General features: G+C 38.1%; 1 protein-coding gene and 2 long non-coding RNA genes across 6 annotated transcripts in view; 1 reads left to right on the top strand and 2 right to left on the bottom strand.

Annotated features, from left to right (window-relative positions):
• Positions 1 to 34,590: 34,590 nt before the first annotated feature.
• Positions 34,591 to 38,731, bottom strand: LOC131307918 (uncharacterized). 2 transcript variants are annotated; one of them, XR_009194255.1, is made up of 3 exons: positions 37,917 to 38,731; positions 35,589 to 35,703; positions 34,591 to 35,419 (listed from the first exon to the last, which is right to left on the bottom strand). It is a non-coding gene; the product is annotated as an uncharacterized LOC131307918 (long non-coding RNA). The 2 variants fall into 2 exon arrangements; XR_009194257.1 differs by lacking the exons at positions 34,591 to 35,419; positions 35,589 to 35,703 and adding an exon at positions 37,373 to 37,719.
• A 7-nt stretch (positions 38,732 to 38,738) lies between these two features.
• LOC131307906 (uncharacterized) lies at positions 38,739 to 41,287 on the bottom strand. Of its 3 annotated transcripts, none has more exons than XR_009194252.1 (4): positions 41,076 to 41,287; positions 40,373 to 40,449; positions 40,020 to 40,138; positions 38,739 to 39,002 (listed from the first exon to the last, which is right to left on the bottom strand). It is a non-coding gene; the product is annotated as an uncharacterized LOC131307906 (long non-coding RNA). The 3 variants fall into 3 exon arrangements; XR_009194253.1 differs by having other exon boundaries at positions 40,373 to 40,437; XR_009194250.1 differs by lacking the exon at positions 40,373 to 40,449.
• Positions 41,288 to 53,254: 11,967 nt separating this feature from the next.
• The window catches only part of LOC131328835 (uncharacterized), a 3,150-nt gene continuing 705 nt past the window's right edge, over positions 53,255 to 55,699 (top strand). Inside the window, exon 1 of the mRNA XM_058361776.1 lies at positions 53,255 to 55,699. This exon is cut by the window's right edge and continues 705 nt beyond it. Coding sequence (XP_058217759.1) covers positions 53,255 to 55,699 — 2,445 coding nt within the window.

Here is a 55,699-nt window from a genome sequence, read left to right as displayed (position 1 = left end):
CTTTCATAATCCATAAATTGTGGAATCTTGTGAAGCGGCAAGGGCACATCAGCCCAAGGCCAAGTAAATCATATCTTTGGGGCATGTTTGCCCAAGCATCGAAGGAAGAGGCACGCAGGCCTAATGCTACTACTAAACGTCAACTGGGGCACGTTGGCTCACTCAATGTCTCTTTGCCTGGGTGCGCATCTCAGAAGCGGAAGACAGTACAGTAATGGGGCACAGTGATAGTCCTTAAGCATAGTTGTCTTCCTAGGAGCCGCCCTTAGCTAGGGTCTGCAGTTTCAGTTTGTGCATTCATATAACATACATCTTTTGCATATTGTGTATATCAACTGTTGAAAACAGGAAGGTGGCCAGAATGGTTACCATCAAGTCTTTGTTTCCCAAAGGATGCGATGCAATCTCATGCGGTGTTGTTCTGTTGTTTAGCGGAGGCAATGGAAATCTCCCTAACTGTCGATTTGTTTGCCAAAGAATGCGATGCAATCTCCTGCGGTTTTGTTATCATTGGTCAGCGGATGCGAAGAAATCTCCCTGAATTCATGATTTGTTTGCTGAAGGATGCGATGCAATCTCCTGCGGTTTTGTTATCATTGGTCAGCGGATGCGAAGAAATCTCCCTGAATCCATGATTTGTTTGCCGACGGATGCGAAGAAATCTCCCTGAATCCATGATTTGGTTGCCGACGGATGCGATTGAAAAACTCTGGCGGTATTGTTCTCATAGTAGGATGCGATAAAATCTTCTGCGGAACCAATCAATGACAGTTGGTCTTGTCCAATTTCCAATGGCTTGATCATTCTGCACAGTGATCTTCCCGCCCATCCAAATCAGCGACGGTCAGCCATATCGTCCATCTCAATCATTCAACGATGGTCAGCCATATCATCAGCGACGGTCAGCCACATCGTCCATCTCAATCATTCAACGATGGTTAGCCATATCATCAGCGACGGTCAGCCATATCGTCCGACTCAGTCATTCCTGATGGTCAGCCATATCGTCCGACTCAGTCATTCCTGATGGTCAGCCATATCATCAATGACAGTCACGTTGCCTGTCTCAGTTCATTCAGCGACGACAATCAGCCATCGCCTGTCTCTGCCCATTCAGCGACGACAACCTGCCACGTCGCCTGTCTCTGTCTATTCAGTGACGACAATCAGCCATCGCCTGTCTCTGCCCATTCAGCGAGGACAACCAGCCACGTCGCCTGTCTCTGTCCATTCAGCGACGACAATCACCCATCGCCTGTCTCAGTCCATTCTGCGACGACAATCAGTCATCGCCTGTCTCTACCCATTCAGCGATGACAACCAGCCACGTCGCCTGTCTCTGTCCATTCAGCGACGATAATCAGCCATCGCCTATCTCCGTCCATTCAGCGACGACAATCACCCATCGCCTGTCTCAGTCCATTCAGCGATGACAATCAGCCATATCGACCTTTCAGTCCCCAACAACGATCAGAATATTCGATGGTCCGCCCATTCGCAACTAGTTGTTCCCTAGTAGAGTCGCCACAGCGAGGCTAAGATAAAGTGCAGTAACGCTGATAGGAAAAAAAAGGTCAGGTGTAGCATATCCGATACGGCCTATTGGCTAAAATCAAATGTAGTATCGATTATAAAAAAAATATCAAAGTGCAGTATCTATTATCTGCCTTTTGGCTATAATCGAGTGTAGTATCGCCGTTTCTAAAAAAAGATAAATCGTAGTATTTGCGCCCGACCTATTGTCTAAGATCAAGTCTAGTATCGACAATAAAAAAAGGAAAAAAAAACTGAAATGGTCCCTGTAATTTAGTATTTGTGTCAACTTAGTCCTTGCAGTTTGAATTGGCTCGATTTACACTCTGTAGTTTCCATTTTGTTCCAACTTGGTCCAATTACTAACTGCCGTTAGCCTCCATTAACCTCAAACACAAATGGGTTCCTTTTCTAGTGAATTACCGAACCCTTTTTTCTCTAGCCTAGCAGACCAAAGCCTTTTCCTAAAAAGCAAAACGGAGTCAATTTTTTCTAAAAACCTCTTTGGCCCGTGTTCTTTTTTCTAAAATACTTGAACTATTCTTTCGATATTCAAAAGGTGACCAGACACACCTAAACTTTATGCCCGGTGGAGACAAGTTTTTTTCTAAACCCCTTTCGTGGCCCGAACCATAGCCGGACTTGATTCTCTTTTACCCGAAGATATGTAGGCAACTTGATGAAAGCTCGGTCCCTTTTTAAAATAAAACCCACTTCATTTTCTAAAATTCAAACATTTTTCAAAAATATCCAAACCCCTTTTATAGAACACAAAACTCCTCATTTTCCTTTCTTTTCAAAAACTACGTTGCAATCCATAGGAATTGGATTACTTATCCAGGCCTTAATCCCTCTCGCTCCTTCCCCCGAAGGCGAATGAGACACGTTTCGGTCGAAGGTAAAATCCAGACAAATGGAGAATGGAAGCCGTGAAAAAAAATGGAGAATGGAACAATGAAGCTATGTGTTTTGGTTCAGAGGTATATTAGGGCAAAAGGAGAATGGCATATTACAATTTTAACCCTAGAAAAGAGGCCCATTTCTGTCTGGGGTTAACGGAGTCTAACGGTAGTTAGTAATTGGACCAAGTTAGAACAAAATGAAAATTAAGAGTGTAAATCGAGCCAATTCAAACTGCAAGGACCAAATTGACACAACACTAAACTACAAGGCTAAGATCGATGGTACTTTCGCCGACAAAAAAAAAGAGATCAAATGCAGTATTTGTTCTCTATCTGTTGGCTAAGATCAAATGTAGTATCGCCGATTAAAAAAAAGATCAATGCAGTATCTGTACTAGAGCTTTCGACTAATATTGAGGTAGTATCACCGATAAAAAATGGATCAACTACAATATCTGTTCTCGGACTATTCGCTAAGATCAAGTGCAGTTTCTATTGTTGGCCTGTTGGCTTAAGATAAAGTGAAGAGGCTTGGAAGGAGATCATGACATGAGAGTGAGGGTGTGCCGAGCTTCTGGCGATGACTCTGGATGATTTCCGACGAATGCTGGCGCCGTGACGAAGGATGACATCAGGATTACGGAGGCTCAATTTTAGGCTACGCCCGTGGAGGGGTACAGGCTTAGAAGAAGTGTGGGGATAAATTGATGGAAAGGTGAGGCTTGGATCTATGTGTTGATTGTAGAAGAGAGGGGTTTTCTTACCATGGCAGCAACATTAGTTGCCCTGCCAAGAAATGGGTCACATCTTCTAACATATGAATTTGAGAAAATTATCATCACATCCTCTTAAACTTATTATTCAATAAACTTGAGAAAAATAGCAACATGAAATGATTAAGGAAAGGCGTCCAAATTTTTTTTTGTTTGTTGAAAGGAGGACTCCAAACCGGTCATAAACAAATTGCACACACAAACACAAACCTACAAATACATATGCCTACAAATGCAAACTGTGGTTGATTTTTTTTGTTGTAACTGAAATCATTCCCCCTACCCACTTTCCCTATGGCTGCCGGCGAGGGGGGAAAGAAAGGAGAGAAGAGAAGGAGAAAAGGAGAGGAGGATTGTCGGGGTTGCTGGAAACCATAACGGTGGCGGCGGCCATGGCTGCTAATAAGTGTCGAAATATTGATATTTTGGCTCTCCAAGTTACACTTGTTAGTTATTTATATTTGTTATCTGATATTTATTTTGCTGTTATTTTATTTATAGGTTGATCGAGCTCATTGCCCAAAATATTGGATAAAAAGAAGAGTTTAATGAAGTTTGGGGTTAAAGCGCAGAATGCTTCAAAGTTGGATTGTTAATTTATTAAAGCATGAAGTTCAAGGGGGCTGAATGCAATTACTACTTGAAATCCTATATAAACAATGGAAACCTACTGATTATATGGTTGATAAGGTGCCTCCAGAAATTCGAGTTAAGGGTCCCATAGAAATGCCTTTTGTGCATGTAGGCTTAGATAGTGCTCTTAAAACGGGTCATGATTCTCTCAAATTGAAGGCCCACATAGATGAACCTCCATGGAATGACCCATACATTGAGCCTTGGCCCATACTTCTTAGTCCTTCTACTTCCCCTCTTATAAAGTGTGCACCAAGACAAGAGTGGAAACCAGCACCGTATGCATGCTTGGGCCCGTGTAATATTTTTTCTGGTGATTGATATTTAAAGGCTCTCATTTTGTCTGGCTGAAGACATTAAATTTAGCGCTTATTGGGAGGCAACCCAAGTGTCATTCATTGTTTAGTGTTGTCTTTGAGTTTTATTAATTTATCTTTTTCTAGATTTGTTCGTTTTTTCTTTTTGAGTAATTTTTTTTCTTTTTATCTGTATTTTTGTGTGTTTGTGTGTTTCTTGAAGGATAAAATTTTGCAAGTTGTTCAGTTCAAGTTGGGGGGTTTCCCTCTCACTATAGTTTACCCTGCTTAGTTCCTCCTCTGTGAGGTGATATCTTTCCTCTCTTTTCTGTTTTTGTCCTATCTTTTTATTTTCATGCTTTTCATGCGGACATTGAATAGTTCAAGTTGGGAGGGAGGGATCACTTTGTTCTTTTTTTACATAGTTAAGGTTTAAAAAAAATTTGAAAAATAATAAAAATAGTGAGGTCTTCTTTGCATGGGAATTGGAACTTGTGTTGTTACTCATTGGTTAATTAGAATGAGAATATGTTGATCGTCGCTTGGATGTTTTGTGGCATTTCAGTTCTCTATGCTAGCTTGTTATTAGGAATTTGGCATGGCACCTGTTTTTAGCACAGTTTGCACATCGCGATTAATCGAGCTTAGGTTGGTTGTGAGTTTCACTTGGTTGTTTGCAATGGCTAGTTTAGTGGAGATTTATGCTCATGTGAGTTTTGAGCCTTATCTTTTGTTGGAGTGGTGTCGCGTAAACTCTTAGTTTATCATGAGAAGAGTCAATTTGTTGATGGTCTCATTATTTTTGATTAATTGCTAAGTGTTGGAACTTGTTTGTTTGATCTATTAATCTCTTGGGTTTGGTTTTACTTATGGATGATTCACCCTTAGGAGAGAATTATAGGCCATCTTTGCTATTTTTGAGCTGGTTCGTTTCTTTCTTTCACACTTACCCTTTGTACGCCATTTTGAGCCTCCTACATGTTGCCTTTTTCTTGCTAAGCTTCACCTTCCTATATAGTGTCTTGAGAATAGTTGTTGATATTCTGAGGGCTAACTTTTATGAAAAAAAAGGGTGAATGGAGTTGGATGTGAATAATAGTAATCTTTCCCGTGGCTTGAAAAAAAAAAAAACAGACGAGAAAAAAATGAAATTTGCAGGCTGAAGGAAAGGACACCAGTTTGTTGATTGAAAGAAGGAATAAGGAACTTTATTGGGGAATTGTGTGGAAAGGTAGGAAAAGGGATAAAGGGCAGAGTTGAATAAAGTGAGAAAAAAGGGGGCATACGTTTTTAAAATTACCCTAGTTATTGTTTCTAGCCTATTCTCGGACACTTGATTTTTTTACCCCAACCTTGAAATATTTTTTCTTACCTAACATTACAACCGAATTAAAGTCCTATTTGATTCTTGGGGTGATGGAAAGTGGATTGATGAAGGTGAGAGAGAGTTCCAATACTTGGTGGTTTGTTCATGAGACCATGTGTCCTCCATATAAAGCTTTCTTTTCGTGTCTTGTGTTCGAAGTACATTTCTAGATAATGATCAAGCGTAGTATCTACACTCGACCTATTGGCTAAGATCAAGAATAGCATCGACGATAAAATGAAAAAAGAAAAGAGATAAAGTGTAGTATCTATCCTCGGCCTGTTGGTTAAGATAAAATGTAGTATCATTGATAAAAGAAAAGATCAAGTGCAGTATCTTTTCACCGCCTTTTGGCTATAATTTAATTTAGTATCGCCGATTCTAAAAAAAAAATTATGTGTAGTATCTGTGCTCAACCTATTGGCTAAGATCAAGTGTAGTATCGACAATAAAAAATAAAGATCGACTGCAGTATCTATCGTTGACCTTTTGGCTAAGATCAAGTGTAATATCTGTTCTCGGCCTTTAAGCAAAGACAAAGTGTACAATATATTCTCGGCCTTTTGGCTAATTCCGAGGCTAAGATAAAGTGCAATAACGCGGATAGAAAAAAAAGGGTCAAGTGTAGTATCTCCAAAACGGCCTATTGGCTTATAAGATCAAGTGTAGTATCGATTATAACAAAAGGATGAAGTGCAGTATCTATTATCTGCCTTTTGGCTATAATCGAGTATAGTATCACCATTTCTAAAAAAAGATAAAGTGTAGTATGTGCACCCGACCTATTGGCTAAGATCAAGTCTAGTATTGACAATATAAAAAAGATCAAATGTAGTATCTGTCCTTAGCCTATTGGCTCGGATCAAATATAGTATCCTCGATAAAAAAAAAAGGGATCAAAAATAGTTTCTGCACTCGGTCTTTTGGGTAAGATCAAGTGTAGTATCGACAAAAAAAAAAGAAGATAAAGTGAAGTATCTGTACTCGGCTTATTGGCTAAGATCGACAGTACTATTGCTGACAAAAAAAAAAGATCAACTGCAGTATCTGTTTGTGGCCTGTTGGCTAAGATCAAGTGTAGTATCGCCGATAAAAAAAAAGCTATCAAATGCAGTATCTGTACTCGGCCTTTTGACTTAAATAAAGGGTAGTATCGCTGATAAAAAATTGATCAACTACATTATCTGTTCTCTGCCTATTGGCTAAGATCAAGTGTATTATCGCCGATCAATAAAAGATCAAGTGCAATATCTATTCTCAGCCTTTTGGCTATAAGCGAGTTTAGTATTGCCGATTCTAAAATAACATTAAGTATAGTATTTGCCCTCGGACTATTGTCTAAGATCAATTATAGTATCGACAATAAAAAAAGAAGATCAAGTGCAGTATCTATTCGCGGCCTTTCGGCTAAAGATCAAGTGGAGAAGAGGCTTGGAAGGAGATCGTGACGGGAGGGTGAGGGAGTGCCGAGATTCCGGTTATGACTCTAGATGATTTCTGACGAATGCCGGCGCCGTGACGGAGGATGACGTCAAGATTATGTAATACGGTTCAATTCTAGGCTACGCCCGTGGAGGGTACAAGCTCCGAAGAAGTGTGCGCATAAATTGATGGAAAGGTGAGGCTCAGATCTATATTTTGATTGTAGAAGAGAAGGGTTTTACCACCACGGTTGCAACATTAGTTGCCCGACGAAGAAATGGGTCACATTTTCCAACATATGAACTTGAGCAAATTATCATCATAGCCTCTTGTACTTATTATTCAATAAACTTGAGAAAAACAGCAACAGGAAATGATTAGGGAAAGACGTCCAAAAATTATTTTTTTATAGGAGGAATCCAAACAGCTCATAAACCAATTCCACACACAATCACAAACTTTCAGATACATATGCCTTCGAATGCAAAGTGTGGTTGATTTTTTTGAAGTAACTGAAATCATTCCCCCCCCCCCCTATGGCCCCCAAAGAGGGGGAAAGAAAGGAGAGGAGAGGGAGAAAAGAAGAGGAGGATGGTCGGGGTAGCCGTAAACCATGGCGATGGTAGCGGCTATGGCTGTCGCAAAGCTTTTCATCTTTTCTTTTCCTTTTTTTTATTTTCCATTGACTGAAATTTGGGTAGGCGAAATGACGAGACTGCCCATAATTTATTGATGCGCTATCGCGTACAGGACCAAATGTCTTTAATGTTTATATTGGGGAGGAAAATAACACAAAGTCAATACCATTCCATTAGTGCGAGTCTTATGGAGTAATCTCGGAAAAGAAGAGTCAACGTTGGAAAGGGAAGACAAAGTGGGAGAAATATCCGCATTTGTTTCTGAATTGATCAATGTAAGTCTTGAGATTTCAAATCTTATGATCGTTGACTAGTTGTTTGATGATATATGTTGTGGCATAAGCATAATTACTCGATGCATGATCTTGTTTGGCTTGAGTTGTAAATTTCGGGTTGAAATTTCTTTAAGGAAGCTAGACTGCGGAGATCCGTATTTTCTTTAATTTTTGAAACAATAGTTAAATGGCTAATTGAGAAAGAATGGCACGATTAGTGATTAATTAGATTGGGGCTTGAAGTGAAAGAATAGAGAGTGGAGGGAGTGTAGGTGTGAATAAAAGATATATGGGTATAAATAGAGGTGTGTGAGAAGCAGGAGATCATTTTTATCTCCATTCCTCATCTCTCTCTCTCTACCGTCCCTCCCTCTCTCTCTCTCTCTCTCTCAAAACCTCACTCAATCTTGCAAAAAACTTCAATAATCAACCTCCCTCCTGCCTTCCGATCGTGTCTCTAAGCTTGAATCGAAGATTTGAAGCTCAAGAAAGCTAGGGCTCATTCTAATCTCGGAGATCTTTGTTATCGTCTCGAGGTAGGGACTTCTTTACCTCTTTTATGTGTATATATGTTGAAATGATGTAGAAATCGTGTTTGGATCGTCCCCCTTTGGTGCTTGAATGTCTGTCAAAACTGCAGAAAATCGCTCTGAAACAGCGCGGTATTGATACCCAAAATCGGGGTATCAATTCCCCGTCCTTCTCTGGACTTCCAGCCTGCCGAGTATTGATACCTGACTCAGGGGCATCAAAACCCTTGTTATTCTGGACAGCTTCGATGCTGTTTGTGTTTCTTCGGTCGTTTCAACCCCAATCAATTCTAAATCCTTTTGGATACCTTCTAGCCTATCTTTTGCTTATCTAATTGATGTCCTATGATTAATTGATGCTATTCGTGATCCTTAGGCCCTCCGTTAGTAACAAATGATAAGGGTCTAATTGATTAAGACTTGTTATTTCGCATATTATTGATCGGTCAAATGTTTATGAACGTTTATGGCATATATGTGATATAGTTGGCATGTCGTAACATATTTCATGTTTGATTGTGGTCTTGGAAAGGTCATAGCTTGTATATCGAGTAAGGAAATAGTTTGTGTCGGGAATTGATTTAGGAAGTCTCGTAACGCAATGTGTGGTAATACGGTGACCTTAATTGTTAGGGATCACTGTGACGCAAAAGGTGGTAACACGGTAATCCTCGTGATGTTACACAGTAACGCAAGGGATGAAAATACCGATGGAGGTGATTGGTGATAGTGAGTCGTGTCGAGGTTACTTGAGTTATTTAATATCGTGTGAACTTGGTGGTACATTGAGCTATAGGCATGCGTTAGGATGATCATATTAAACGTTGGAATGCCCTTAAATCAATTGTTATCTATCGATTAAGCCGCACTTCTTGTCTTCATTTCACCTGCATATTTCATCATATTTACATAAAGAATTGGTAAAAATTTTCTTACTGGGCTAATGTAGCTCAACCTAATCTTTCCTTTCAGGTTCAAACGCTAGATAGTAGATTGCATATGTTGCGTGCTTGAAGTGATCGACTTTTGGAAGCCAACCTCATGTAGTTACTTAATCATCTTTTGTAAATGACTTTCTTTTGGTAAAGATTGGTTTGTAACTATTCATTTTGGAAATCCCTTTTGACAAAACTGTTTGTAACTTAAAGGTTAGTCCGTACAAATATTTAAGTTCTAATTGGGGCCAGAGTGCCTAAGTTGTATAACCTTAATCTTGGGGACTTAATTATAATTTGAACATGTGGAGACTTCTTTGGCTTAATATATCTATGAAAAGCGAAACTCTTTATTAAAACATATTATTTATTTATGCTAAAAATCGAGGGCGTGACAACAATCGAGTGTAGTATCACCCTTTCTAAAAAAAAGATAATACGTTGTATGTGCACCAGACCTATTGGCTAAGATCAAGTCTAGTATCGATAATAAAAAAAAAGATCAAATGTAGTATATGTCCATAGCCTATTGGCTCGGATCAAATATAGTATCCCCGATAAAAAAAAAGAAGGATCAAATATATCATTTGTACTCGGTCTTTTGGCTAAGATCAAGTTTAGTATCGACGATAAAAAAAAGATCTAGTATCTGTACTCGGCTTATCGACAAAGATCGACGGTACTATCGCAAACCAAAAAAAAGATCAACTACAGTATCTATTCTCGGCCTGTTGGCTAAGATCCAGTGTAGTATCGCTGATTAAAAAAAAGATCAATTGCAGTATTTGTACTCAGCCTTTCGACTAATAAAAAGGGTAGTATTGCCAATAAAAATATGATCAACTGCAGTATTTGTTCTCGGCCTATTGGCTAAGGTAAAGTGTATTATCGCCGATCAATAAAAGATCAACTGCAGTATCTATTCTCGGCCTTTTGGCTTAAGATCAAGTGTAATTTAAATTCTCCGCCTTTTAGCAAAGGTCAAGTGTGCAATTGCCGAAAAAAAGAACAATTGTACTTGATGTTCATGGCCTTTTGGCTAATTCCGAGGCTAAGATAACGCATAGTAAGACAGATAGGAAGAAAAAGGTCAAGCTTAATATGTACTCGACTTATCGGCTAAGATCAACAGTACTATTGCCAACAAAAAATAAAAAGATCAACTGCAGTATTTGTTCTCGGCCTGTTGGCTCAGATCAAATGTAGTATCGCTGATAAAAAAAAAGATCAAATGGAGTATTTGTACTTGGCCCTTCAACTTATATCGAGGGTAGTATCGGCGTTAAAAAATGGATCAACTGCAGTATCTGTTATTGGCCTATTGGCTAAGATCAAATGTAGTATCGTCGATAAAAGAAAAGATCAAGTGCAATATCTTTTCTTGGCCTTTTGTCTATAATTGATTTTCGGATCGCCGAGTCAAAAAAAAAAAAAATTAAGTGTAGTATCTGTGCTCGGCCTATTGGCTAAGATCAAGTGTAGTATCGACGATAAAAAAGAAAGATCAACTGCAACATCTATCGTAGACATTTTGGCTAAGATCAAGTGTAATTTCTGCTCTCGGCCTTTTAGCAAAGATCAAGTGTGCAATTGCTGATCAAAAACAAAAAAGACCAAATGTACTATATGTTCTTGGCCTTTTGGCTAATTCCGAGGCTAAGATAACGTGTAGTAACACGGATAGAAAAAAAAAGGTCAAGCGTAGCATCTGCGATACAGCCTATTGGCTAAGACCAAGTGTAGTATCAATTACAACAAAAAGATCAAATGCAGTATCTGTACTCGACATTTCAACTAATATCGAGGGTAGTATCGCCGATAAAAAATGGATCAACTGCAGTATATGTTCTTGGCCTATTGGCTAAGATCAAATGTATTATCACCGATCAATAAAAGATCAGGTGCAGTATTTATTCTCGGCCTTTTGGCTATATGCGAGTTTAGTATCGCCTATTCAAAAAAATATATTAAGCATAGTATCTACTCTCGGCCTATTGTCTAAGATCAAGTGTAGTATCGACAATAAAAAAAGAGGAAGATCAAGTGCAATATCTATTCGCGGCCTGTTGGCGAAGATCAAGTAGAGAAGAGGCTTGGAAGGAGATCGTGACGGGTGGGTGAGGGAGTGCCTAGCTTCCAGCGATGACTTTGGATGCTTTCCCGACTAATGCCGGCGCTGTGACGGAGGATGATGTCAGGATTACGGCGGCTCAATTCTAGGCTACGCCCGTTGAGGGATACGGGCTCCAAAGAAGTGTGCGAATAAATTGATGGAAAGGTGAGGCTCAGATCTATGTTTTGATTCTAGAAGAGAAGGTTTTTCCCACCATGGCTGCAACATTACTTGCCTTGCCAAGAAATGGGTCACGGGTCACATCTTCTAACATATGAACTTGAGCAAAATATTATCACAGCCTCGTATACTTGTTATTCACTTAAGTTGAGAAAAATAGCAACAACAAATGTTTAGAGAAAGGCGTCCAAACATGGTTTTTTTTTTTTTTTGAAAGGAAGATTCCAAACAGGTCATAAACCAATTCCACGCACAAACACAGATCTTCAGATACATATGCCTACCAATGCTAGGTGTGGTTGAATTTTTTGAAGTAACTGAAATCAATCCGCCTACCATCTTTTCCTATGGGGGGGGGGGTGTGGTTGTGGGAAGAAACAGCAGAAGAGAGGGAGAAAAGGAGAGAAGGATGGAGGAGTTAGCCAGAGATCATGGCGGCGGCCATGGCTACCTGAAACTCTTCCTCCTTTTAATTTTTTTTTCGTTTTCCTTTGACTGGAATTCTGGTTTGCAAAATGACGAAAATGCCCAAAACTTTAACGGATGGATAATAGCGTACAGGACCAAATGTCTCTAACGTTTATATTGTGGACGAAAATGAGACGAAGACAATACTTTGAGAACCAAAAAGGTTAATCAAGCCATCTATTCTCTGCCATTTCGGTATAATCAAGTGTAGTTTCGCCACCTCTATAAAAGGATCAAGCATAGTATCTGCACTCAGTCTATTAGCAAAGATCAAGAATAGTATTGACGATTTAAAAAAAAAAAAAAAAAAGATCAAGTGCAGTATCTGTTTTCAACCTTTTGGCTAGCGTATTATCGCAGATTCTAAAAAGAGATCATGTATAGCATCGGAGCTCAGTCTTTTAACTAAGTTCACGTGTAGTACCGACAATAAAAAAAAAGGATAAAGTTCAGTATGTGTACTCGTCCTACTGGCTAAGAGCAAGTGTAGTATCCTTGATCAAAAAAAAATAAAAAATCAAGTGTAGCATCTACGCTTGGCCTGTTGGGTAACATCAAGTGTAGTATCTGCAATAAAAGAAAAGATCTAGTCCAGTATCAGTTCTCGGTGTTTTGGCGAAGATAAAGTGCAGTTTCACCGATCAAAAAAAGAACAAGTGCAATATCTGTACATGACCTTCTAACTAAGATCGAATGTAGTATCGTCGATAAAAAAATGAACGACTCCAGTATTTGTTCTCGGCCTATCGCCAAAGATCAAGTGTAGTATCGCCGATCAAAAAAAAAAGATAAAGTGTAGCATCTATTCTCGACCTTTAAGCTATAAGCAAGTTTAGTATCGCAGAATCTAAAAAAACATTAAGCGTAGTATCTACGCTCGACCTATTGTCTAAGATAAAGTGCAGTATCGACAAAAAGAAAGAAAGATCAAGTGCATAATCTGTCCGTGGCCTATTTGCTAAGATCAAGTGGAGAAGAGGCTTGGAACGACATCGTGACGGAGGGTGAGGGAGTACTGAGCTGCGAGCGATGACTCTAGATGATTTCACGACGAAAACCAGCGTCGTGTAAAGGATGACGTCATGATTACGGCGACCCAATTCTAAGCTAGGCCAATGGAACGGTACAGGCTCCAAAGAAATGTGAGGATAAATTGATGGAAAGGTGAGGCTCAGATCTGTGTTTTGATTGTAGATAAGAAGGGTTTTCCCACCAGGGCTGCAACATCAATTGCCCTACCAAGAAATGGGTCACATCTTCTAACATATGAACATGAGCAAAATATTGTCATAGCCTCTTATACATATTATTCAATAAACATGAGAAAAAAAGTAACAAGAAATTATTAGAAAAAAAGCAATTGGATGCATTCAGACCAAAGCCGGCGTCGAGTAAAGGATGACATCATGATTCTAAGCTACGCCTGTGGAAGTGTACGACCTCCAAAGAAATGTAAGGATAAATTGATGGAAAGGTGAGGCTCAGATCTGTGTTTTTGATTGAAGATGAGAAGGGTATTCCCACCATGGCTGCAACATCAGTTGCCCTGCCAGGAAATGGGTCACATCTTCTAACATACGAACTTGAGCAAAATATAGTCATAGCCTCTTATACATATTATTCAATAAACTTGAGAAAAAAAGCAACCGGAAATGATTAGAAAAAAAGCAACCGTATGCATTCACGACCAAAGCCTGCATCGTCTAAAGGATATGACGTCATGATTATGGCGGCTCAATTCTAAGCTACGCCTATGGAGGGGTACGGGCTCCAAAGAAATGTGAGGATAAATTGATGGAAACGTGAGGCTCAGATCTTTGTTTTGATAGTAGATGAGAAGGGTATCCCACCATGGCTGCAACAGTTGCCTGCCAAGAAATGGGTCACATCTTCTAACAAACGAACTAGAGAAAAATATCATCATAGCCTCGTATACATATTAATCTATAAACTAGAGAAAAATAGTAACTGGAAATGATTAGAAAAAAAGCAACTAGATGCTTTCACGACGAAAGCCCGTGTCGTGTAAAGGATGTTGTCAAGATTATGTTGGCTCAATTCTAAGCTACGCCCGTGGAAGGGTACTGGCTCCAAAGAAATGAGAGGATAAATTGATCGAAAGTTCTGTGTTTTGATAGTAGATGAGAAGGGTTTTCCCACCATGGCTGCAACATCAGCTGCCCTGCCAAGAAATGGGTCACATCTTTTAACATACGAACTTGAGAAAAATATCATCATAGCCTCATATCCATATTATTCAATAAACTTGAGAGAAAAAAAAAAAAGCAAACTAAAATGATTAGAAAAAAAAGCAAATCGATGCTTTCAAGACAAAAGCCCTCGTTGTGTAAAGGATGATGTCATGATTACGTTTGCTCAATTCTAAGCCACACCCTTGCAAGGGTATGGGCTCTAAAGAAATGTGAGGATAAATTGATGGAAAGGTAACGCTCAGATATGTGTTTTGATAGTAGATGATAAGGGTTTTCCCACCATGGCTGCAACATCAGTTGCCCTGCCAAGAAATAGCTCACATCATCTAACATACGAACTTGAGAAAAATATCGTCATAGCCACTTGTACATTTTATTCAATAAACATGAGAAAAAAAGCAACAAGAAATGATTAGAAAAAAAGCAACGGAATGATTTCACGACAAAAGCCGGCGACGTGTAAAGGATGACGTCATGATTGCGACGGCTCAATTCTAAGTTAAGCCCGTGGAGGGGTACGGGCTCCAAAGAAATGTGACGATAAATTAATGGAAATGTGAGGCTCAGGTTTGTGTTTTGATAGTAGATGAGAAGGGTTTTCCCACCATGGCTGCAACATCAGTTGCCCTGCCATGAAATGGGTCACATCTTCTAACATACAAACTTGAGGAAAATATCGCCATAGCATCTTATACATATTATTCAATAAACATAAGAAAAAAAAGCAACAGGAAATGATTAGATAAAAAGCAACTGGATGAATTCACAACGAAAGACTGCGTCGTGTAAAAGATGACGTCATGATTACGGCGGCTCAATTCTAAGCAACGCCCGTGGTGGGGTACGGGCTCCAAAGAAATGTGAGGATAAATTGAGGGAAAGGTGGGGCTTAGATCTGTGTTTTGATAGAAGATGAGAAGGGTACCCACACCATGGCTGCAACATCAGCTCCCCTGCCAAGAAATGGGTCACATCTTCTAAGATACGAACTTGAGCAAACTATCGTCATAACCTTTTATGCAGATTATTCAATGAACTTGAGAAAAAAAAAAGCAAACTGAAATAATTAGAAAATAATCAAATTGGTGCTTTCACGACGAAAGTCCTCGTGTAAAGGATGCTGTCAAGATTACGTTTGCTCAATTCTAAGCCACACCAGTGGAAGGGTACAGGCTCCAAAGAAATGTGAGGATAAATTGATGGAAAGTTGAGGCTCAGATCTATGTTTTGATTGTAGATGAGAAGGGTTTTCCCACCATGGCTGCAACATTGGTTGCCCTGCCAGGAAATGGGTCACATCTTCTAGCATACGAACTTGAGCAAAATATCGTCATAGCCTCTTATACATATTATTCAATAAACTTGAGAGAAAAGCAACAAGAATTTTTAATCACGAAAGCCGACGTCGTTGAAAGGAAGAAGTAAAGATTACGTTGGCTCAATTCTAAGCTACGCCCGTGGAGGGGTACAGGCTCAAAAGAAATGTTAGGATAAATTGTTGGAAAGGTGAGGCGAAGATCTGTGTTTTGATTGTAGATGAGAAGTGTTTTCCCACCATGGCAGCAACATCAGTTGCCCTGCAAAGAAATGGTTCACATCTTCTAACTTACGAACTTGAGCAAAATATCGTCATAGCTTCTTATACATAATATTCAATAAACTTGGCAAAAAAAAGCAACAGGAAATGAATACAAAAAAAGCAACTGGATGATTTCACGATGAAATACGGCACCGGGAAAAGAATGACGACATGATTACAACGGCTTAATTCTAAGCTACACCCGTGGAGGGGTACGGATTCCAAAGAAATGTGGGGATAAATTGAGGGAAAAGTGAGGCTCAGATATAAGTTTTGATTGTAGAAGAGAAGGGTATTGCCACCATGGCTGCAACATTAGTGACCCTGCCAAGAAATGGGTCACATCTTCTAAAATATGAACTTGGGCAAAATATCGTCCTAGCCTCTTAAACATATTATTCTATAAACTTGAGAAAGAAAAAAAAGCACATATTATTCAATAAGCTTGAGATAAAAAGCAACAGGAAATGATTAGAAAAAAAGCATCGGGATAATTTCACAACGAAAGCCAGCGTCGCGTAAAGGATGACGTCAGGATTACGTTGGCTCAATTTTAAGCTACGCCCGTGGAGGGGTACGGGCTCAAAAGAAATGTGAGGATAAATTGATGGAAATGTTAGGCTCAGATCTGTGTTTTCATTGTAGATGAGAAAGGTTTTCCCACCATGGCTGCAACATCAGCTGCACTGCCAAGAAATGGGTCACATCTTCAAACATACGAACTTCATAAAAATATCGTCATAGCCTCTTATACAGATTATTCAATAAAGTTGAGAAAAAAAGAAATAATAAATGATTAGAACAAAAGCAACTGGATTATTTCACGACAAAAGCCGGCGAAGTGTAAAGAATGACGTCATGATTACGTTGGCTCAATTATAAACTATGCCCCCGGAGAAGTACGGGCTCCAAATAAATGTGAGGATAAATTGATGGAAAGGTGAGAAATTACGAAGAAAACCGGCGTCGTGTAAAGGATGATGTCATGATTACGGCAGCTCAATTCTAAGCTACGCCCATGGAGGGGTACGGGCCGCAAAGAAATGTGAGGACAAATTGATAGAAAGGTGAGGCTCAAATTTGAGTTTCGATTGTAGATGAGAAGGGTTTTCCCACCATGGCTGCAACATCAGTTACCCTGCCAAGAAATAGGTCACATTTTCTAACATACGAACTTGAGCAAAATAACGTCTTAGCCTCTTATACATATTATTCATAAAACTTGAGAAAAAAAGCAAGAGGACATGACTAGAAAAAAAGCAACTGGATGATTTATCATCCATGACGAAAACCGACATCGTGTAAAGGATGACATCATGATTACGGCAGCTCAATTCTAAGCTACACCCATAGAGGGGTACCGGCTCCAAAGAAAAGTGAGAATAATTTGTTAGAAAGGTGAGGCTCCGATCTGCGTTTTGATTATAGATGAGATGGGTTTTCCCACCATAGCTGCAACATCAATTGCCCTACCAAGAAATGGGTCACATCTTCCAAGATACGAACGTGCGCAATATATCGTCATCGCCTCTTATACATATAATTGAATAAACTTAAGAAAAAAAGAACCAGGAAATGAATAGGAAGTGAACAGAAAAAAGGCAACTGGATGATTTCACGACGAAAGCCGGTGTCTTGTAAAGAATGATGTCACGATTACGTTGGCTCAATTATAAGCTACGCCCGTGGAGGGGTACGGGCTCCAAAGAAATGTGAGGATAAATTGATGGAAAGGTGAGAAATCACGACAAAAACCGGCGTCGTGTAAACGATGACGTAATAATTACAGCGGCTCAATTCTAAGCTACGTCATTGGAGCGGTATGGGCTCCAAAAAAAAAGTGAGGATAAATTGATAGAAAGGTGAGGCTCAGATTTGCGTTTTGATTATAGATGAGAAGGGTTTTCCAACCATGGCGGCAACATCAGTTACCCGGTCAAGAAATACGTCACATCTTCTAACATATGAAGTTGAGCAAAATAACGTCTTAGCCTCTGATACATATTATTATTCAATATTCAATAAAATTGAGAAAAAAAGAAACCGGAAATGATTAGAAAAAAAGCAACTGGATAATTTCACGACGAAAACCGACGTCGTGCAAAGGATGACGTCATGATTACGTCGGCTCAATTCTAAGCTACGCCCATGACGGGGGATTGGCTCCAAAGAAATGTGAGAATAAATTTATAGAAAAGTGAGGCTCCGATCTGTGTTTTGAATATAGATGAGATGCGTTTTCCCACCATGGCTGCAACATCAGTTGCCCTGCCAAGAAATAGGTCACATTCTCTAACATACGAACTTGAGCAAAATAACGTCGTAGCCTGTTATACATATTATTCAATAAACTTTAGAAAAAAAGAAACCGGAAATGATTAGAAAAAAAGCAACTTGATGATTTCATGACGAAAACCGACGCCGTGCAAAGGATGACGTCATAATTACGTCGGCTCAATTCTAAGCTACGCCCATCGAGGGGTATGGGTGCCAAAGAAATGTGAGAATAAATCGATAGAAAGGTGAGGCTCCGATCTGTCTTTTGATTATAGATGAGAAGGGTTTTCCAACCATGGCTACAACATAAGTTGCCCTGCCAAGAAATAGGTAACATCTTCTAACATACGAACATGAGCAATATATCGTCATAGCCTCTTATCCATATTATTCAATAAACTTGAGAAAAAAAGAAACAGGAAATGAATAGAAAAAAGGCAACTATATGGTTTGACGATGAAAGCCAGCGTCGTGTAAAGGATGACGTCAAGATTACGGCGGCACAAATTATAAGCTACGCCCGTGGAGGGGTTTGGGCTCCAAAGAAATGTGAGGATAAATTGATGGAAAGGTGAGAAATTACGACAAAAACCGGCGTTGTGTAATGGATGACGTCACGATTACAGCGGCTCAATTCTAAGCTACGCCCGTGGAGGAGTACGGGTTCCAAAGAAATGTGCGGATAAATTGATAGAAAGGTGAGGCTCAGATTTGCGTTTTGATTGTAGATGAGAAGTGTTTTCCCACCTTGGCTGCAACATCAGTTACTCTGCCAAGAAATTGGCCACATCTTGTGACATACAAACCTGAGCAAAATAACGTCATAGCCTCTTGTACATATTATTCAATAAACTTGAGAAAAAAAGCAACAGGAAATGATTAGAAAAAAAGTAACTGGATGATTTCACGACGAAAACCGCCGTCGTGTAAAGGATGACATCATGATTACGGCGGCTCAATTCTAAGCAACGCCCATGGAGGGTTACAGGCTCCAAAGAAATGTGAGAATAAATTTATAGAAAGTTGAGGCTCCGATCTGTGTTTTGATTATAGATGAGAAGGGTTTTCCCACCATGGCTGCAACATCAGTTGCCCTGCCAAGAAATGGGTCACATCTTCTAACATACAAAATTGAGCAAAATATCGTCATATCCTCTTATACATATTATTCAATAAACTTGAGAAAAAAAGCACATATTATTAAATAAACTTGAGAAAAAAAGCAAGAGGAAATGATTAGAAAAAAAGAAACTGGATGATTTAACATCCACGACGAAAACCGACGTCGTGTAAAGGATGACGTCATTATTACGGCAGCTCAATTCTACGCTACGCCCATGGAGGGGTACCGGCTCCAAAGAAATGTGAGAATAATTTGATAGAAAGGTGAGGCTCCGATCTGTGTTTTGATTATAGATGAGATGTATTTTCCCACCATGGCTACAACATCAGCTGGCCTACCAGGAAATGGGTCATATCTTCTAAGATACGAACTTGAGCAATATATCGTCATCGCCCGTTATACATATAATTCAATAAACTTGAGAAAAAGAGAAACAGGAAATGAATAGAAAAAAGGCAACTGGAAGATTTCACGACGAAAGCCGGTGTCTTGTAAAGAATGATGTCACGATTACGTTGGCTCAATTATAAGCTGCGCCCGTGGAGGGGTACGGGCTCCAATGAAATGTGAAGATAAATTGATGGAAAGGTGAGAAATCACGACGAAAACAGGCGTCGTGTAAACGATGACGTAATAATTACAGCGGCTCAATTCTAAGCTACGTCAGTGGAGGGGTACGGGCTCCAAAAAAATGTGAGGATAAATTGATAGTAAGATGAGGCTCAGATTTGCGTTTAGATTATAGATGAAAAGGGTTTTCCCACCATGGCTGCAACATCAGTTACCCTGCCAAGCAATACGTCACATCTTCTAACATACGAAGTTGAGCAAAATAACGTCTTGGCCTCTTATACATATTATTCAATAAAATTGAGAAAAAAAGAAACCGGAAATGATTAGAAAAAAAGTAACTAGATAATTTCACGACGAAAACGGACGTCGTGCACAGGATGACGTCATGATTACGTCGGCTCAATTCTAAGCTACGCCCATGGAGGGGGATGGGCTCCAAAGAAATGTGAGAATAAATTTATAGAACAGTGAGGCTCTGATCTGCGTTTTGATTATAGATGAGATGCGTTTTCCCACCATGGCTGCAACATCAGTTGCCCTGCCAATAAATAGGTCGCATTCTCTAACATACGAACTTGAGCAAAATAACGTCATAGCCTGTTATACATATTATTCAATAAACTTTAGAAAAAAAGAAACCGGAAATGATTAGAAAAAAAGCAACTGGATGATTTCACGACGAAAACCGACGTCGTGAAAAGGATGACGTCATGATTACGTCGGCTCAATTCTAAGCTACACCCATGGAGAGGTATGGGTTCCAAAGAAATTTGAGAATAAATCGATAGAAAGGTGAGGCTTCGATCTGTCTTTTGATTATAGATAAGAAAGGTTTTCCCACCATGGCTGCAACATAAGTTGCCCTGCCAATAAATGGGGCACCAAAGAAATGTGAGAACAAATTTATAAAAAGGTGAGGCTCCGATATGTGTTTTAATTATAGATGACAAGGGTTTTCCCACCTTGGCTGCAACATTAGTTGCCCTGCCAAGAAATTGGAAACTTCTTCTAACATACGAACTTGAGCAATATATCTTTATAGCCTCTTATACATATTATTCAATAAACTTGAGAAAAAAAGAAACAGGAAATTAATACAAAAAAGGCAACTGTATGATTTTACGATGAAAGCCGGCGTCGTGTAAAGGATGACGTTACGATTACGGCAGCTCAATTCTAAGCTATGCCCGTGGAGGGGTACGGGCTCCAAAGAAATGTGAGGATAAATTGATAGAATGGTGAGGCTCAGATCTGTGTTTTTATTGTAGATGAGAAGGGTTTTCCCACCATGGCTGCAACATCAGTTACTCTGCCAAGAAATTGGCCACATCTTCTAACATACGAACCTGAGCAAAATAACGTCATAGCCTCTTATACATATTATTCAATGAACTTGTGAAAAAAAGCAACAGGAAATGATTAGAAAAAAAGCAACTGGATGATTTCATGACGAAAACAGACATCGTGTAAAGGATGACATCATGATTACGGCGGCTCAATTCTAAACTGCGCCCATGGAGGTGTACGGGCACCAAAGAAATGTGAGAATAAATTTATAGAAAGGTGAGGCTCCAATCTGTGTTTCGATTATAGATGAGAAGGGTTTTCCCACCATGGCTGCAACATCAGTTGCCCTGCCAAGAAATGGGTAACTTCTTCTAACATACGAACTTGAGCAATATATCGTTATAGCCTCTTATACACATTATTCAATAAACTTGAGAAAAAAAGCACATATTATTCAATAAACTAGAGAAAAAAAGCAACCGGAAATGTTTAGAAAAAAAGCAACTGGATGATTTCACGACGAAAACCGACGTCGTGCAAAGAATGACACCATGATTACGGCGGCTCAATTCTAAGCTACGCCCATGGACGTGTACAGGCTCCAAAGAAATGAGAGAATAAATTGATAGAAAGGTGAGGCTCTGATCTGTGTTTTAATTATAGATGAGAAGGGTTTTCCCACCATGGCTGCAACATCAGTTGCCCTGCCAAGAAATTGGCAAGATCTTCTGACATACGAACTTGAGCAATATATCCTCATAGCCTCTTATACATATTATTCAATAAACTTGAGAAAAAATGACACAGGAAATGAATAGAACAAGGTAACCTTTATGATTTCACGATGACAGCCGGCGTCATGTAAAGGATGATGACATAATTACAGCGGCTAAACTCTAAGCTACGACCGTGGAGGGGTACAGGCTCAAAAGAAATGTGAGGTTAAATTGATAGAATGGTGAGCCTCAAATCTATGTTTTTATTGTAGATCAGAAGGGTCTTTCCACCATGGCTGCAACAGCAGTAGCCCTACCTAGAAATGGGTCACATCTTCTAACATACGAACTTGAGCAAAATATCGTCATAGCCTCTTATACATATTATTCAATAAACTTGTAAAAAAAAATAGCACATAGTATTCAATAAACTTTTGAAAAAAAGCAACAGAAAATGATTAGAATAAAAGCATCAGGATGATTTCACGACAAAAGCCGGCGTCGCGTAAAGGATGACGTCATGATTACGTTGGCTCAATTTTAAGCTATGCCCATGGAGGGGTACGGGCTTCAAAGAAATGTGAGGGTAAATTGATTGAAATGTTAGGCTCAGATCTGTGTTTGGATTGTAGATGAGAAGGGTTTTCCCACCACGGCTACAACATTAGCTGCCCTTCCAAGAAATGGGCCACATATTTCAACATACGAACTTGAGCAAAATATCTTCATAGCCACTTATACATATTATTAATTAAAACTAAGAAAAAAAAAGCATCAGGAAAAGATTAGAAAAAAAGCAACTGGATGATTTCACGACGAAAGCTGGCGTCGTGTAAAGAATGATGTCATGAATAGGTTGGCTCAATTATAAGCTACGCCCGTCGAGGGGTACGGACTCCAAAGAAATGTGAGGATAAATTGATGGAAATGTGAGAAATCACGATGAAAACCGACGTGTAAAGCATGACGTCATAATTACGGCGGCTCAATTCTAAGCTATGCCCGTGGAGGGGTACGGGCTCCAAGGAAAGGTGAGGATAAATTGATAGAAAGGTGAGGCTCAGATTTGCGTTTTGATTGTAGATAAGAAGGGTTTTTCCACCATGACTGCAACAGCAGTTGCCCTACCAAGAAATGGGTCACATCTTCTAACATATGAACTTGAGCTAAATATCGTCATAGCCACTTATACATATTATTCAATAAACTTGAGAAGAAAAAAAGCACATATTATTCAACAAACTTGAGAAAAAAAGCAAAAGGAAATGATTAGAAACAAAGCATCGGGATGATTTCACGACGAAAGCCGGCGTCGTGTAAAGGATGACGTCATGATTACGTTGGCTCAATTTTAAGCTACGCCCGTGGAGGGGTACGGGCTCCAAAGAAATGTGAGGGTAAATTGATAGAAATGTTAGGCTCAGATCTGTGTTTTGATTGTAGATGAGAAGGGTTTTCCCACCATGCCTGCAACATTAGCTGCCCTTTCAAGAAATGGGTCACATCTTCCAACATAAGAACTTGAGCAAAATATCGTCATAGCCACTTATACATATTATTAATTAAAACTGAGAAAAAAAAAAGCAACAGGAAATGATTAGAAGAAAAGCAACTGGATGATATCACGACGAAAGCCAGTGTAATGTAAAGAATGACGTCATGATTTCGTTGGTTCAATAATAAGTTACGCCCGTCGAGGGGTACGGACTCCAAAGAAATGTGAGGAAAAGTTGATGGAAAGGTGATAAATCACATGAAAATTGACGTCATGATTAAGGCGACTCAATTCTAAGCTATGCCCATGCAGGCATACGGGCTCCAAGGAAATATGAGGATAAATTGAACGAAAAGGTGAGGCTCAGATTTGCGTTTTGCTTGTAGATAAGAAGGGTTTTCCCACCATGGCTGCAACATCAGTTACCCTGCCAAGAAATGGGTCAAATCTTCTAGCATACGAACTTGAGCAAAATAACGTCATAGCCTCTTATATATATTATTCAATAAACTTGAGAAAGAAAGCAACAGGAAATGATTAGAAAAAAAGCAAGTAGATGATTTCAGGACGAAAATCGGCGTCGTGTAAAGAATGACATCATGATTACGGCGGCTCAATTCTAAGCTACGCCCGTGGAGGGGTACGTGCTCCAAAGAAATGTGAGGATAAATTGATAAAATGGTGAGGCTCAGATCTGTGTTTTTATTGTAGATGAGAAGGGTTTTTCAACGATGGCTGCAACAGCAGTTGCCCTGCCAAGAAATGGGTCACATCTTCTAACATACGAACTTGAGCAAAATATCGTCATATCCTCTTATATACATATTATTCAATAAACTTTAGAAAAAAAAGCACATATTATTCAATAAACTTGAGAAAAAAAGCAAAACATGAAATGATTAGAAAAAAAGCATCGCGATGATTTCACGACGAAAGCTGACGTCGCGTAAAGGATGACGTCATGATTACGTTGGCTCAATTTTAAGCTACACCCGTGGAGGGCTACGGCCTCCAAAGAAATGTGAGGATAAATTGATGGAAATGTTAGGCTCAGATCTGTGTTTTGATTGTAGATGAGAAAGGTTTTCCCACAAAGGCTGCAACATCAGCTGCCCTGCCAACAAATGGGTCACACTTTCCACATACGAACTTCAGCAAAATATCGTCACAGCCTCTTATACATATTATTCAAAATAAACTTGAGAAAAAAAGTAATAGGAAATGATTAGAAAAAAGCAACTTGATTATTTCACAACAAAGGCCGGCGTCGTGTAAAGAATGACGTCATGATTACGTTGGCTCAATTAGAGCAACCGCAATGGGAATAATCAAAATCGATAACCAAAATATGCCACGTCAGCATTTGATTATCCATTTAGTTCATAATCAAACCTAACAAACTTGATCTCCACATTGGTTATTTTTGTTTCCCTATAAAAAAAACCCCCACAATACGCAATGCATCTATGTCCAATTGCAAACAAGTTCCAATCGCGCACCCGACCACACCAAATTATTCGTCTCGATGAGACGATTCTAATGTGAGGTGTTTTTTAATTTTTTAGTTTTGAATTTGGTTATTGGGTTTGGTTATAGAGTTTTGGTTATTGGTAAAAGTTGTTAAGTTTGGTTATTCAAATGTCAAAATTTGATGAGTTGCTAAGAGGTTGCAAAGTATGGTTATTACAATGTGAGCACTTTTTTGAGCAAACATTGCTAACTTTAGCAACTTTTTAGTTTTGATTATTACATTGTGGATGCTCTTACAAGCTACGCCCGTGGATGGGTACGGGCTCCAAATAAATGTGAGGATAAATTGAGGGAAAGGTTAAAAATCACAACGAAAACCGCCGTCGCGTAAAGGATGACGTCATGATTACAGGGGCTCAATTCTAAGATACACCCGTGGAGGGGTACAGGCTCCAAAGAAATGTGAGGATAAATTGATAGAAAGGTGAGGCTCAGATCCGCGTTTTGATTGTAGATTAGAAGGGTTTTCGCACCATGGCAGCAACATCAGTTACCCTGCCAAGAAATGGGTCACATCTTGTAACATACGAACTTGAGCAAAATAACGTCATAGCCTCTTATACATAATATTGAATTAACATGAGAAAAAAAGTAACGGGAAATGATTAGAAAAAAAGCAAATTGATGATTTCACGACGAAAACCGGCGTCATGTAAACGATTACGGCTGCTCAATTCTAAGCTACGCACATGGAGGAGTACGGGCTCCAAAGAAATGTGAGGATATATTGATAGAAAGGTGAGGCTCATATCTTAGTTTTTATTGTAGCTGAGAAGGGTTTTCCCACCAAGGCTGCAACATCAGTTGCCCTGTCAAGAAATGCGTCATATCTTCTAACATACGAACTTGAGCAAAATATCGTCATCCCCTCTTATACATATTATTCAATAAACTTGAGAAAAAAAGCTCGTATTATTCAATAAACTTGTGTAAAAAAAGCAACTGGAAATGATTCTAAAAAAAGCATCATCACGAAGAAAGCCGGCGTCATGTAAAGGATGATGTCATGATTACCTTGGCCCAATTTTAAGTTACACCAGTATAGGGGTACAGGCTCCGAAGAAATTTGAGGATAAATTGATGGAAATGTTAGGCTCAGATTTGTGTTTTGATTGTAGATGAGAAGGGTTTTCCCTCCATGGCTGCAACATCAGCTGCCCTGCCAGGAAATGGGTCACATCTTCCAACATACGAACTTGAGCAAAATATCGTCACAGCCTCTTACACATATTATTAAACAAACTTGAGAAAAAAAGCAACAGGAAATGATTAGGAAAAAAACAACGGGATGATTTCACGACGAAAGCCGGCGTCGTGTAAAGAATGACGTCATGATTACGTTGGCTGCATTATAAGCCACGCCCGCGGAGGGGTACGGGCTCCAAAGAAAACTGAGGATAAATTGATGAAAAGGCGAGAAATCACGACAAAAACCGGCGCCTTGTAAAGGATGGAGTCATGATTACGGCGGCTCAATTCTAAGCTACGCCCGAGGAGGGGTACGGGCTCCAAAGAAATGTGAGGATAAATTGATAGAAAGGTGAGGCTCATATTTGCGTTTTGATTGTAGATGAGAAGGGTTTTCCCACCATGGCTGCAACATCAGTTACCCTGCCAAGAAATAGGTCACATCTTCTAACATACGAACGAGCAAAATAACGTCATAGCCTCTTATACATATTATTCAATAAACTTGAGAAAAAAAAGCAACCGGAAATGTTTAGAAAAAAAGCAACTGGATGATTTCATGACGAAAACTGACGTCGTGCAAAGGATGACATCATGATTACAGCGGCTCAATTCTAAGCTACGCCCATGGACAGGTACGGGCTCCAAAGAAATGTGAGACTAAATAGATAGAAAGGTGAGGCTCTGATCTGTGTTTTAATTATAGATGAGAAGGGATTTCCCACCATGGCTGCAATATCAGTTGCGCTGCCAAGAAATTGGTAACATCTTCTAACATACGAGCTTGAGCAATATATCGTCATAGCCTCTTATACATATTTTTCAATATACTTGAGAAAAAAAGAAAAAACAGGAAATGAATAGAAAAAGGGCAACTGTATGATTTCACGATGAAAGCCGGCGTCGTGTAAATGATGACGACATAATTACAACGGCTAAATTCTAAGCTACGACCGTGGAGGGGTACGGGCTCTAAAGAAATGTGAGGTTAAATTGATAGAATGGTGAGCCTCAAATCTATGTTTTTATTGTAGATCAGAAAGGTCTTTCCACCATGGCTGCAACAACAGTTGCCCTACCTAGAAATGGGTCACATCTTCTAACATACGAACTTGAGCAAAATATCGTCATAGCCTCTTATACATATTATTCAATAAACTTGTGAAAAAAAAAACACATACTATTCAATAAACTTGAGAAAAAAAGAAACAGGAAACGATTATAAAAAAAGCATCAGGATGATTTCACGACAAAAGCCAGCGTCGCGTACAGGATGACGTCATGATTACGTTGGCTCCATTTTAAGCTATGCCCGTGGAGGGGTACGGGCTCCAAAGAAATGTGAAGGTAAATTGATCGAAATGTTAGGCTCAGATTTGTGTTTTGATTGTAGATGAGAAGGGTTTTCCCACCATGGCTACAACATTAGCTGCCTTTTCATGAAATGGGTCACATCTTCCAACATACGAACTTGAGCAAAATATCGTCATGGCCTCTTAAACATATTACTAATTAAAACTGAGAAAAAAAAGCAACAGGAAATGATTAGAAAAAAGCAACAGGATGATATCACGACGAAAGCCAGTGTCATGTAAAGAATGACGCCATGATTCCGTTGGCTCAATTATAAGCTACGCCGTCGAAGGATACGGACTCCAAAGAAATGTGAGGATAAATTGATGGAAAGGAGATAAATCACAATGAAAACCGACGTGTAAAGGATGATTAAGGCGGCTCAATTCTAAGCTATGCCAAAGGAGGGGTACGGGCTCCTAGGAAATGTGAGGATAAATTGAAAAAAAGGTGAGGCTCAAATTTGCGTTTTGATTGTAGATAAGAAGGGTTTTCCCACCCTGGCTGCAACATCAGTTACCCTGCCAAGAAATGGGTCAAATCATCTAGCATACGAGCTTGAGCAAAATATCGTCATAGCCTCTTATACATATTATTAATTAAAACTGAGAAAAAAAAGCAACAGGAAATGATTAGAAAAAAAGCAACTGGATGATTTCACGACGAAAGCCGGTGTCGTGTAAAGAATGACGTCATGAATACGTTGGCTCAATTATAAGCTATGCCCGTCGAGAGGTACGGACTACAAAGAAATCTGAGGATAAATTGATGGGAATGTGAGAAATCACGATGAAAACCGACGTGTAAAGCATGACGTCATAATTACGGCGGCTAAATTCTAAGCTATGCCCGTGGAGGGGTACGGGCTCCAAGGAAATGTGAGGATAAATTGATAGAAAGGTGAGACTCAGATTTGCGTTTTGATTGTAGATAAGAAGGGTTTTTCCACCATGACTGCAACAGCAGTTGCCCTACCAAGAAATGGGTCACATCTTCTAACATACGAACTTGAGCAAAATGTCGTCATAGCCTCTTATACATATCATTCAATAAATTTGAGTAAAGAAAAGCACATATTATTCAATAAACTTGAGAAAAAAAGCAAAAGGAAATGATTAGAAACAAAGCATCGGGATGATTTCACGACGAAAGCCGGCGTCGTGTAAAGGATGACGTCATGATTACGTTGGCTCAATTTTAAGCCATGCCCGTGGAGGGGTACGGGCTCCAAAGAAATGTGAGGGTAAATTGATCGAAATGTTAGGCTAAGATATGTGTTTTGATTGTATATGAGAAGCGTTTTCCCACCATGGCAACAACATTAGCTGCCTTTTCAAGAAATGGGTCACATCTTCCAACATACAAACTTGAGCAAAATATCGTCATAGCCTATTATACATATTATTAATTAAAACTGAGAAAAAAAAGCAACAGGAAATGATTAGAAAAAAAGCAACTGGATGATATCACGACGAAAGCCAATGTCATGTAAAGAATGACGTCATGATTCCGTTGGCTCAATAATAAGTTACACCCGTCGAGGGGTACGGACTCCAAAGAAATGTGAGGATAAATTGATGGAAAGGTGATAAATCACGATGAAAACCGACGTGTAAAGGATGACGTCATGATTAAGGCGGCTCAATTCTAAGCTATGCCCATGGAGGGGTACGGGCTCCAAGGAAATGTGAGGATAAATTGAAAGAAAGGTGACGCTCAGATTTGCGTTTTGATTGTAGATAAGAAGGGTTTTCCCACCATGGCTGCAACATCAGTTACCATGCCAAGAAATTGGTCAAATCTTCTAGCATACGAACTTGAGCAAAATAACGTCATAGCCTCTTATACATATTATTCAATAAACTTGAGAAAGAACGCAACAGGAAATGATAAGAAAAAAAGGAACTAGATGATTTCACGACGAAAATCGGCATCGCGTAAAGGATGACATCATGATTACAGCGGCTCAATTCTAAGCTACGCCTGTGGAGGGGTACGTGCTCCAAAGAAATGTGAGGATAAATTGATAGAATGGTGAGGCTTAGATGTGTGTTTTTATTGTAGATGAGAAGGGTTTTTCCACCATGGCTGCAACAGCAGTTGCCCTGCCAAGAAATGGGTCACATCTTCTAGGATACGAACTTGAGCAAAATATCGTCATAGCCTCTTAAACATATCTTTCAATAAACTTGAGAAAAAAAAGCAGATATTATTCAATAAACTTGAGAAAAAAAGGAAGAGCAAATGATTAGAAAAAAAGCATCGGGATGATTTCATGATAAAAGCCAGCGTCGCGTACACGATGACGTCATGATTACGTTGGCACAATTTTAAGCTACGCCCGTGGAGGGGTACGGCCTCCAAAGATATGTGAGGATAAATTGATGGAAATGTTAGGCTCAGATCTGTGTTTTGATTGTAGATGAGAAGGGTTTTCCCTCCATGGCTGCAACATCAGCTGCCCTGCCAAGAAATGGGTCACATCCTCCAACATACGAACTTGAGCAAAATATCGTCATAGCCTCTTATACATACTATTCAATAAACTTGAGAAAAAAAGCAACAGGAAATGATTATAAAAAAAGCAACTGGATGATTTCACTACGAAAACCGTCGTGTAAAGGATGACGTCATGATTACGGCGGCTCAATTCTAAGCTACGCCCATGGAGGGGTACGAGCTCCAAAGAAATGTGAGAATAAATTGATATAAAGGTGAGGCTCCGATCTGTGTTTTGATTATAGATGAGAAGGGTTTTCCCAGCGTGGCTGCAACATCAGTTGCCCTGCCAAGAAATGGGTAACATCTTCTAACATACGAACTTGAGCAATATATCGTCATAGCCTCTTATACATATTATTCAATAAACTTGAGAAAAAAAGAAACAGGAAATGAATAGAAAAAAGGCAACTGTATGATTTCACGATGAAAGCCGGCGTCGTGTAAAGGATGACGTCATGATTCCGGCAGCTCAATTCTAAGCTACACCCGTGGAGGGGTATGGGCTCCAAAGAAATTTGAGGATAAATTGATGGAAAGGTGAGACTCAAATCTGTGTTTTGATTGTAGATGAGAAGGGCATTCCGACCATGGCTGCAACATCAGTTGCCGTGCCAAGAAATGGGTCACATCTTCTAACATACAAACTTAAGCAAAATATCGTCATAGCCTCTTATATATACATAATATTCAGTAAACTTGAGAAGAAAAAAAGCAACAGGAAATGATTAGGGAAAGGCATCCAAACATTTTTTCTTTTGGAATGGAGGAATCCAAACAGGTGATAAACCAATTCCACGCACAAACACAAACCTACATATACATATGCCTACGAATGCACAATGTGGTTGATTTTTTTGGAGTAACTGAAATCATTCCTTCTACCCTCTTTCCCTATGGCTGCCAGCGAGGGCAGAAAGAAAGGGGAGGAGATGGAGAAAAGGAGAGGAGGATGTTGGGGGTAGCCGGAGACCAGGGCTACAGCGGCGGCCATGGCTACCGCAAAGCTTTTCATCTTTTCTTTTACTTTTTTTTTATTTTCCTTTGACCGAAATTTGGGTTGGAGAAATGATGAGAATACCCATCATTTTTACGGATGGGCTAACGGCGTATGAGACCAAATGCCTCTAATGTTTAGATTAGGGATGAAAATGACATGAAGTCAATACTTAGGATACCAAAAAGGTTAATAAGCCATCTATGCTCGGCTTTTGGCTATAATCGAGTGTAGTTTCGCCGTTTCTAAAAAAAGATCAAGCATAGTATCTGTACTCGACCTAATGGCTAAGATCAAGAATAGTATCGACGAAAAAAAAATCAAATACAGTATTCATCCTCGGTCTGTTGGCTAAGATAAAATGTAGTATCGCCAATAAAAGAAAAGATCAAGTGCAATATCTTTTCTCGGCCTTTTGGCAAAGGTCAAGTGTAATATCACCGATAAAAAAAAGGCCAAGTGCAATATCTGTACTCGGTCTTTCGACTAATATTGAGGGTAGTATCGCCGATAAAAAAAAATTATCAACTGCAGTATCTGTTCTCTGCCTATTGGCTAAGATCAAGTGTAGTATCGCCGATCAAAAAAAAGATCAAGTGCAGTATATGCGTTCGGCCTATTGGCTAAGATCAAGTGTAGTATCGATGATTAAAAAAAAAAAAAAATCAATTGCCGTATCACTCCTCGACCTGTTGGCTTAAGATTAAGTGTAATATCTGTTCTCGGCCTTTTAGCAAAGATCAAGTGCGGTATTGGCAATAAAAAATAACACCAAGTGTAGTATATGTTCTCGACCTTTTGGCTAATTCCGAGGTTAAGATAAAGTGTAGCATCTGCGCCCAACCTATTGGCTAAGATCAAGTCTAGTATCGACAGTAAAAAAAGATCAAGTGTAATATTTGTCCTTAGCCTATTGGCTAAGATCGAATGTAGTATCGCCGATCATAAAAAAGAATCAAATATAGCATCTGCACTCGGTCTTTTGGCAATGATCAAGTGTAGTATCAACAATAATAAAAAAAAAAGAGCAAGTGAAGTATCTGTCGATTGGCTAAGATTGACAGTACTATCGCCGACAAAAAAAAAAGATCAACTGTAGTATTTGTTCTCGGCCTGTTGGCTAAGATCAAGTGTAGTATCGCTGATCAAAAAAATAATAATCAAGTCCAGTATCTATTCTAGACCATTTGGGCAAATAAAAGAAAAGATCAAACGTAGTATCTGTTTTTGGCCTTTTGGCTAAGATCAAGTGTACTATCGCCGGTCCTAAAAAAAAAGATAAAGTAAAGCATCTGTGCTCGGTCTTTTGGCTAAAATCAAGTGTAGTATCGACAGTAAACAAAAAAGATCAAGTGCAATATCAACAATAAAAAATGAACAAGTGCGATATCTATTGTCGGCCTATTGACTAAGATCTAGTGTAGTATCGCTAATAAAAAAAAGATCAAGTGTAGCATTTGCATTCAGCCTTTTCTCTAAAACAAGTGTAGTACTGCCAATAAAAAAGATCTAGTGCAGTATCTGTTCTCGGTCTTTTGGCTAAGATCAAGTTTAGTAAGTGTAGTATAGCCGATCAAATGGCTAAGATCAAGTTTAGTAAGTGTAGTATAGCAGATCAAAAACAGATGATCGAGTATAGTATATATATCTAATAAAAAAAAAGATCAAGTGTACCATCTACAATTGACCTTTTGGCTAAGATCAAGTGTAGTAGCGATCATAAAAAAAGAGAGATCAAGTGCATTATTTGTTCACAATTTTTTGGCGATGGAGTGTAGTATCGCCGATTCTAAAAAAAGATCAAGTGTAGTATCTGCGCTTGGCCTATTGGCTAAGTATCTGTGCTCAGCCTATTGGCTAAGATCAAGTGTAGTATGCCCGATAAAATAAAATAAAATAAAATAAGATCAAGTGCAGTATCAGTTCTCGACCTTTTGGCTAACATTGAGACTAGTATCGCTGATTCTAAAAAAAGATCAAGTGTAGTATTTGTTCTCGGCCTTTTGGCTAAATTTAAGTGTAGTATTGTTGATTCTAAAAATAGATCAACTGAAAAGAAATTAATAGAAACACTAAATATATAAACAAGATGATAAACACTAAAACAAGACTATAAAGAAATGAAAAAAAACTAGGAAGAAATCAACTAAAAAGAGAGAGAAGAAGAAATCAACTCAAAATAATATAAACAAGAAAAAGTCAATAGAAGAATAGATCGGCTGCAATACAAAAAGGAGAAATCAATTGAAAAAGAAGAAGAAACCACCTAATCAAAAACCAAAAAATAAAGAAATCATGAGAAAAAGAAATTAGCTAAAGAACAAGAAATTGAAATCAATTGAAGAAGAAGAAACCCACTAATGAACAAGAAATCAATTGAAGAAGAAAAATAACATCAACGAAGAAGAAGAAAAATAACTTAATTGAAGATAAAGAATATTAGCTGAATATGGCGAAGAATTTTCATCATCGAAAAGGAAAATATTTAGAAATCAACTGAAGAAAATATGCAGAAATCAACTTAAAAATAAGAAAAACAACTCAATAAGAAAAAGAAATCAACTCAAGAAAAAAAGAAGAAATCAATAGAAGAAAAGGAAGATGACCTGAAGAAATCCCATAAAAATAAAAATAAAAATCAGAAGAAAAATTAAATAAAAGAACAAGAAATCAACTGAAGAAGAAGAAGATCAACTAAAAAAGACGAAAATACCAATTGGAGATAAATAATTACAAACTAATGAAAGAAAAAGAAGAATTAGAAAATCAACTAAATAAAAACAAAATTAAGATCAATTGCGGAAAATGAAATCAAATTGAAGAAGAATAAGTCAAAACAAGAAGATGAAAATCAGAAGATCAAATGAAAATGAAGTAGAACAAAAACAAACAAAAAAGAATAAAACAAGCCGAATAAGAAGAAAACCAACCGGAGATGATGAAGAAGTTGAAGATCAACTTGAAGAAGAAGAAGAAATCAACTAAAGAGAAAAAAAAACACTTTGAAGAAGACGAAAAAATTGGGAAGAAATCAACTGAAAATAAATCTAAATAAGAACAAATAAATTTAAGGAGAAACCAATAGAAAAAGAAATCGGCTGAAGTAGAAAAAAGAGAAATCAATTGAAAAAAGAAAAAGAAAAAGAAATCAACTGAAGAAAAACCGTAATAGGAACTCGTAAAAAGAAATACCAAAATAACAAAATCAACCTATGAAAAAAAAATAACTTAATTGAGGATTTAGAACAATAGCTAAAGAAGGAGAAGAACTTATATACGAAAAGAAAAAAGAAGAAATCAAATAAAGAAAAATATGAAACAATAAAATTAAGGAAAAAAATAACTTAAATGAAGATGAAGAAAAATAGCTAAAGATGGAGAAGAATTTATATCTTTGAAAGAAAAATATTAAGAGGAGAATATAAACTGAAAAGGGGGAAGGGAAAAAAAAAAAAAAAAGCAAATCCTCAAGAAGAGGACATTAACTCAAGAAGAAAAGAAAAAATCAACAGAAGAAAATGAAGATAGCAGAAGAAATCACATGAAAATGGAGAAAAAAATCAGAACAAAAGGAAATTAAAAGAACAAGAAATCAATTGAAGAAGAAAAAAAAATCAACCGTCAAAAAACAAAAAGAAGAAGGAGAAGAAATCAACCGAAAAAGAAATACAATGAAAAAACTTCCCTTCTATGCTGTTAAATCTATTTTCATGAAATTTCAGAGGAATTGGATCTTATCAAGGTTTTGTCAAAAGGGAGGGAATTCTTCTTCATTCAACTCAATGATGAAGAGGCTTACAGGAAACTTATTGACTGTGGTCCTTGGCACTTTGTAGGTAGATTGATGATTCTTAGGAAGTGGGAGCCTAACATGAGTTAAAGAGAATAATTGACTAAGATTCCAATATGGGCCCAGATATATGGCTTTGTTCGTTTGGTTTTTTAACTTTGTTTTAGTTTTGTTTTCTAATTATTACCCTATTTCTCTCTCTAATCATTAGTTCATTACCCTATTTTCTAATTATTATTTTCATTTCTCTCTCTATCTCACTCTACTCATTACCCCTCCCTCCAATCATAACCCTATTTCTCTCTCCACCTACTACCAAAAATAAAATACCCTAAACTAGCAAACGAACAAGGCCATAATGTTTCTCAGAGTATTGGAATGAAACTGAGCTCATCTACACTGTAAGTACTACTTGTAGGACCCCTACGTGCAAATAGCAAATTGCCCATGCCTACAAAACTACCCACCCCAATTCGAATTATCTTTTGAAACTTGATATTGGCTCAAAACACAAAATCGATTCATTAGTAAGTAGTATGGGATCCACTTCTTGGTGGCACTAAAGAGAATTAGTTAGAGAATTACCTAGGGATGTACACAGTTTAGTTTTGGGCGAATCGTTTCGGAGCATCGCCGGATTATTATTTTCTCCATCCACACCCGTCTGTGAGTGTTTCACGGTTCGGTCGGTTTGGTTGCGGTTTAGGCTGTTCGGTTTGGTTGATAAGCCATGGTCTAAAAACAAAAACAGACAACAAAGTAAAAACAAAAGAGGGTCCCGCCGCCTAAGATATGAACAGAAAGAAAAAAATAACGGTCCTGCCATCTCAGAAGATCAAAATAGATAAATATCAAGGGGGAAAACAACAGTCCCGCTGCCTGAGAAGAAGATCAAAATAGTTACCTCAAACCGGCAATACCAACACTCGGCCTCATATTTGATCGGGTACTTGTCTGAGAGATAGATGACAAGTGCTTCAATGAACTACAAAAATAACACGCACTCACTTGCATATGTACTACATGTTGGAAAAAATAATTAGAACAGATAGTCAAGTGCTTCAATGATTATAAATCATAGATGACATGACATGAAAAAGTTTCAAGGCCTTGAGCAGTTTCATACGTGCGTGCTTTTGTGTGTGTGAGAGAGAGAGAGAGAGAGCACGCGCATACACATGAAGTATAGATAGTCCCTGCATCAAATTGAATTCAATTCCTCTTCATTAGCATCGCTAAATAGCAAGCAAATTAACTTCCACTAACGACCGGTTTAAATTTTCCATGAACTCTGGTAAATCAAAACAAATCAATCATTACCCATATCGGTGCATTTCATTTTTTTTTCCCAAGTGCAAACTTCTGACAGAGATCTTTTCCCTTTGGCTAGTAACCACCCTAGTGTTATTCTTAGAATCTCGGCCTCTTAAGCAGTGATTGGACCTCTCGTCCTCCGCACCAAAAAATCAAGATTGAGTCACCTAGAATATCAATTTGCTAGATCTTTGAAACTTACCGAGGCTGATATCTAATAACACGAAAAAAATTGAGAAAATAAAAAAGCAAATGATGACGAATCTGGTAACTTAAGTCATGTGCTAACATTAATCCTTGATCAAAGGAACAAAAGAAGAGTCATTCGTAAACCAAATACACTAAAATTATTCTGTAAAAAAGTCCTCCCCCAACTAACACCACCTTTAGAGTAAAACCGATGTCGTTCTCTAGCTAGTATGCTAGAGGGATACATCACTCTCATTTAGAAAGGGTAAGGCACTACTTTCGTAGGAAATCCCACAATAGAGAAAGACCATTACAGCTGGAAAAAAACTCTATCAATGCCGGTCCACAGCTGTATGTATTCAGATTTGAGTTACCGAGAACCTCTCATAGCTGCAGGGAACGTCTAAATGAGAATACAATGATGGCCCAGGGTAGCGACACCTGAAAAAAGGACAGGGAAATCCCAAGTTTTCACTCAGAAAATAAAAGGAAATAGCCAACGGCTAACGCCATAGAATGATTCCGTCCCTAAATTTCATTGTCTTGGCACTTTTGGGGTAATCACAGTAGAAATTATTGAGTATTTCTTGGACTCAAAATTCAGTTGGAGTCACCATGGCTGGTTTAATTCCAAAAATGGATTTCGATTTCTTAATCCATATCTGAAGGGATTATTGACTAATAGCAACCAAGCCGGCTGATAGAAGGGGGTGCTCTTATCTCTCGGACAATTAGTTTGGGAAAAGAATCAGTAAGATCGGGGTACAGAGGTGGCCTCAATATCGGGATAGACAGAGGTGGCTTGATGGCTTTACCCCTTTATTAAAGGAGGAAACCCCCTTCTATTACAAAAGCATTTATGTACTCAGATAGGTGGGTAAAAAGATTTAGGAAAAAGCAACCTATGAACTAATAACCTATTATTATAAAATAGGTTCCTCCAAAGATAGGTTGTGGAAAGGAATGGGCTTCAGCGACTCTGTACCCATTTCCGGAGTGGAATCAGCACCACGAACGGAGTAAGCAGCGAAGGAGGTAGAGGCAGGCATGAAGGCAAGAGCAGTTATGGTTCGGTCAGTGCCTTCCCTTAGGTTTTTACCTTCCGTCCGTCCCTTCAGTAAGTTAGTTAGTCAATCAGTTCAGTTAAAATAGAAGCATTTCTTATCACATTAGCCTAATTTTCACTGAAGTGCCTAAATGGCTAAATCGACTACATTTAGACTTTTTACAATCATTGATACATATGCACTAACTTCACCTTTTTCATGGTCAAGTTCACATCAACGTTCCATAATTAGAAACAAATTACATCACATCCACAAATTTTCCGTCCACAACCATGAATTCAAACAAAAATAAGATTACGTCAGCTCATCTTTTGTCATACTAAGTTATGGTTGACATGACCTCTCAAGTAGAACCATTCTTATTGCTGTTGACATGACCTCTCAAGTTTATTGTCTCAAATGCAGGTCTGCTATTACTAATACTTCCAAAGGTTTTGCAGAAATTCATAGGAGCAAATAAAAAGCCTGCAAAAAACTTTAAATTATTGTGAATGAAATTTGAGACCAAAGACATGTAGCTGTCCGTAAAGTGATGCATGCCACATGCTGCACAGAACATCTAAAAGTGATAAATGCATAGGCAAACCACAGATTGGCCCAATGTAAATAGCCGTTATGCAGCAACCATAAATACAGATTAGCCAAAACCAACAAGAACGAACCTGCTTCTTCCCTCTCACCCCAAGATGTGGAGTTGCCAGGGTAATAAAATTGACTGGCTCCAACCCTGCAACCAAACCTCTTCTTGAAGGGATGTTGTTTCTGAGTTTGAATTAGTAGAAGCAGGGACTTCATTACACTCATCAGTGCTCAAGGCAGCTGGTGAATAGAGAACGGAAATTGCATATCAGGCAAACAATCCACCAAGAGAATGGGCTAAAAAGGAGATCCTTTTAAGCTGTCAGTCCTTTTAACGACTTGCATGACCTGTTTACAACCACATAATAGATAATTACCACATGCACAGGCTACAAAATCAGAACTAAAGCTGGAAAGTAAGTGTGTGTTGGTTTCTTCAATGTTTGGAAGAAGCCAAAAAGAGGAAAGATAATGTGTTGATTTAAACTTGTAATCTTGTTTGCACAAAGAGACTGCCCAAAATGCAAACCAAACTTTTCCTTTCTCAGCCTGAGCATAGACTGTTAGAACAGGTACTCGCACGCACACACTCACAAACATTAGTAGAATAAATTTGTGAAACTGGTACAAAAACACACACACACAAACGTAACTAGTTATACTGACTTCATCAGCTAATCTTTTTCCAGCCCCGTCAATCCCAGCAAATGTTTTTGTAAATGTGTTGCATGAACTAGCTGCACAGGAATAGTTAAACCTTAATATAGAAATCAATTAGCCCTTTTTCATTCACAATGCGTGACTCCAAAACTACAATGCACAAAAGCTAGAGAAGTTCGAAACAACTTTGAAGAAGAAGCCTGCCGCTTCATTCTTATTATTCTGTCTCTCATGAACTTTCTATAGCTGTAACAACCATAACCATAATCTTATTTTTGTTTGAATTCATGGTAGTGGACGGAAAATTTTTGTTCGAATTCATGGTGATTCTAAGGAAAGTAAGAAAGAAAAAAACCATAGAATGAGGAAAAATAGTGATTCTAAGGAAAGTAAGAACACGTATACCAATTGAGATACCTGATTATGTAGTGACGAAGAAGAAAAAAGATTTCTTCTTTAATTCCATCTAGTTATTCACTATTGCAGAACCAAATCAAAGACCACCTTTCCTATGGAACAAAAAAGAGCATTATAATGTTAGTTCTAAACAATTTGGTTCCTTTCAAGAAATATAAAGGGGAAAAGACAACAAATTTCTACGATAAACAGAGAAAGAAAATAACTTAAACACTTCAAAAAAATGCCAAAACGTTTATTTTTTCTCTCCTCCAATATAACCCAGCCTTTGAAAGGCCGCTTATGGGGACGGGGTCAAGGGGGAGGCAAGGGATATTTGCGGAGGCAGGGGAGAAGCCACTAAGCAAAGATCATTTGGCTAGCAGGCTAGATGTACGTGGTCAGCAAACCATTGCAACTCCAAGGTTAGAAGGCATTTAGCAAAATGGGATCATAGTTCAAATAACCACACGTATTCTCTAATATTGGGGATATTGATGATTGATTGATGATTGCCCTAAAGCTCTAAGCTTTGGAGTGACGACACATGTTCTATAACACTCCCGGTTAGCACATTAATCCACAATGACAAGCTAACTAGTCCTGAGAAATCACAAAACTGAGAAGGCAACCCAAGTCAAATCCAAGACTCAAATGATGAGAGAAAACTCTACTTGGTGATGAGCTCAAACCCAAAGAATGCCCCAAGTCTTGACCAAACACTTGGCTACTTAGCTTTATTTGGTCACCAGAGTTGCTTACCTAGCAACATTCTATTTTCCATAAACAAGTGATTTAATAGCCTGCTTTGGAAGTTGGTATGATGCGTACCAATTCACGGCCTATACTTGTCATGTGTCATGTGTCATGTATCATGGATCTAAGACCTTTGATACAATCAGTAGATTCTCTTCTCCTTTTCCCATTGTCGATCATCTCTTTCCTTCACTTACCAATTTTTCACATGATTAGACAGCATATTGACGCAACACAGTAATCTCACAAAGGCAGGAGTATCATAATTTAAGCAATGTTATCGGAGGCAAACTTGAAGAAATTCTAATAACCAGTGCCAACAGAAGTAAAAATACCATCCCAGAGCCGGTTAAAAAAAGGGATTCAGAAGGTACCTCAAAGCAGAGAGAGATCCGAAAGAGAGGACCGGAAGCAACCGATCGACAGGGTCACACTGAGAAGAAAGCTCAGCACCAGGGCAGGATGACAGCATGGATCGAGAATGGAGATAGTCCTTCAATATAGCAACGTAAAAATCATTATAATTATCTGTAGGGATTGCAACGAAAACCCCAAATCACTTGTGTTTGTTTTGTGTCATAAAACCTCTTCTATTTGTTACTGTAGCCTAGAATCGGAAGAGGGGTTGAGTAGCGGTGGTGTCGAGAAGCAGATTACAAAATTTTAGTACAAACAACCAACCAAAGGAATAAGTAGCAAATCAAGGGACAAAAAAGAGAAGCCAAACCTTGAACACAACAGATCGAAAGAGACCACAGATTTCCCACAAACAACAGCGAACCACTAACAAATCTGAAGAAATACCTAGGGCAAAATTCAAAACCCCAAAATCAAAGATACAAATCAAAAGCCAAAATCTAAACCTAGATCCAAACAAATGTCCATGATATAGTAAGTGGCAACCAAAAGAGAAAAAACATTACCCAACCACAGCCATTTAGAAGCAGATCGAGAGATAGATAGCCTCAATGTGCTACACTGCTATGATGAAGGTCGAAGAGATCATATGGTAACACAACATCACTAAAATCATTAATTTCTTTTGTAACGTCTAACCAAAAGTTGAGTCTTCCACCCGAAGAATTCGAATGGTGATGGAAATCTATGGCTAACATTATAAAGTCACTAAGAAAATCACCAGTGACCAGATTTCACATGACAAACAAAGAAACCAAACCAAAAACCATGTTACAGATACAAGCAACCCTGAATTTAATAAACCGAATTAGAAAAGTTCAACGAGGCAAGCAAAAGGGCGTAAACCAAAGGCTGATGAATGTGAAACCCTAAAAATCGATCTGAAACTAAAATCCGAATTTTTTTCCAATACATGCGCCAATAGACTTTAGCATAAATCATTCTTACAATAAACACGATTAGTAAGAAAATATTGGAACAGATAAATTAGGGTTTGGAGCATAGAAAGTTACCGAGATCAGTAGTACACCAAAAAGCTGGTAAACCCTAGAAGACCGCGTACATAGAACATGACTGAGAGAGAGAGAGAGAGAGAGAGAGAGAGAGCAGTCTCCGCCGCAGGGGAAAGAGGGTTTTGATGGTCGAGGGAGCGAGAGAAGGTTTTCGTTTTTGGGGAGTTTCTTCGGTGAAAGACTGAGAATGTGGGTTTGGTGGTTTTTTTTTAGCCGTTTGGTTTTGTTGCCGACTTATTAGAGGGGATATCCTTAAATTCACACACAAAGATACTTCCGCCACCCACCTTTTCTTCGTATCAATTTTAGAATCGATAATTCTCTAATCACACGCACTTATACAAATTGTCTCATATTAAACATGAGTATCGCTATTGGTACCGATGGTACCGTAGAGAAAATGCACCGACGGCTACCGGACGGCCGATTCGAGCCGTCCAAAAATTTAAAAAAACAAAATCGAGTGGGCCTACGCGAGAATCAATGGCATCCGGGAAATAGTTGTTTTGAGCAGTTTTTAATTGAATTGTTCATCAAATCTAAGCTAGAAACTGCTCAGATCAAGCCCTTCCCAGCCTTTTTTTTTTGCTGATTTCTTGGAAATATCCTTAAAATCACGTTCTGATCACATTGAGCGGCTCAGATCATTAAAATTTGATCGGAAACTATGAGGTGTTTTTTTAGTGTCTAATTAGTTGTCCTTGGAAGCTGAAACTACCCCCCGCCCCCTCTCTCTCTCTCTCTCTCTCTCTCTCTCCAATTGAGCTGATTTTTTTGCAAGCCTACCAAAAAAAATGTTTGAAAGTTAATAAACATTTCAAATTATCTATGTAGGACCTAAAATTGAGCCTCATACGTTGTCGGTACATTATCCATGTAGGACCTAATACTTTGGTTAATGTAAGCAAAAAACTTTTGACACTACAAGAAATCATGGCTTTTCCGGCATTTTTTAAACACCGGAGTTTTAAAAAAATGCTAGTAATAGTGAAATAAACACTGGCAATAGTGTTTTGGCGTTTTTGGCAAACGTCCCCGAAACCGATGTCGGGAATAGTTCACAGCATTTGTTAAAATGCCGGGAATAGTTCTCGGCGTTTTTGCAACTATTGCCGGCATTTTATAAAACCTCGGGAATAAGTCCTTGATCAGCATTTTTTCTGGTCCGGCGAAGCCTTTGCTGGCATTTTTATAAACGCCGGGAAAACTTTGTTTTAATAAAAAAAAAAAATTCCTCATTTCAGTTAATTTCTCAGTAGATTTATTTAAACTTGTACTCTTCTCACATGCCACAGCTAACAAATAGTGTGACTTTAGAGTGTACAAATTGTTCCCAAAACATACAAATTCATTATAATCCATAGGATTGAATTATCTAACAAAAAAAAATTAGCAACATCCCAACATCATATTTACTTCATGTCCACAATCTACATTCACACAAAATCTTCTTCACTCGAAGGGTTCTTTCTGCTAACGAACATGGGCACCACTCTTGTGCTTGGAACCTAGAATCTGCACCAACTGTCTCATACATGGTCTTGAAAGTTGAAACCATCCGTTTTCAAGCATCTGGCAAGTTTTTGTTAAAAGAAAAAACACCATCATAATACAATCTGAATGCAATAGAAAGGAATAAAGCATAGCTTAATAAGCCAAATAAAACATACAAGCCAAGAGAGATACAAGTGAAGGAAGAAAACTTTTAAGTTTTTATTCTAACTTATTACTTTTCAAGTATAGCCCAGGATTTCCAAGTGAACTTATAGAAATAAAAACTTTCAAACCAAAGACCATCAGCATTTTGATATCAATGAAGAAAAAATGAAGGGGCATTCGATGAGCCGAGCTTTGTCGAGCCTTAACAAGCCGAGCCCTTATGGAGCCGAGCTAAGTCATTTACTAAACGGGCCTCTTTAATAGAGCCGAGCCACCCGTAACAAGCCGAGCCGAGCTCGCAAGCTGCTCGGTTTGTTTACGGCCCTACTCAGGGGCCGGCTTTGAGAGAGACTCTCCTGTTGATATTGCTGCGAAAACACTGCAAAGAACATCTATACACTAACAGAAGCAGCTAGGAAGAAGCCATATCCAGAATAAAGCTTGAGGGCAAACTCGAAGCATCCCTAATCGTTAGGGACTCAGCAAAAGGCTCAACTTCCTTCATTTTGAGAAAAAAAAAGAGTTTTGGAAAAAAAAGAAGAACCACATTTATCTATATTCGTGGTAAGCAAAAGCTTTGAATTCCTTGGAGGTGGTACTGTTGTGACGCCATACGCCACTGGCCGGCCATTTTGTGAAGTGGACAACTCTGAGTTTGATATGTTAGGCGGCCGGAAGGCTAATTCTGCCAAGTGTCCTATTCTCTCTTAAGAAGCGCGGGATGTTTTAGCTATTCATCTGTCTACAGTTGCTTGGGAATCCGCTTTTCGCACGAGAGAATGGGCTCTTGATCTGTACCGAACTACTCTTTACTCCAAAGTGGCTGATGCAGATTTGCTGCGTTTTGCAACTAAAATTCTGCTTCAGGAAGGGATGATTTGAAAAAATTTGGAAGCAGGTAGTTTCCTCAACTAATTAGGTACCCGTTTTTCTTCCCATTTTCTGGAACTATATATATGCTTCTGCTGGATCGAGAGTCTAATTGATATACTCATGTGACAACAAAATTTCATGATTGAGAAAATAACTCAAGTGATGCTGGGAATTATGTCAGTAATGTGCAATGTTGGGAAAAAAGGAAATTGTGTCTGAGTCTGTGATGCAGATTATGTTGGCATGTATAGGATTTGTGAGATATCAACTTTTGAATAAATTTTTGGCCCAAACGAGGCATAGTAGGCTGGGATTATTTTCGTTTTTTTTTTGGCCCAAATGAGGTTCTGCTGAGTTACATTATGTATTTTGTCCGAAATGGGACCGGATCGTAGCGAAAATACTTTTCTCTGATCACAAGGTCTCCATTCTTGGTTTGGGGGGCTTTCAGTGTGTCTACGGGCACACGGGCCTTCTCATTCTGTTGTGGGCTGGGATTTACTGAATTTTCGGCCCAAATGAGGCCTAATGTATATTTGGGATACATGTTCTGTTTGTTAAAGTAATAGGAGTAATTTTTAGGCCCAAATGAGTAAGGCGCACACTACGAAGGTAAATCCAAACCAATAACATAGAGCAACGACCACAACCGAAATGTTTCGGTGCTATGCCTTGGTCAGTCGGTTTTGGTTTTTAAGGCCCCGATTCGATGGTGGATGAAAGAGGGGATGAGAAGTTGATGCGACACTTTTGACTCGGTTTGGCAATAAAATTAACACACGAACGAAATCATCCCAAGTCACTTTTGGAACAAAATAATACCAATAGGCTCGGCCCTGTGCTTGAGATGACCAATAATCGAACTGACCTAACTGTTTACACCCCTGCTACCAAAATCCTTCCATTAGAGCATCTCCAATCCACCTCTATTTCTCCAAAATAGAGGATGGATGTGACACATTGAGGAAAGATTTTATAATTTATTCTCTTTTTTCTTCACTTTTTGTAATTTTTGGGAGAATTTTTGAGGGACCCACCATCCTTTTTAGAGTTTGGTCATCTAAAAGTAAATTTGGTCCTCTAAAAATGGAGGATCAAAAGTAAATTTGAAGTACAAAATTCCTCCAAAACTCTAAAAAGGACGATGAGTCCCTCAAAGATTCTCCCAAAAAGTACAAAAGGTGAAGAAAAAATGGAATAAAGTACAAAATCTTCCCTCAATGTGTTACATCCATCCTCTATTTTGGATGGATTGGAGATGCTCTTGGCCCCATCAAATTGAAAACATGAGTATTCATGTCAAAACCATTCTACTATTTTCTCAAAAAGGACTTTTTGGTCTATATGAGTCATCCATGCATGATTTATCAGGATAATCAAATCTGTGAATTATGAATGTGGTGTTTTGGTAGATAAATTTCCCAAAAATGAACACAAGTTTAATTGATACTCTACCCTTCCCTTCTCTTTTGGTTTATGGTGGGGCAGATGATTGTCCAAGTTTAAACCTAACTGGGATTTTCTTCTCTGTTGTGATGCCGTTTCTCCCCCAAAATTGATCCGTCTAATTTTTGCTTGTATTATTAAATCATCCAGTAATAAAATTTTCTTTGCTAAGCAAAAAAAAAAAAAAAAATTTGCATATAAAAATACTCTCTTTCGACATTTACTTTTTTTTGTCAATGGGCAAACATTATCCAATACTCAAACCAAAGGAACATCCAACGAGGCTTCCCTCTAAACCCAATTCGAAAAATTAAACCAAGTCGGTAGAAGGTCAATAGATAAGGCATACTTGGGCTAACAAATGAGCCACCCGATTACAACTTCTAGGAATAAAATTGAAAGAACATGAATGTAAACAACTAACTAGAGCTAGTGTATCGGTAATAGTAACATCCGAATTAGCACTGACTCAGATTTTCCCTAGCAATATTCTGGCGATCTTTTGCACATCCCCTTCCAAACTATACTTAAGTTTGTGTTAGCTTGACTTGTAGCCATTGCCAATTGAATACACAATGCTTCCACCATCTCCAGTGATCACTGTGCACTTAATTGCATGGAATAAGAACGGCTTCCATGCTTGTAAGGTGGCGATCTTCTCCCGACGTTTCTTATGGGGAACGCCACAACTGAAATTTCGGGGCACGACAACTATTGTTGTAGTTTTTGTCGTCGTTGTCGTCTCCTATTATTGAGTTTACGGAAATTCCAATAATTCTTTCCAACACATACAGAGTAGCAAGATAGCTTAATCATACATACTTTGTATGATTGAATGTTTCTGTCTCTCTCTTCTTTCATTCTCGGAAGACATGACATACACAGTCATATATGCATGTCTTGCATAAAGAATTTTAGCCACTATTTGGCCTCTCTAAAAGGTAATTAAACCCTTTCTTGAAATCCTTTTACTTTTATATTTAAATTTAATTTCATCGATATTTTTTTACGAAAAATTCTTCTTCTCGACTAGAGAAATCGAAAAGCACATGAAGTAATTAATCATACTAAACATGTACACTAACCAGAAATTGAAAAGCACATATCGGTATTTTTTTTTGGTTTCTCTTTAAACTTTGTTGGCAAATGTGAAAACAATTTAAGCTACTTTTTTTATTAATTAACTTTAGAAGAGTGGTTGATTTTATCCTAGAATCATATTATGTACTCCTGTGCGTTCAAATTTTCTTCTCTTTGTTTCCTGATACCAGAGTAGAGTTTCATGACCTGCATGAAGAATATTAATATTGTCTGGCTTTAATTTAATTGGGCTACTCGTTAGTAACTAGTAGGACTGAGCTCTCAGGATAAGTCGAGGTGTGTGTAAGCTGGTCATGATAAGTTATGGAGAAGAAAAGAATATGAATATTATTGTTTGATAATAACTTATTCATGGAGCTCAATCTCGGCGGTTCAAAAGTGTTTTGGACAATTCGAATTAAAAATAATTTATTACCATATTTTTGGACGGCCAAGATTGAACACTTCCGTAAATAACTTATTATTGACGTCTCCTCCGTCAATAAATTATACTCTTGTTATTTTTAGTCAAATATGGTGGCCTTGATGTCCCACACATCAACATCAATATGATCAACATCAAAGCAAATACGAGGATAGAAGCCAACCTTGGCCCTTGTGGTTATTATTATTTTAGTATATAAAGTAAAGACGTGAAATGTACGATTATGGCTGGTGGAAGCTAGCTTTTTCCCCCCTCTCTCTCTCTTTTTTTTTTTTTTCAAGAAGACAGCCTGGAAATTGAGCATTTTTTTTTTTAAATCAGAAAATTGAGCATGTTTGATATTACTCATCATCAATGTCTTGTGTTTTCTTATGTAGGAGGCCAAGTCAAAAAACAGATCCACAACTTGTGGAATTCCCAGCAGCCGCCAGTGGCGTAGCCAGAAAATTAGTTTGGTAGGATATTATTAATAAACATAGTCTTAGAATTTTCTTTCTTTTGATACTAGTCGGATGTTGGGACCAACTAGTTCGCACATCGACTGATTCCGGGATCATGAAATTAATGGCCTGACAAACCCACCGACTGCCTCAAGGTTTACAATTTCCTATCTTTTGCTCACAATAAACAATAATTATCTAAAAAAAATGAAGCTAAAACATAAAATTTGTTACAATGTAGATATAGGTAACGGGTTTTTTTTATGTAAAACAAATAAGTTAAATTTTTATTTATTTTTTGAAAACTTGACAAAGATATTAAGGATGTAAGTGATATAAAAGAGAAAATTTGTATAATTTTTTAGATACAAATGTCATGACTATTATAAGTTAGGCGTAAAAATGAAATTATTGGAAAGTGCAGTGGGCCCGTGCCCCCATTGACCCTACTTTAAATCCGCTACTGGTTATGGCTCTAGAGATTTAGTTCAGCCATGAAAAAATGTTTAAAGAATTTTTTAAATAAAACTTAATACTATAAAGTAAGGATATTTATTTTGGTTGAAAATTTATTAAGCTTGTTTTTTTTTTTTTGGAGCTACGATATTTGTTTACTTGAAAATTTAAGTGCATTTTCATTTACTTTGACTTCATTCATACGAATATTTAGTGTAGACAATTTAGAGAAACACTAAATTATATGTAATCAAATATTAAAAATTTAGTGCAATATTCTTGAAATCGGAGAGTTCGCTTTGACCCCCTCAAAGTATAGTCGAACTGTCCTGAGGATTGTACCCACCTTTGACTAGTTTAAGTATGACCATGCACATACGAACAATCACAAATCCACATAGAAATGTATTTTGATCCATCTAATTATGTGCGTGATTAATTTGAAAGTTTATCCGCAACGAACGACTTAGAACACGTTTGTATTTGAATATGCGCACATGGACTTTTCTTTAATTTTAAGTATTTACTCAATTGTTCTCACGTAGTTCTGGAAAAAAAAAAAAAAGAAAAAAGACGTGCTACACTACTAATTTTACGCACAAGCCCAACCCAATAATCACAACTATAATCTAATTAAGAAAATGGAAAATTAACTAATCTAGTTTATCATCACAGCACTTTTAAATCATCGATTTTCTTTAAGGGCTATGAGTAAAATTCCCAATTATGGAAATTCTTATTTACGGCATCTCTCTAATACGGGTAAAATCAATAAAAAAAATTAGTCTTAAAAACCGAAACTCAGTTAGTCAGTTGGCCTATAACTGTAGTGTGAGGATGACTTCTAATGGGTAAATAGATAGTAATTTTTTTTTGGTTAAAATGGCGGAAGTTTCATTGCCAATCATACAAAATAACCGAATACATAGAAAAAGACAGTTCTCTCTCCAATTAGAGGCCTACGTCGCAATCTCGATCTTGTGAAAAAGGCAGAGCTTTTTCTTTAAGGGCTATGAGTAATTACTACTAATTCCCAATTATGGACATTTTCCCTTCTTATTTACGGCATGCATCTCTCTAATATGGGTGGAATCAAAATCTTCAAAACCGAAAGTCAGTTGGCTTTGTTTGTGCCACAATTAAGATTTCTATTTTTTACCCGTCGATTAGGTGACACGTGGCAAGGGTAAATATGAGCGAATGTGAGGATAGAATGGACTTGACTTAATGATTCAGAATAGAGGTGAATCGATGGTAAAACTATAAACAGTCTTGTCCATCGATTGACCTACACGTGGCGTATCCTGGTGGCACTTTGGACCGTCGATCGAGTGACAGGTGTCACATGAGCGTGGATCTCATGATTCCACGATTGAAGTGGATGGAAACCGCAATCAACGAGACAATTTTCTCAACGTGGGCATGATCGGCAGTTGAAGGAGGTTCATAATCAGAATCCGAGAAGTTTTCAACTGCCACTTTGGGGGGAAAGTTTTGAATTCAAATGTAATGGGAGGAGGCCTATTTAAGTACAAGTCAGTAGCAGTTTCAGGGACACACACAAACAACGCCAATCAGGCCTTTATCTTTTCTTTTCTAGGAGTAGAATTAACTTGTAATTGTTCACTCAATCATCTCGATTGATTGTTCTTCTACTTTGAGGGTTAATAAAGTCCATTTTGTTAATCTTCTTTCATACTCCACCCACTTCATTGTTTGTTTCCAAAGAAGTCCTGAAATACGGCAAGGAACCAAACTCCACTTTTCACATCCACATTCCAGCAAGCTTTACGATACAGTTTCCCGTCGATTCTCCGTCGATTGGAAAGAAAACAAGAATTTTTGATAACAATTTTGGCGCTAGAAGGAGGGCCCATTACTAATTTGGAAGTGAGTAATGGCACCAAAGACTAGGAATCAATTGCCAACAGATGGCAACAATGACAATAATTCTGCCAATACTAATGGTGGAAGTGATGCAAATGGAGTCAATATTGGGAATCCAGACCAGAGAAGCCCAGAAGTAGGCCAACCAATTGGTCTAGAAAGTGAGTCACGTGACTTGGTCCAAAAATTTGCGAGGATTTTAAGTGATCCAGAAAGTGAAGTAGCCAAAACTCTAATGGCTATGTTTAAGGCAGCAGTGGTTCAAAATCAACCAACGGTGGAAGTCCCAGTTAACGTAAATGTTAACCCTGGACAAACCAGTGGATATGCTAACCGTAGCACTGAAATACCTACTACACAGGTATTTGAAAATCCAACTTTTGAAACTGTTTTTTCCGGCATGAATAGAGTTCCAAATAATGTTAGCAATGGTCAAAACCAGAGTTTTTATCAAAATGTACCAACCACTGTCCCTATGGGAACAGAGACTGGGAACATTGGAAATAATGCCCATGGAGGGCAAAATGCGTATGCAAATATTTTTAGGAATGATAATAGGAATATTCCAGGTATGGCTAATGGTGATCCAAATCTTTATGGGTATGATCCACCAAACGTAAGAAGACAAGATTATCCATATGGATATGATATTAGGCCTGAAACTCTCGTTCCTCCAAATCAAACTGGAAGAATTCAAGAGCCTTATTTAAGGGCTCAACTCACGAATATTATGCAAGACATGTATGGCCCTGGATTACGGAGAATCGAAAAACCTATGTTTAGAAAACCATATCCAAATTGGGTTGATAATGTGCCTTTTCCTAGGCATTATAGAATCCCGGATTTAGTTCTTTTCAATGGAGAAGAAAACCAATCAACAATAGAGCATGTTGGGAGATTTTGCCTGCAAATAGGCGAGGCAGAGTTGGATGAGGCTCTGAAATTAAAATTATTTCCTCATTCTCTTACTAGAACTGCTTTCTCTTGGTTTATTAACTTGCCTCCAAATTCTGTTCATTCATGGAGGGAAATGGAAGAACAGTTCCATACTCAATTCTTTAGGCATGCACCAGAAATTTCAGTAGCGGACTTGGCTAAAATCAAACAAAAGCCTTCAGAGTCTGTTGAACAATATATGAATAGATTCAAAAAGATTAGGAATCAGTGTCATTTTTACATCCCTGAATCTGAAATAGTAAAGATAGCCCAGGAAGGGTTAGATTATGATTTTAAGAAACATTTTACTGGAACTGAGTTTAGAGATTTATTTGATTTTACTTCCAAAGCCATTGGATATGAGGCTATTCTGATGGAAGGAGAGTACAGGAAAAGCAAATCACTTGGAACGTATTACCAAGATATAGAGGGTGATGTGGAGATTGATGTCGCCCAAGTGATTGGAAAAACACCAATTGTTTGTGATACTCTGACAAAGGCTGAGAAACCTGTGAATATGCCCTCATCTCATCCTAACAGGAGAAATCAAGCTAATTTCAGACAATACTCATTTGATTTGTCCAAAGCTGATCAATTGTTTGATGAACTAATTAATCAAAAGTTTTTGACTTTGTCACCAGGGCATATGATCCCTCCTGAAAAGGATAGAAAAGGAAAAGATTATTGTAAGTGGCATAATTCTTTCAGACACAATACTAACAACTGTGTTACATTTCGGAATTGTGTGCAGGATCTGATCCAGAAAGGTCTGTTACAATATGCTAAGGGAAATAAAGAAGTGATGGGGATTGATATTGATCCTTTTCCCTTGGTAGAAGTCAACATGGTGACTGCCAGAATGAAGAAAGGAAAAATGGCATCTCACATTGAAAGAAGGATTCAAGAAGAAAAGGAAATTATGGAAGGAGAAGAGGAAGTTCAGATGAGGCAGAAGTTTGAGAATTATTTTTGCCTAAGATGTGATGAGGAAATAAAAAAAGGGGAAGAGGTTGTCGCAGAAAAAGAGTACAATGGTACCTATGCTAAAGGTTCCATTAGATTCAATACCATGGGAAGTAGTGATTTGCAGATTTATGTAGGTCCAAAGTTGATTTTTGAAGGGGAAGACCCTGGAATTTTTATACCTTCTGAATCACTCAAATGGTATGGAGAAGATGATGGACCATTCCTATTTAAAGGATATCCTGTGATTCCAGCATTACCAGGGAAGCCAGATACGGGCCTAATATATCCACATTCATTTATGAATGGAAGGGGAAGAGGCTTTTACCCAAGAGGTATGAACTCAAGGGGAAGAATGCCTTTTGTTAGAGGTGGATATCAAGGGAGGATGGTAATTCCACCAAATATAGAGCATCATGGATGGGATACAGTAAGACATCCTAAATTCCCAAGTGTAAGGGAATTTGAGCCTATTACTAATACTCAGAAAAGAAGGTTACAGAGGAAGATTTCAGAAAGAGAAAGGAGAGATCAACAGGTGATGATGGATTCAACACAATGGCCTGAAATGAAGGCTAGAACAGTTCTAAATCGGGCAGCTCCCATGGTATGGACTAGGGAGTCTACCGCACCAACTGGAAAAGTGCCTAAACAACAGGTAAAAGAAGCTGAAAAATCTGGGGGGCAAACCATCAAACCAGCCATTACCCAAAGGCTTGGGGGGCAGGACTCAAGTGTTTCTCCTGTTCTATCAATTAAGGAGCAAAAGGCAGAATTCAAGAAGAGTTTAAAGAAGAAAATGGCAGAATTTCAACAAGTATTGTTAGAAGATGATGAGGATGATGATCTTCTGTCAGTTAACAGTTCAGACATGATGAAAGAAGATTTCAAAGATGACAAGAATGAAGCAGATTCTCAAAAGTCTGCCTCTTTTGGTCAAGCATTGGATACAATCCAATTCGGGTCAGTCTCCCCTACTAGAATTCATTGCAACATGATTTTAGTTTTGCCTAAAACTTTTCAGGCAAAACCTAATCAACCCACAAGCTTAGAAGGGGATGTTGAAGACAAAGCAGATGCCATAGTAAAAATAAGTGAGCAAAAGGAATACTCAAAAAAGAAGTCTATTCAAATTGAGAAAGACACAAAAGGAAAAGACGTGGTTGTCTTGAGGACTCCCGAAAATGCCTTGGTTAGGCATTTAAGGCCATTATATATTATGGTTCACATTAATGGGCAACCTATTAATAAGGTTTTGATTGATAATGGAGCTATAGTAAACATTTTGCCTTCAAAAATGATGAAGATTCTGAATAAGAATGAGTCAGACTTGATTCCAACAGAAGTGACAGTTGGAAACTTTGCAGGAGGATGTTCACCTGCAAAAGGTGTGATTTCTTTACAATTACAGATTGGAAATAGAAAGATGAATACTACTTTCTTTGTTATTGATTCTTCTTCCAATTATAATGCCTTGTTAGGCAGAGATTGGATTCATATAAATGGGTGTGTTCCCTCTTCTTTACATCAGGCATTAATATTTCTGAAACAAGGAGAGGATAAAGATATCGACGGTATGGAAATTTTCTGGGCAGATAAACATCCATTTAAAGCAGATACCAACAATGTGGAAGCAGGTCTTTATGATGAAGACTTATGGCCAATCAAGGTGGAAGGTTCAGAAGTGAAATCGATGGGAATAAGTGTTACTGAAAGCCAATTCCTTAAATACATTACTGATGGTTTTAAAGAAATAAGTGGAGATTTTGTTAGACCTAACATGATACTAAGGTCTAGTGGTTCTACATCAAAGGTTTCCCATGATCAGTGACAATCTAAGTCATGTGAATGAAGAGTTAGCTACTTTAAAAGCTACTTTTAAGAGATTATTTTCTTTCATTGTATCTAGGAAATTAGAGGCTGATGAGCCTATTTCTTGTAATTGGGCAGACTGCGTAGTTGATGATAGTCCTTTGTCTGTTAAGGAATTAGCTATGGAAGATCTTAAAGCTGCTCCTGCTAAGCTTGATGATTATATAGCAGAAGTAAAAGATCCATTAGAGGATTTTAATGTAGGAACAGAGGAAGATCCTAGAATTCTTCATGTATGTGCTGCTTTACCTGATGAAATGAAGGATCGTTTGAAGTACTTCTTGTTAGAATTCAAGGATTGCTTTGCTTGGGATTATCCTGATATGCCTGGTTTGAATAGATCACTAGTTGAACATAAAATTTCTATTAAAGAGGACTTTGTCCCATATCAACAGATTCCAAGACAGATGACACCTGAGGTTCAAAAAGAAGTAAAGAAAGAAATGGAACGATTATTTAAGGCCAAATTTATTAGGCCTGTTAAGTATGTTGAATGGATTTCAAATATTGTTCCTGTAATCAAGAAAAATGGCAAGGTTAGAATATGCATTGATTTTAGGAATTTGAATACGGCATCACCAAAAGATGAGTATCACATGCCTGTTGTAGACCATCTAGTGGATGCAACCGCAGGCCATCGATTTCTTTCCTTTATGGATGGTTATTCTGGATATAACCAAATATTCATTGCAGAGGAAGATACACACAAAACTGGATTTAGATGTCCAGGATATATTGGATTATTTGAATGGATTGTTATGGCGTTTGGATTAAAGAATGCAGGAGCAACTTATCAAAGAACAATGAATGTGATTTTTCATGACCTAATTGGAAGGTTTATGGAAGTTTATATTGATGATATAGTGGTAAAATCACATACATTTGATGAGCATATAGACTATTTAAGACAAGTCTTGGTAAGAATGAGACTATATAAGCTGAAAATGAATGCAATGAAATGTGCTTTTGGAGTTACTGCTGGAAATTTTTTGGTATTTCTGGTTCATAAGAAAGGGATTGAGGTTGATAAAGATAAAGCAAAAGCTATAATAGAAGCACAGCCTCCAACAAATAAACAGGAACTCCAACAGTTTCTAGGACAGGTAAATTTTCTTAGGCGATTCATCTCTAATCTGTCTGGAAAAACTCTTGCTTTTTCCCCACTCTTAAAGTTAAAATCTCAGAAAGATTTTAAATGGGAGGGAGAACATCAGAAGGCATTTGAGTTTTTAAAGCAATCGTTGGTAAGGCCTCCTGTTTTGATGCCACCAATAAATGGAAAGCCTTTAAAATTATACATTTCAGCAGGACACCAGTCGATTGGATGTCTTTTGGCTCAAGATAATGAAAATGGCCATGAACAAGCCATATATTATCTTAGTAGGAGATTAAATGAATGTGAGATAAAATACAAGCCTATTGAGAAGCTATGCTTGACATTATACTTTTCTGCCACCAAGCTAAGATGTTACATGTTACCATCGACGGTATATGTGATTGCACAAACGGACATCATCAAATATATGTTAACAAGGCCCATATTAAGAGGTAAACAAGGGAAATGGTTATTATCCTTAATTGAGTATGATTTACAGTACATGCCTCAAAAGGCAGTAAAAGGGCAAGCCTTAGCTGACTTCATAACTAATCATCCTAACATATTAATAGAAAAGGATGAATTTGAGATACATTTGCTTGAAATAAAACCATGGAAGTTGTCATTTGATGGCTCCAAGACTGACAGAGGAGTTGGAGCAGGTGTAGTTTTTACGTCCCCAAAAAGAGAATTCTTACAGTTTTCTTTTCAGTTAGATGAAAACAGGATTCTGACCAATAATCAAGCTGAGTATGAAGCTTTGATTATTGGATTAGAGATTGCAAAAGAATTGAATATTAGGTATTTAAATGTTGCAGGAGATTCACAATTGGTAATTCGACAGATAACAGGTGAATATAAGTGCAATCATCCTTTATTAGAATTACAACTACAGAAAGTTAAAATTCTAATAACATATTTTGATGAAGTGCATTTACAACATGTTTATAGATTGGAGAATAGTGATGCTAATCAAATGGCACAAATTGCTTCTGAAATTAGGATTCCAGAAGGGCAAAGTGAAAAATTAATAAAGGTCCAAAAAAGATTCTTGCCTTTCTCTATTGAAAGAGATAACAATGATTTTGATATTATGGAAATAAATCTGGTTGATGATTGGAGGGTTCCAATAAGGAAATTTCTAGAGAACCCAAAGGAGAAAATAGACAGAAATATAAAGCAAAGGGCCATAAACTATGTTATAGTAGGCAATGATTTATTCAGAAAATCTTCAGATGAAGTATTATTGCTGTGTATTGATAAATCCCAAGCAATGACAGTTATGGGTGAAGTTCATGAGGGAACTTGTGGTTCTCACCAGTCTGGAGAGAAAATGAAATGGTTACTCAAAAGATATGGCTATTATTGGCCAACAATAAGAAAAGATTGTATCTCATATGCTAAGGGATGTCAGAAATGTCAGCAATATGGACCTATTCAAAGGGTTCCAGCTTTTCCTTTACAATCAATT

Source organism: Rhododendron vialii, chromosome 1a, assembly GCF_030253575.1.
Source record: "Rhododendron vialii isolate Sample 1 chromosome 1a, ASM3025357v1".
In the NCBI taxonomy this organism is placed as follows: Eukaryota; Viridiplantae; Streptophyta; class Magnoliopsida; order Ericales; family Ericaceae; genus Rhododendron; species Rhododendron vialii.
This window is presented reverse-complemented; position numbering and strand designations above follow the sequence as displayed.